The sequence below is a fragment of the Arvicanthis niloticus genome, chromosome 17, assembly GCF_011762505.2.
Source record: "Arvicanthis niloticus isolate mArvNil1 chromosome 17, mArvNil1.pat.X, whole genome shotgun sequence".
Lineage (NCBI taxonomy): Eukaryota > Metazoa > Chordata > Mammalia > Rodentia > Muridae > Arvicanthis > Arvicanthis niloticus.
This window is the reverse complement of record NC_047674.1, coordinates 33,218,059-33,289,211: the sequence shown is the minus strand read 5'-3', so window position 1 is coordinate 33,289,211 and position 71,153 is coordinate 33,218,059. Positions and strand designations below refer to the sequence as shown.

Below are 71,153 nucleotides of genomic sequence, written 5' to 3'. Positions count from 1 at the left end.
GAGCAGTGCCTTTATCTTTCCAAGAGCAAAATCAACCCGGTCTCAACACTGACAAAATGTTTCAGAGGGAGTAAAGCATGTAAAAAAAAATAAAAGTGTTTCTCCATATAGGCTGGTTCTTGAATTATTTTTATCATTCATCTTTTAAATTTGTTGGGTCTGCTTATTTGTTTGTCTGTTTGTTTTAGAATCCACCTTTATTTGAGAGACCAGATGGGTTGCCCCAGGACCTGGCTGCCATCCCTGAAGCCATGCAGCCCTCAGACCAACAATCTGTCCTGCCAGTGCCCTGAAATACAGTTAAAGTGCCACATCCTTCTTGCAGTGACTGAAGGTACAGATGGGAGGGAACTCTGAAGGAGTGTATGCCATTGCTGATTCATTAAAAAAAAGGAAACAGTAACACTCCACGTCCCTGGTAATAGGTAGGCTTGAGGGGGCTGTAAGACCCACAGCAACATGAGTTGATTCATCATTCCGAGGGGGCAGAGGGTGGCACACGGACTCCACAGCTTGGTTTTGTCAAAGTTGTATGGTGGGGTGATAGAATGGACTGTAGGACTCAGGCCACTGAACCATCAGTAATGGTTTGTATATGTGTGGCCCAGGGAGAGGCACTATTAGGAGGTGTTGCCCTGTTGGGGTAGGTGTGGCCTTGTTGGAGTAGGTGTGTCATTGTGGGCATAGGGTTTAAGACCCTCATCCTAGCTGCCTGGAAGCCAGTCTTCTCCTGTTTGCCTTCAACAAGATGTTGAACTCTCAGCTCCTCCACCATGCCTGCCTAGATGCTGCCATGCTCCCACCTTGAACATAGCAGACTGGACCTCTGAACCTGTAATCCAGCCCTACTTAAATATTGTCCTTATAAGAGTTGCCTTGGTCATGGTGTCTGTTCCTAGTAGTAAAACCCTAACTAAGACACCATTTGGATTTCATCTTCTTGTCAGTGGGCTTGGGAATCTGAGAGGAGCACACAGCACTCTTGCCCATGCTCACCTTGGTGCCAGCAAACTCACCACAGTGGAAGAAGAGAGAAAATGTCAGTGGCTGCCTCCTGGCCAGGAATACATAGCCATCTTCCACCATCTGATGTGCTCGGCAGCTGGGTACTAAGTCAGGTTTATGTAGGAACTTGGACACCGTCTCAGCCCCACAAGACACTCCACTTGACAGTCAGTCTTACCTCAACCCTCCACGTCCTTAACAGAGTCAGATCCCAGCTGCTGTCTTAGGGTTTTACTGCTGCAACGAAACACCATGACCAAAAAGCAAGTGGGGGAATGAAAGGATTTATTCAACTTAGACTTCCCCATTGGTGCTCATTATTAAAGGAAGTCAGGACTGGAACTCAAGCAGGGCAGGAACTTGGAGGCAGGAGCTGATGCACAAACCATAGAGGGATGCTGCTTACTGGCTTGCTCTCCACGGTTTGCTCAGCCTGCTTTCTTATAGAACCCAGGACTTACAGCCCAGGGATGGCACCCAATGGACTGGGTCCTCCTCATTGATCACTAATTGAGAAAATGCCTTACAGATGGATCTCATGGCAGTATTTTCTCAATTAAGGCTCCTTTCTCTCTGATGACTCTAGCTTGTGTCAAGCTGACACACAAAGCTAGCTAGTACAGCTGATCACAAGGTAGGGCCTGGCCAAGCACAACTGTGGGTCACATCCTGTGCTGAGTCCGTTCCATGGATTTAAGTCCAGGGAGAAGCCTCCCTGGCATAAAGCCTTCTCCTGTACAGCAGCCACAGTGGGGCAGGCAGTGGGTGGAGATTTTCCACAGTTTGACTTTGTAGCATCTCTGCATTCACTCTAAAAGCTGTATATCTGGTTGATGCTGGCATATTCCTTATGCTTCTCACAATGCAGAAGGAAATTGTCGGGAGGTATATGGTCTTATAGGTTAACAGCAGGCAGATGGTCTCCATATAGTCCCCACCCCACCCCACCCCACCACCACAAAAGATTGCTCTCTGGAAGGAAATCACCATACCAAACAGCCATAGAAGGCAATAGAGCTGACATTGGAAGTCACTGCAGATTTTGAAGGGGACTCCAGCCAGCAGCATAGCCTGGTTCAGGAAACTCTCCTAGGATTTGAGCAGGACTTTGTTCTGTATCAGCTATAGTCTTTCCAGGACGGTGGGCAAATGAGTACTTCAGTAGATACCTAATGAGAGTCCGGATTGAGCATCTTGTTCCCAAAAAAGCAGCTTAGATATTTTGTGGAGCATTTAAAAAACATTAAATTCAAGATGTTAGTTGTATCTCTTTGGGGTAAGATTTGATGACATAGTTCCACCACTTTACTACATATAGGGTGAGCTTGCTTGGCTCCTGAATATTTGCTATTTGTTCTCTTCTAGTTCCATAGTGGAGAAGAAATCAAACAAAAAGATCTTTATTACACATTATTTTATGTCTAGTACAGCCTTGATAAAAATCTCATGTTTATCAATTGTTGCATATATGTCTATTCTTGGAAAAGAAATCCATAGCTATAATGTAATAAATTGATTTTAATGTACATTAGTTAGAGGTCTTTTAAAAAATATTATATATATGTATATATGTACATATATTCATATATACATACATATATACATATATATGTGTATATATGTGTGTGTATATATACACACGCATATATATGTATGACTACATTGTAGCTGTCTTCAGACACACCAGAAGGGGGCATCGGATCCCATTACAGATGGTTGTGACCATGTGGTTGTTGAGAACTAAACTCAAGAGTTCTGGAAGAGCAGCCAGTGCTCTTAACCACTGAGCCATCTCTCCAGCCCCAGTTAGACGTGTTTTGGTTGACACAAAGCATTTTTACATCTTTTTAAGTTTTTATTGGCCTTGATTATTTAAAAAAAAAAAAAACTTTTTTGTCTGTTAGTTTGTTTATTTTGAAACAGAGTCTCACTATGCAGTCTTGGTTGACCTGGAACTCGTTATAAGAACCACAATAGTCAGAAACTCTCAGAGATCTTCACCTACCTGCATACTGCTGTGCTTCCTGCCATGTGATAACGGACTAAACCTCTGAAACTGTAAGCAGGTCCCCAGTGAAATACTTTCTCCTGTAAGAGTTGCCTTGGTGTGGTCTCTTCACCGCAGCAGAACAGTGACTGACACAGCTGGTCACTCCCATAAGCTTTTACATTAGGTATCTTGTAGAGAGGTCACTTTGTAGATCAAAGGGTTAATGGGTTGTATAGATGTTGTTTTCATCAATGGGGTCTTTTGGAGAACAGACTACAGTCTTAGCAACAGCCTGGGATGTTTGGGAGTTCCCATGGAGCCTTTGGGCCAACAACTCAATTAGATGTAACCTAATCCTGGTACCAGAAACTTCATTTGGTGATGAGACATCCAGTGGGCCTCTGTCTCCCTCATCATTTGGGGATTTCATTTAGATCACCTTTGTATGTGTGTATGTTTATGTGTATATGTATATGATGTATATGTTTCTGTGTCTGTATATGTATATGATATATATGTATTTGTATATGCATATGAAGTGTATATGTGTGTGTTTGTATTACCTATGTGTGTGTGTGTGCGTGTGTGTATGTATGTATTTTAGGGAGGTTCTACTGTATTAACTTTTTAATATTAACCCTCCAATGGCCCTTACTTTTAGCATGAACAGCAGTTTTAGCATGCAGTAAGTTAAACAATGGGAAATGACTAGCTACCAGTTTCATCCTCTGTTAGCTTTAGGACTTCCAGGATGGTTAACTCTGCCCCCTTCTCTTTGAGACACAGAATAACACAGAAAAACAATTACAGTAACTCACAGTGCATTCTTGCATAAATTGTAATTTTACAAGATGAATTCTCCTTCAGGGACACTGAGATGGTACATTTAATACTTTCATTGTTATGTAAATTACAACCAAGATTCTTGTCAAACAAATTTCAGTGATTCAAATTAGCTCAATTATTTAAGGAAGAACCTGTTGTGGTTAGGAGTAAAATGTACCCCTTCCCCCTCCTCAAAGGCTCCTGTCCTTGAGAGCTGGTGGCACTATTTGGGAAGCTTATGGCTCTTTAGGGGGAGCCTCTTCTGAAGGAAGTAGGTCATAGTGGGTTTTGACAAGGTCTAGCATTGCCTTGTAACTGTGAAGAAACCAGGATTAGAAGGGACATATCTCAGCATAGTAAAAGGTATATATGATAGGCCTATACCTAGCATTGTAGTAAATAAAGAAGAATTTTTTGTTTTGTTTGTTTTGTTTTTTTGTTTTTTTCGAGACAGGGTTTCTCTGTGGAGCCCTGGCTGTCCTGGAACTCACTCTGTAGACCAGGCTGGCCTCGAACTCAGAAATCCACCTGCCTCTGCCTCCCAAGTGCTGGGATTAAAGGCGTGCGCCACCACCGCCCGGCTAAAGAAGAATTTTTAATAAAATCAGAAGGAAGATTAGAGTGTCTACTCTCTCTGTTCTCATTCAATACCGTGCTTAAGTCTTTGCTAGAGCTAAGATGACTACAAATAAGAGAAGTGGTCAGAGTCCTGATTTGCAGATGACATGGTTCACCAAAGACTTCACCAGAAGCCAGGTGGTAGTGTAGCACACCCTTAATTCCAGCACTCAGGAGGCAGAGACAGGTAGATCTCTGAGTCTGAGGCCAGCATGGGTCTACAGAGTGAGGTTCAGGACAGTCAGGAAAACACCATCTTGAAAAACAACAACAACAACAACATAAACAAACAAACAAAAAAACCAACCAAAATGAATAAAGAGACTTCACCAGAAAACTCTTAGACGGGTCAGCAAAGAGGCAGTTAATAAAATTAAACTTGTAACATATTTCCATATCAACTATAGCCATTTTATATCAATATCTTATGTTAACAAATATAAATGGCTGTCTGTATGCCAATAACAAAGAGCTGAGAAAGAAATTAGGAAAACATTCTCACTTGCAGTTGCCTAAAAACCATAAAATATATGTGAATAAAGCTCAATAAAAATGATGAAAGAAACAGGAAAGACACTAGAATACGGAAAGACCTCTTATGCTCATAGACTGGAGACATTAATATTATGAAAATGGCTGTACTACTAAAAGGAATCAATATGTTCAATATGGTCACCTCTGAAATTCAATGCCATTGCTTTACGGAAATAGAAAAGCAATCTTGAAATTCTTATGGAGGCACAAAAGAGCCCAGATGGTCCAAGCAGTTTGGAGCAAAAACAAAAACAATGAATAAAACCAACCAACCAGTCAACCAACCAACCAAACAAACAAACAAAGCCAAAACTGGAAGTAGCACCATACCGGATTTCAACCTATAGTGTAGATCTATAACAAGGGCAGTAAGGTGCTGACACAGAAACAGATACCTAGATAATAGGATAATATAGAGGCTCCAGAAAGAAATACAACAAGAGCCACCGGATTTATGATAAACACATAAAAAATGTAGAGGTTGCTAGAAAGACATTCTCTTTTAACAAATGGTACTGGGAAATTTGGATAGCTATAGAGAGAAGGGTTAAACCCTGTCTGTCACCCATGGATCAGAGATCAGTATAAACTCTGGAACTGAACTGCTGTTAGAAAGAGTAGGAAGAGGGAAGGCACATACTGGCCTAGGAAAGGGCTTTCTGAATAGTCACCCAAGGCGTAACCAACAAAACACAAACAGGACTTTCTGAAGTACACAAATTTATGGACAGGGAAGGAAGTAGGTAAGCAGAGATAGAGTCTATAACATGGGACAGCATCTTTGCCAGTTTACATCCAACAGTGACAGTGTGGTGATGTCTACAATACATAAAGAACTCAAAAAGCTTTGCAATAAGAAGTCAAGCAATCTAGTGGATACATGGGCCCAGTGAGTGAGTTGACAGTTCTCAAAGTGGATGATCAAATGGCAGTGAATGTTTGAATGTGTTCAACATCCTTAATACAAATTAGGACTGTACTGAGATTCCATCTCTCGTTAGTCTGCCCTAGCAGACATTAAGAAGACAGATGTTAGGGCTGGAGAGATGGCTCAGGGGTAAAGAACACTGGTGGCCCTACCAGATGACCAGGGTTCAATTCCCATGCACCCACATGGCAATCCACATTTGTCTGTAACTCCAGTTCCTGGGCATCTGACCTCCTCACAGAGACATACATACATGCAGGCAAAACACCAATGCACATAATATAAAAGTGAATCACTAAAACAAATGTTGTTAGAGAGACAGTTTAGTGGTAATGAGTGCTTGCTACTTTTGCAGAGAACTGGAACACAGTTCCCAGCACCCACACTGGGAGGCTCACAACCTGCAAGTCCTGCTCTAGGGGACCTGAACCTTCCTCTGGGCTTCACTGGCACTTGCATGCATGCACATATATACATGTCATTTTTTTCTTATTTCCTTTTGTTTTTTTAAATGCCCACAGGTGTTTTGCTTACATGTATGTCTGTGTATCACACATGTGCAGTGCCCCCACATATACACTTAATTAAAAATAAATACATCTTCTTTTAAGAAAAGGATAAAGGGAGTTAGAGAGATAGCTCAGCAGTTATAGGTGCTTGATACTCTTCCAGAGGACCCGAATTTTATTCCCAGTTCCACATCAGGAGGCTGACAACCATCTATAATTCCAACTCCATAAAATCTGATGCCTCTGGTCTCCATGGGCATTTGTACTCATGTGTATATACCCAAATATGAGTGAAATTGCTCTCTCTCTCTCTCTCTCTCTCTCTCTCTCTCTCTGTCTCTCCCCCCTTCTCTCTCTCTCTCTCTCTCTCTCAGACACACACACACAGTTAAAAACAATAAAAACAAATCTTGAAAAAAGAAAACAAATGCACATGGTTGCAGGTAAATATATCTGAAAATAATTTTTAAAACATTATTTCTCATTTATAGAAGTATCTAATGTGTTTTGGTAGGATTCATGCCTCATCCCTCCCCTCTGATTCCTTCCCACCTCATGCTTTTCCCCTCCTAACTTCATGTGCACTCTTAAAGACTTTTTTTTTTTAAAGTACCCACTGAATGTATTTAGTGCTGCCTGAGTGTACATGGGTGTCCAATGACTGACTATCAGAGCATAGCCCCTCAGGGACCTAATCATGGAAGAAAGCTAACTCTTGCTCTACAGAAGCCATTGGTCAAACCTCTCAGAGAGGGGTAGGACTTCATGCGCTCTCCATCCCCATTTATGCCAGGAATTTGGCTTGCACGGTTCTGTGCAAGTCTTGTTCACAGAGCCTCATTTGCTGCGTCCATGTCTCAACTGAGGTGTCATATCTTGGAAACACGGTTTTGCTACAGCTGTCTGCTTCCTCTAGCTCTTAGGTTTTCCCATCTCTCTTCCATGATGATCCCTGATCAAGGTCCAGAGAGTGTCCAGGAACTCTGGAAATAGTGTGGTGTGTGTGTGTGTGTGTGTGTGTCCATGGGATCCCACTGACCAACAGCTTGAGAAAAGGAGGTAACTTATACTACTGGCCTTTTTATTTGATAGCATTTGATAGCCATTATACCTTGCATTATCAGGTAACTTCATGTAAACCCCTTTTATATATGTATCTATTTTAGAAACTTCTATAGTTGTAGTTTTCCATATGGAATTTGCAGAAGATTTTATTATTTATTCCCATATTTTTCCTATTTCTACTCTTATTTAGTAGCATTTATTCCCATTATTCTTCTCCCCTGCTGCCTCCACCCCATGTAACTCTTCCTGTTCAGTTCTAGCATTTCTCTTACCTCTTCCTAACACATACATTCCATCCCCTTTCCATGAAATCTGCCCTCTCTGGGCACTTCAATTTAAGTGCGTACACACACACACACATCTAAATATTTAAAGCTAGGTCCAAATATGAGGAAGAACATGTGACATTTGCTTTTCTGGATCTAGGTTACCTCACTCCAAATGACTGAGTTCCTTCTATACCTGTGAAATTCACAGTTTTATTTTCATTTACAGTGGAATAATAGTCCGGTGTGTGTGTGTACATATTTTCTTCATCCAGTCATTCTTTGATGGATATCTGAAGCAGTTTCTATTTTTTTTTTTTTTTTTTGTTTTGTTTTGGTTTGGTTTGGTTTTTTCGAGACAGGGTTTCTCTGTGTAGTCCTGGCTGTCCTGGAACTCACTCTGTAGACCAGGCTGGCCTCAAACTCAGAAATCCGCCTGCCTCTGCCTCTGCCTCTCAAGTGCTGGGATTAAAGGCGTGCGCCACCACCGCCCTGCCTGAAGCAGTTTCTATTTCTTGTATTTTGTGAACAGAGGACAATGAACATGGATTACCAAGTATTTCTGTAGTAGGATTTAGAGTCCTTTGGAAATATACCCAGGAGTGGTATAATTGGATCACGTGATAGATCCAGTCCTGGTTTTTGAGGGACTGCCACGTTGATTTCTAGAGTGGCTTTTTCCCCCCCCCCCCCCCCCCCCCGCCCCCAATTTGTACTCTGGATACCCATGTCAGCAATTTTTTTTTTATTTGTTGTTTTATTGATTTTAGCCACTCTGATTGTGGTAGGATGAAATCTCAACGTACTGTTAATTCGCATGTCAATGATAGGCAAGGATATTGAACACTCGTTTAAAAAGAGATTACTTGGCCATTTTTATTTCTTCCTCTTAAGAACTTTTTGTTTTTGTAGTTTGTGCTGTGCCCCATTTTTAACTGGATGGTTTGTTTTCTTGATGTTTAGTTTTCTGAGTTCTATGTTCCAGGCATGAAGGTTTTTGTCAGATGTGTAGCTTGTGTAGACTTCCCACCGTTCAGGAGGCTTCACTCCAGCAGTGACGTTCTTTGTTATAAGAAATTGTTTGAAAAAAGAAAAAAAAAAGAAAGAGAAAGAAAGAAAGAAACTGTTTGATTTCCCAATGGATCAGGAGAAGGGACAGAAGGGACAGAGGTGCATATTTTACATATCAAAGCAGATGAAGCCTCCAGGTTCTCCCAGCATCCCTCAGTCCCTACCTGGTATACCCTATCCCCAACTTTGAACTTTCCAACCCAGGGTCCGAGCTGCTCTTCTCTTAGAGGTTCTTCCCTGTATAATCCAGACATTTTGGACTCTTGTTCTCTTCTCCCTCTGAGAGTGAGTACCCTCTCGCTTCCTCCTCTTCCCTACCCTACCCCATGGTGACTCCTCTGGCCTCCCCTCACTAGCCTCAATTTTGGGGGCTAGTGAACTTGCCCTGAGGGAGCAGCTTCCCAATAAACCTACCTTTAATATAATCTAATCTGGTTGAAATTGGCTCCTTTCACCTGTGGCTGAGAAATGATCTATCAGAAGCTTTTTAATTTCATGAGGTCTCTTTAACCCATTTTTGGTCTTAATGCCTGTGCTACCAGGGCCCAGAGGACAGACACAGCACGGCTGCACTCCCATGATGTACCCAGCAGAGAAAAGACCAGACAGACAGAAAGTGCCTCAGCCAGGCACCCAGGAGTTTGGATAAGCCACATTTACCTCCCTCTGACCCCAGGGAGCTCTAAACCATGCTCACACAATCCTTTACACCTATCTGTATCAGGTCATTTCCTCAGTGATAATAGCTTGGATGCCCAGAGGAGGACAGAGGACAGACAGCATGCAATCCTGTCCTGGGCCAGGAAGGTCCAGGTTCCCACATACTGGTGAGTTAGAATGCCCCCCAGGAGGCAGGACCACTGGCTCCAGCCTTATCTGTTACAGCTGATAACAAGAGAGAAGAAGGCCTCTCCTCCTCTCCCAATCAACCACTGCCAGGCAAGCCTTGCCTGCTGGGTCTCCTTGGTGGCAGACAGGCAGCTACTCTGTCTGGGGTGACAGGCAGCAGCCAAACTCCTCCTTTGATGGAGAGTAAATGGCTCAGCCTGGACCACAAAGGCCTGCTGCAGGACAAGTAACAGTGAAGTGAGAAGGTTTTATCAACAGTTCTGACACCCAGGGCCTCTCCTCTAATGCTCCTCAGGCCCCTGGACCTTAAGCAAACAGCAGAGGTGGGGTATCCCAAGCTGTTCCCTGTCTCTCACTGCAGTCTGGCAGGTAAGACCTTTCTTTCCCTTTATGTACAGTTTCCATCAATAAAGTGTAGATTTCCTAAGCCTCATTTGAGCAGTGGGCATGTGGCTCTGAAGGTTTAGCTCCTGCCTAGCAGGCCAATAAACCCCAGGGGAACAACAGCAAAGCAGACACTTGGGTGCCAAGGTGCCTGGGAATTGCTTTTTGTGACTCCATGAAAATTAAGCCCAGGAGGAAATGGGATTGACCAGGTTCACACGTATGTAACAAGTCTGAATTTACTGGATAAAACAGCTCTTGTGTATGTTTTGAAATGTGTATCATGAAAGTTTTAGTAAAAGAAATTATGTGGCGGAAAGGTTAGATTGGAGCTAGCGCCTTTAAATTTGAATATTATCGAGAATTTCTCATAGCGTTCTGTACAATCACCATTTTAAAACTTGTTTATGTAAAGAAATACAATCACTCCTTTAGCTTGAGAGTGATTTATTTACGTTCATTTTATTTTATATTGCCTGCCTGCTTGTCTGTGCACTATGTGCTGGCTGGCGCCTGAGGACATCAGGAGAGAGCTTTGGATCCTGTGGAGTTATCCATAGTTGTGAATCACCATGTGGGGCTAGGAATGGAACCCAGATCCTCTGCAAGAGCAGCAAGTGGTCTTAACTGCTGAGCCATCTCTCTAGTCCTATACTTTAAAAATACAATCATTTCACTCATATAAACGTTTGTGTTAATTTCAAGTCATAAAATGTGTTTGTTTTGCACATGTGGTCGGACTGAGTAATTTACCAGTTGATATGTTTTATAAAACTCGTATGATGCAGCGGGATGGGGAGCCTTAGCCGTCCTGTGCTGAGGCACTTTTCTGAGGTATCTGCCATAGGACAGGCCTAGTATAAAAGGAAGTTTATTTGGGACCTGGAAAGGAGGTCTGGGGAAGGGAGTAGAGGCAGAGAAGGCTGACAGAGAAGGACAGAAAGAGAGAGGAGAGAGAGAGAGAGAGAGAGAGAGAGAGAGAGAGAGAGAGAGAGAGAGAGAGTTTGTTTTATACAGTGAACTAGGCTAGTGCCTGGCTGTTGCTAGGTAACTGTTGGGCAGAGCTGCCTAGAGGTAACACATAATAAAGATAGCATTTAGAAATGCATTTTTGTGTTTCCCTGAAATCCTAAGACCCCATCCTTTCTTGTGTTTTGTCCTCTGTGTTTGCCAGTTCCTTTCCTGTCCTGGAAGCTCACAGAACCCTTTCATTGGGAGGTCACAGACTGAGGAAACTCACCAATTTCTTCTGATTTAACACCTTCTTTGATGAAGCTTGCAGTTAAAGGAGAAATAAATCAAGTTAGTGCCAAACATCATTTCAACTTCAGAGGAAACAAGATTAAAAAAAAAAAGAGTGTTTACATAAAGTCATAGAAGATTTTTTACCACATCCATTGCTAAATGCCCTCCTTTATGAAAACGAGAGGGCTCAGGTCCCATGTCAGTGGATAGAAACCTGAGGAGCAGAAGTCCTAGGTTGCTCACACCAGTGATTCAGGCTGCAGCATCTCAGCTCAGACAAGAGGGACTGTGCACAGATGGGATGCAGGCTCAGCACAGTCTGCATAATATTTTTCTCAATGATCTACTTGCCAAAGGGCTTAGCCACTCAAGGTTCAGCTTCCTCACTTGTGACATCAGGAGAGCACATGTCTCCCCAGAGAATGCTGTGCACAGCAGAGGGCAGAGGCTCCATGTGTGGGAGCAGATACCCCCCCCCCCCCCCCCCAGGATTTGGCGCCTGCAGGGTCTCCCCTTTGCCTTTCTGTTCAGCATACAGGACATATGAGAGCGCTCCTCAGCTGCTATGTCCCACTGACCAGATCCCCTCTCCAGCTGGGCCCCTTTTATCTCTCAGTCCAAGAACTATACAATAGGCAATCTCCACTTCTATCTCTTGCCAAAGCTCTTTGGTTCATGTTGAGATTTCAATTTTCAATTTCTTGTTTGTTTTCTAGTGTAGTTAAGGAAGCCTGTTGTCTTAGTTCCTAATGGTTTAATTCAGGGATTGGCCACCCTGCTGTCACCAACACTGTAAATAGTACTTCGGAGGCAGGCAGCCTTTCTCCACCCCTCTGCATCCAGGACTGTATAGGGTCAGCACTTCAAGCCTGATGGCTCAGCAGTCCTGACCTGAGAGAGCTTCAGCACCTGGACTCACGGTCTTCCTTCAGCCCTGCCATCTTCTGGTCCAGGCAGAGGACAGAGACATCCCCGTCTTGCAAGCTTGTGCATTCTGTAACCTGCTATAGTGGCTCCAAGACCTAGAGTAAAGGACTCCTCCAGGACTAGAACATTTGAGTTTCAACTTCTGTGGCCATTGATCCCCAAGCACAGATGAGAGGGAACTTACCAACCCAGTGTGTCGGTTTGAAACCGCACCAAGCCAGGTAAGGACAGAAGTCAGCCAGGTATTAGAAAGCCAGGCTAGGAGGGTTGAAATTCTTGGTCTTCCGTCTCACAACCTTTCTAAACTGTGATAGCACCTTTAAAATCTACAAGTGCTACAATGATTACGGATGCTTATGATTTTTATTAAGTTATAAATGTGCTATATATTTTATGTTGTGATTAACGTGCGAATTGTGCTTAGACTGATTGTAGTCTTGAAACTTCAACGATTTCCTTTAAATATTCTAGGCCTCTGTTCTTGATGACTGTGGCGTTGCAGCTCATCAATCGGGGAAACAGTAAGTTAACTCCCCCACCCCACCCCCACCCCCCAGAGTTTCAGTTAAGAAGGGTAAAATCTCTGTCTGTCACTATTAGTCTCTTACTTTGTCGTTCTTTAAAGGCTATCAGAGCGAAGGAGATGGAGCCAGAGAAATCAGCAATATCCTGTCTCCAATGCTCCCAGTGGACGGAACTCTGAGTAATTCCAGTAGAAGGAATGACAGCCAAGAGGGAGTGCACCAATGGGATTTCCTTCCGGACTCCAGCACTTCGGGAGAGAGTAAGTCTTAGCTCTGACGAGAGCATCTTTTCACCTCAAGTTCCAAATAAATAAATAAATAAATAAATAGGAAATTTTAGTGATGCATTACTCTGAAGTTTCACCTTTTATATCGGCAAACTCGGCAGCTTTGCCCTGTAACTAAGATAACAGGCTGCTGTCTCGCATTCAGGCAATCTAGCATTCCCAGTGGCTCCAGGTGGGGCTAGCGACATCACATCCATGGGTGGTCCTGCCTGGGAGGCCTGTGGTTAATCAATGTCCACAAAGTCACATGCTGACTTTAACAGTGGAAGAGAGAGGGAGAGAAGCAACTTGGAGGGTGTCAAGGGCTGTCCCTACCGGGACCCCGCCCACATTCCTGCTAGCTTGTTTTTCAGCCTTCGTCAACTAAAGAACAGGGTTTACCTAGCAAACACACTCAGCAGGCACGGTCCCCTCCCAAGCTGTGAAGCCCTGCCCTCTGTGTGTGTGTGTGTGTGGGGGTGTGTGTGGGGGTGGGGAGCTTGCTAAGCTCCAGAGGCTAACACAGCTGCTGACCCAGGTCATCCTGCAGGTGCGGTCCCTGGATCCCGCTGTTGCCACAATGGAGGCACCTGCGTTCTCGGCAGTTTCTGCGTGTGTCCTGCGCACTTCACTGGTCGCTATTGCGAGCACGACCAGAGGCACAGGTGGGTGGAGCAAAAGTGGGCTGGGCGGGGACTGGTTTGGGAGAGAGGGGAAAGCTGACAAAAATGCTGACCTGTTCTGGCCTCTGCAGAGACTGTGGCGCCCTAGGTCATGGAGCTTGGACCCTGCACAGCTGCCGTCTATGTAGATGCATCTTCTCAGCCCTGTACTGCCTCCCACGCCAAACGTTCAATCACTGTGGTAAGAGCACCCTTCCCATCCCTGACAACACACGTTTACCTCACACATGTATACACTTGTGTCTTTGTTGTTAGTGATTGGCGCACATCTGCCTGTGCCAGGAGACAGAAATGAGCAAATTAGATTAGATCCATGTATAGGTCAACGAAGTCCAATCATTGTGAATCCGCGGTGAATGTTTGGTCATTATTTACATTTTCCTGTGGGGATCGCTGGAGTACTGTGATTTTCGAGTGAAAGCAGTGTCCCAGAGCATTGGGGGGTGGGGGTGGGGTAGTGTCCAGAAGCTACAAGGTGAGGGGCAGGGTTAACCTGGGAGCCAAGCTAGCTGAGCAGATTACTAGTGATCTCCAGACATTGGGTACACGGGGACAGCGCTGACAACGAAGGAAGGGGTTGTCACCAGGTTCCATCCTGATGTCTTGTGCGACAGCCTTCCTAGTCTTAATAGGAGCTGGTGTGGACTTCCAGTGGTAGGCAGTCAGTGAAGGTTCACCCTTCAACCCAGTGCTGTCTCTGCCTCTGACACGCCTGGGTGATTTGGCTCTGCACTGTGTGGAAGAAACACTGCACGAAATGAAACCCGGACCCCTTTCCTGCTCTTTCTCAGGAAGCCCTGAGCTCCACAGGCTGATGTGGTTTCATCCTTCCCTCCTTCCCCAGGCAGTCTAGGAAGGGCTGTACCAGAGCAGGGAAGGTCCTCAGCTGCACTACCCCACCTTCAGGTCACAGCACTGGGTCAGGACATTAGTGGAGAGGGACATTCAATGGCTGCTTTCCTCCTGAATCCCCCTCCCCTTCCTGTGGAGCACCAGGATTGTCTCCAGGTCCAACCCTCAACATTCCTAACGCCTTCCCTTTACTCACAGAGCATGCAGAGTCCTCTCTCTCTCTCTCTCTCTCTCTCTCTCTCTCTCTCTCTCTCTCTCTCTCTCCATTTGTTGGGTGTATGTCACTTGATTCGCCAGCTGCTTGTCCTGAGTCCCAGAGGTTGTAGGACACTAATTTACAGGCTAGATCTAATGGCCTTGCAGGTGAACTCAATTCTTACCAGAGTTTCTTTCCTGAGAATGTGGGAAAGGGCTCTCTGAGGTCACTAGCAGTCTCCCATGCAAAGTCTGCAGAGCAGCATCTGGGCGTCAGGATGTCCAATCACTGTTTCACATCCTTGGGAACCTCCAGGGCTGAGATTCGTGTCTATCTGTTAAGGTCAGTGGAACGAGCTTCTGAAAATATGCTTCCAACCATCCAAGCCGGACAAAATAGGGAGATCCTCCTCCAGGGTAACTGGCCAGGCACAGAAAGTGCAGTAACAGCCTTGTGCCTTTGATCCTCTGATGGTGCCACAGGGCCCATCTCAATGGTGGGTGTCAGCAATGGGGAATACCCTTTTCAAGCTTCTAGCTGATGCTTGGGGACTAAGGAGGGTTGCTTGTGTAGTTGGCTGACTGTATTCTTAACCAGTGTGCTCCGCCCACTTACCTCACTGGATTCCACCACAGTGTATCAAGAGGCATCCATTGTCTCTCTGTTTGGAGAAAATGAAATCCAGGGATGGAAACTCCCACTGGTAGCAAACAGATCACTGCGTCCCCCACGTGCCTTTCCTGTAAGAATAATTCTCAATATGAATGAATGTCTTCATTTGTGATAGTCTTATATAGCATGTTGAAAGGTGGCCATGTTATACATCCATTCCCAAGGAAACTGTCTTAGTCAGGGTTTGTATTCCTGCACAAAACATGACCAAAGAGCAAGTTGAGGAGGAGAGGGTTTATTCAGCTTACACTTCCACATTGCTGTTTATCACCAAAGGAAGTCAAGACAGGAACTCACACAGGGAAGGAACTTGGAGGCAGGAGCTGATGAAGAAGCCATGCAGGGATTGCCTCCCCTGGCTTGCTCAGCTTGCTTTCTTATAAAACTCAGGACTACCAGCCCAGGGATGGCACCACCCACAATGGGCTGGACCTTCCCATCTTGATCATTGAGAAAATGCCTTACAGCTGGATCTCATGGAGGCATTTCCTCAAGGGAGGCTCCTTTCTCTGTGATAACTCCAGTTTGTGTCAAGTTGACACACAAGACCAGCCAATACAGAAACGTAAGAGAATGTCTGAGATCCCTTCATAAGATGTCAATGTGAAAAATCACCTTTGAGATAATTATAATACTTTGATTCAATCAACGGGTGGGAAGGAACACAAAAAGACACCATCCTACGAGGCAATGCCTTCCTCCAGCCGACCTCAGGCTAAGAGCTTCTTTGCTCTGACTGGGTCTTCCATCTGAAAGAAGGAAAAGCTCCCACCTACCTCAGGGTAGACACAGCTGAAGCTCTCCTCTTTAGAGCAGCTCTCAAGAAGGAAGAATAAATAAATGTTCATGAGCACCAACAGTGAATGATGGGCTGGAGGTGAGACTCAATATCAGAGCCTTTGGTTAGCATATGCCAGGCCCCGAGTCCCATCTTTAGAAATGCAGGGGGAACAAAAGTCAATTGACTATTGTGTAGTACGACATGTGACATAGTAGTTAGAATGTTCTAAACCCTGGGTTTAGCCTCTAGCAAACATGGGACCTATGGGAAATGCTTGTGTGTTAATCTGAACATGAGATGGACCCAGGCCAAGCTACTACAATTTCAGTTCTCTTTATATTTATTTATTTTTATTAATATGTATATGTGTGTATGTTCATGCCATGCATGTGCAGATGCCCAAGAAGGCCAGAAGAGGGAGTTACAGGCAGTTGTCAGTCACCAGACATGCTTGCGGAGAACAGAACTCTGAACCTTTGTTAGAGTGGCAAGCACTGTTGACCACTGAGCCACCTCCTACCCTTCAGTTTTTCCCTTTAAACAGCACATCTGGGAACAAGAAAAACCAAACTAACCAATGAATGAATGAATAAATAGCTGTGGGTAGAGCCAGCCCCTGGCCCTAGGGGCACCTGCTTCCAAGCAGCTCTGAGCTTGTGGTATATACCCAGGATTGTGTTCAACCATCCCAGGCATGCTCTATGTGTGTGGGGGTATCCTTTTGGTGGACATGGCTCTTGTGGTGTACAGGCAGAAGGGGGCCACATAACTTGGTGGCACTTCCTGCAGAAGCTGCAGACTGGAGAGCTCAGAAACACTGAGTCTGGATCTCACACTGAGATGTGGTGTTTCCCTTATCACAGAAGATCCTAAAACCTCCAAGAGAAGAAGAGAACCTGATTGTGTAGTCTGTGCAGCGATAGAGGCATGCTGACAGGCAGGAAGTGCTCAAACTTGGTTTCAATTCTTTTCTTCTCGCAGATGTGCAAAAGTAACGGGTGTGACAAAGGCCTCTGTCCTGTCCAAAGATCTAGTAGACCTTTTGATAAGTCTCAGGTACCAGTAACAAGTCATCCACTAGTAACAGGAGTTTTTTTTCTTCCCTACTGTGACAAAGAATAGTGGGGGTTCACAGAATAAGAAATGTAGATTTTGGCCAGGCGGTGGTCGCACACGCCTTTAATCCCAGCACTTGGGAGGCAGAGGCAGGCGGATTTCTGAGTTCGAAGCCAGCCTGGTCTACAGAGTGAGTTCCAGGACAGCCCGGGCTACACAGAGAAACCCTGTCTCGAAAAACCAAAAAAAGAAAAAGAAAAAAAAAAAAAAAAGAAAAAGAAATGTAGATTTTTTTTTAAGTTTTAGTTTTTATCTAAATCTACAGTGAATATTCTAATTTTTTCTTTTTTAATCTCAAGGAATCACTTGGGAAGCACACCCCATAGTGGCCACGGGCCTAGTTTGAGACCCCAGATTGCTTATTTTATGGAGCCTGCTGAAACTATATACTTGAACTTGTAGTTTGTATGTAAGGACCAACTGTCCAAGGGGACTGAATCTCCCTAGTGGTCTCCATTCTCCCAGAAAGGTGACCCTGTGTGATAGACCCTGTCCTCACCTGGCGCCCTGTGCATTGACCTGTGCACGTCCAGGGTCTCTGTCAGAAGGGCTCTTCATCAATTGCTATTCTTGTTCCTCCTCTCCCCTCCCCCACTGCCCCTCCTTTTTTTGAGGCATACAGAATATCACCATATATCTCGGCTAGGCTGCAACTCACCTGCCTCTGCACCCCAAGAACTGGTATTAAAGAAGTGTACCACCGCACCCAACATCAATACTTAATGCTTCTTTGTGTGAGTTTTTGTTTGTTTAAGGTTTATTTTATTTTATTTTTTTGGTGAGGCAATCTCTGGGCAGCCACTTTACCTTAATCTGTGAGCCTTAGGTCCAAGTGAGAGACAGTGTATTTTTAAAAAAAACTACTTATCTGAAAGACACCTGAAGAATGACAACCAAGGTTGACCTCTGACCCTCCACAAGCATGCAGATACCCTGTACACACACATGAACTCATACCTGCATATGGACAAAGACACAAAGAACTAATCTGCACAGAGAGTTGGGCCATCTGTACAGCAGGTGGCTTCAAATCAGTTCTATTTGCTTTGATTGAATCAGGGAAAATACCCCAGGCTTCGCCTTCTGCTCAGGGGCAAAGGGAGTTAGGCTGAAGGGCTGTTTGCTTGTGAAAGCAGTTGAGGCATTTATTTCTTTTCAGCTCTCAAATGCTCAGTGAAACTTTAGGTGTCTCTGACTGCAGAGGAAAAAACGTTTCCTTTGTTTGCTTTGAACACATGCTAAGCAAGAGCTCTTCCACCCTGAAGATGGCCAGATGTGATGGTGAACACCTTTGGTCCCAGCATTCAGGAGGCAGAGGCAGAAAGTCCTCTATGATCCAGAAGCCAGCCTGGTCTGAGTACTAAGTTCCAGGCTAGTACTAAGTACTGAGTTCCAGGTGAGCTAAGGGATGATTACTGTGACCCTACCTCAAAGAAAAATTTTACACACACATGTACATAATAGAACACACACACACACACACACACACACACACACACACACACACGGGGGGGGGGGGGGGAGAAAGAGAGAGGTAGGGAGAGAGAGAGCGCACCAAGCAGAAGAGGGCTTTAGAGAGAATGGTACAGACATCTCTTTACTCCTGTAACCATGCACTTTATATATTCTCCATGTTCTTTTCCAGACCTGAAAAGCTTCCTCTCTTCAGGCGACAGAGGATCAAGAGCATGCAGCATCCCAAGTCTCCTCCTGCTGATGCTCTGCCTCCTCCTGCAGGGTGTGGCAGGTAAAGGCTGAGGCCCCTAAGTGCCATGACAGAATCTCCTCCTGAGCCTGCAAGGTGTCACTCTTCATTACACAGGCACCACAGTATGCCAGCAGGAAAACTGGGTGGTGGGCATCTGCCTCGATGTTGTATCCTGTAAATAACAGAATCACTGAAATATGCTAGATCCTTGAGCTGTACAATAAAGACGCTTAGTGGTGAGCCCTTCTTGCTTGGCTGAGCCTCTCTTCAAGGTCTCCAGTGGAGGCAAACCTGAATACAAGAGCCCAGACTGTTCAACTCAGAATCCCTTTCTGGAGGTTTCAGAGTATGCACTGAATAAGCTTGAATGAGGCCCCCAAACAAGTAGCCCCTCCCAGGTAAGAGCTAGTCTGAACAGCCTGGACTTCACTTGCATGACTCACTGTTGAAGTTCCCTGTCACCTGCTGCTCACTGTCAGTCTCTCCACTGACCTCTGAGCCCATGGGAGGGGTACTGTGAGTTCTGAATACTGTTGTGGGTTTGGCAAAACCCAACATGCTGTGTGGAGATAAAAAGAAAGACAGAAGGGGCTTGGGGGCAAGCATCCTGGCAGCTGCCTCCTTCTCAATAGTAATCAGACCACTTGAGGTGGTTCACTGCATCTTCCTAAAATATACGCATATATAAAATGAGGAGTTTAAATGGAGTTAACATATTATAGAGGGGCATAAAATCACATGACAATAAAACCCTCAGAACCAGGAACAGGCTACATCTTTTGTTGGTCAGTAGGATCCACAAACATCCCCAAATATTACAGGCTATTGTAGGGGGTGGCTCTGATGTTTTGATTGGGAATCTGCGTGTGAACACTGAAGGTCCTATTCCCCAAATGGTTCTTGATCCATCAATAAAGATGCTAGCTGCCAATGAGCTGGGTGGAATGGGTGGGACCTCCAGTCCTCCTCCCTCCCCCCAACTCTCTGCAGGCAGGCTAGCAGAGGCTGGGAAGGAGAAGAATTATTCTCCATGCTTTGGAGGTAGAGACATCAGCCATGTGAAATCTTGGGCAGAGTGACTATCAGCATTGGCGGCTTCCCCAACTGGGCCTGAGGTAGCATGAGGGCAGATTTAGGGTGCTGAGCTGGGAGTGAGAAGAAGGGCAAGATAGCCAAGGACTGCTTAGAAGAGCCCAGCCATTGAGTTAAAGCATATCAAAATAAGCTAATGTGTGTGTGTGTGTGTGTGTGTGTGTGTGTGTGTGTGCGCGCGCGCGCGCACCTTTCATCCTGAGGGAACCTGAGCAGGGCTGGTAGCATGGTCCACCTGGAGCTTAAAGTAGGGTGGCAAAATCTACACACTACAGGCTATTGCTAATGCTACTGATTACCATCTGCAACTTGACTCTAAGACCCTATTGTGAAGACACCACATTCTTATGCCACAGAATATGGAGACATTTAGGTGGCACTCAACTGGAAGCTTCATCCCTAGTGGTTAATGTGCACCATGCTGGAAGGTGTTATAGGTGCTATTGGAGGAAGTAATCATTGATTTGACCCAGCTATGAACCCTGTAAACAACAATAATGACCTGCCCAGCAAGCTATAAAGCTCTCTGGTGCTATTGTGGTAAAAATATCACAGACATAACCAACCTCTTGTCTTAAATTGAGTTTATTAAGAATCACTCCATGAGATGGAACCTATATCTGACACTGTCAATAAGGCTGGACTTATTGACTTGAGACTAGACAGGTCATAAACCCTAAGGGGAAACCTACGAGTATTATTCTGCTAAACAACCATAGCAATAAAACTGTAACAAAACAACTCATAGTGTCCTATTGCTGTATTCATAGATCAGTGCATTGCTCAACCTTCATCAGAACAGCTTCTTCTTGTAGTTGATGGTAACTAACACAGAGACTCACAACTAGGCAATGTACAGAAAATTAGAGACTTTGGAATGCTCGGTTTTGGCTGGAATCACAGCCCTGCCTTTAAAGCTTAGGGATCCATGTGGAAGAGATGACAGAAAGATTGTCAGAGATGGGGCATGACTTTGAGGCAAGAGACTTCTTCAGACACAGCTGGGCAGATGCCTATATGAACTCATCAAAACTGACAGCATGCATAAGACAGCATGCACAAACTCAATCACGCAAAAATCCCATTGTGGAGGAGGAGGAAGAGGAGGAAGAGGAGGAAGAGGAGGAAGAAGAGGAGGAGGAGGAAGAAGAAGAGGAGGAGGAGGCATGAGTATGAATCTCCCATCCTTGGCCAAGGAGCTATTAGCAATTTGTAGCTGTTGGAAGATATCAGTCAGTTTTCTTCACTGATACCAGGTATGTCAACCACATTCCAGGGCAAGCCTCACACCCAGGAATAGTTGGCCAACATGAGCTAGACTACATGGTTTTTGGTTTTGTTAGAGACAGACAGACAGGCCCGCTCCCCCTTCACACACACACACACACACACACACACACACACACACACACACACACACACACACACAGCGAAAGAGATCTAGGAAGAGCTGGGGAAAGGGAAGGAATATGACAAAATACAATTGTGGCACTGTCTCAAAGAGTAAAAACAAAAACATAGAATGATCTTTGAATCTAAAAAAATAATGTGCTAATTTTTTTTGATGGAGAAAATTTTAGGAGAGCAAAACTCTGATTTGGATCTACAGTGAACAAGAACAAGGGGAATGGAGAGAAATACAAAACGTACAGTTTGGAAACAAAAAAGAGCACTAGGAACCTTCATGTTACAGTCAAGCCTGTGCTGAAGAGATGCTATAACTGTTACCACCATTATGGAGAGGCCAAATCAACAAGAGAGCAATGGGTAAGTACCCAGAGGACAAGGCAGTATCCGGGTGACCCTCCACGTGGTGAAAGAGAAGCTACAGGTTCTGTTCCTAAAAAGCAACTGCATACTGAAGCCACTGCTAATGTGATTCTATCCCAGGCTGGCAGCCAGACATGATCACGTCATCCACAGGGTACTGTCTGTGGGGATGTAAAGCATTCGAGAGTAAGTCGGTCATGAGTTCTTCCTCCTGGTTTTCAGAGAGCTACTGAGAGCAGGCAATGTGCTGGAGCTGACTGTGCTGGAGCTGATGCAAGAAGGCCCTGGGAGGCAAGGAGGATCAGGCCCTTTGTGAAGCTCTGAAGGTGAAGCCTCGGTTGAGGTGGAGACCCCAAGATATTTAAGATGTCAGAGCTCTGAGATATCTGCCAAAGAGAACTTCCTAGAGGGAGTAGAACCAGACTAAGCAAGATGCATGTTGTACAATTAAAAGCTGGATGAGCCAAGCCATCTAAAGCCCTTTGGAACTGGAGATATCGTCCCTGGAGGTATAGGGCTTTGGATTTTCCCTGCTGGAATTTAGTTTTGCTTTGGTTCTGTATTTTCTTACTATACTGTTTCTCACTTTTGGGATGGTATGGTATATTCTGTGCCACTGTATCTTTTCAGCACACAGTGCATAGTTTGCTTTTTTATTTTATCAGGGGTTATCTACACTTAAGAGACACTTTTATACAGTATTGAGACTGAAATAGAGTATACAGTCTTTTGAAGTTGGACTACATTCGTTTTGCATATGACATGACCTTGTGCCTATAGGGGCCAGGGAGTAGAATGTGGTGGAATTCTAGCAGATACAGATCATTGTATCTAAGGCAAACTTTATAATGAGATAGTTGTTTTCTAAAGGTCGTTTGACCTTGAAGAAATCAGTGTAGAGAACAGTGATTGTTTTCTAGTATCTGTAGAGTTGTTTTTCTAAAGGAAGACTTTTTTGTAGGACTTTGGTCACATGACGGTCCTGGCACACCTGAAATGCCTTGCATTATTGAGTGCTGCAGACAGTGCCCATCAAGGACTAAGTTGCAGGGCCATGATGTCTTCCTTCAGGAGACATATAGATTAGATCAAGAGCTTTCGTATGAGAAACTTGTTTTACCCAAAAAACTTTTGTGTAACAATCAATAAATATGCTTCTGGGCAGCTGTTGGAGGTTCAGTCCAAAGAGGCTGAATCTCTCTGCTGCCAGCAAGGCCTTAATTCATCTTTTCTTCAATCATCCATCATAACCCAGAACACTGAGAGAAACATCTCTTATGTGCTCACATATTTGAACACGTAGTTCCCAGGTGGCGGCGCCATTTGTGGTGGTTATGAGGGGAGGTACAGCCTTTGGAGGAAGTAGTTCATTGACATTTTAAAGCCTTGCCATTCTTCCTGTTGGCTTTCTTTGTGTTTGAGCAAAGTGAAGAAATAATCTCACCTTCCTGTGCGGACTACCCTGGCATTACGAACTCACTCTTCTATGGGAACTGTAAGCCAAAATAAAATTTCTCTTGCGGAAGTTGCTTTTGGTCATGTTGTTGTAACATATATAGAGAAAAGTAACTGCTACAGAATTGGTACCAGGAGTGGGGCTGTACTGTGATATGCCCGATTGTATTGATTTGGGAAAGGATTTGGGGAAGCACTTGGTCTGGAAAAGCTATTGGGTTCTTAGAGTGTAGTGAGCTGATCTTTACTGTTTTCAGTGACATGAAAGACTCAGGATTGAAGGGGACGTGGAAATTGGTGCTATGAAAGGTGAGAGGCCTCTGGTGAAGATACATTCTCAACTGCATGGAAACTGCTTGATCAAAGGGATGGTTGAGAGATCCTGAAGCATGAGATCATGCATCGTGGCTGCCCTTGTATCAGAGAGCCCAGGAGGCCATTGGTGAAGGCGCAGCCTCAGTTGCAGTGGAGACACCAACATGTTGAACATGGTAGGCTCATGGGGGTGACCACCAAAGATGGCAGCAGGTATGAAATGGAGGCTTGAGACCACAAAAGAGTGTGTGTTGCAGGTGACAGTCAGAGAAGTGAAGCTGATCAAGCACATTTGAGCCTAGAAGATCATGAGTGGGTCCCATATGTTAGACACTGAGGTATTTGCATCATTGGAGTTTTGTTGTCAGGAGCTGATTACAATTCCTGTCACCTCTGTATCTGCCCCCCCCTTCAACCCACAGCTTTTTTTTGTCTGCTTTCTCTATGACCAGACAGAAGGCTATTGTAAAGAATGGCTCAACATATATGGAGGCTGCCCATATTGGTCTTGACAATACCAGGTTGTCTCAGTTAGGGTTTTACTGCTATGAACAGACACCATGACCAATGCAAGTCTAATAAGAACAACATTTAATTGGGGCTGGCTTACAGGTTCAGGGGTTCAATCCATGATCATTAAGGCAGGAACATGGCAGGATATGGGCAAGCATGGTGTAGGAGTTGCTGAGAGTTCTACATCTTCATCTGAAGACTGCTAGGGGAATATTGGCTTCCAGGCAGCTAGGATGAGGGTCTTACAGCTCATACCTACAGTGACACACCTACTCCAACAAGGTCACACCTCCAAATAGTGTCACTTCCTGGGCTGAGCATATGTAAACCATCACACAGGTACCATATGTGTATCCTCACTCAGAGTTCCTATTCTATTGGAAAAAAAAAAAATGGGTCCTTCATCTCTATATCATGAACCCGTGGGATCCCTGGTGAGAAGTGAGTGTTATTGGTAAGCTCTACATTTCCTCAACACCCAGTGAACATGATTTAAACCCAGAGGAAACATATCCCAATTACTCAACCTTTAGAGATAGAAGAGATAGAGGAGGAGAGTCAACATTCTTCCAAGGTTGTAGCCTCTCTACCATCCCGTCTCCTGCACAGTCAAACCGATTTTATCCCTTGCTTCAGACCTTGACCTTAGCATAACAGCTTCTTAATGCCCACCTTGAGTGACTTATGCCAGCAGCCCTGTCATCACTAGCAGCCAATGTAAAATGTTTCCTCTGTCACTATAGTCATGTATTTTCCCTATGTGCTTACTCCATACACCTTATAAAGCTTGGCGCCATCACAGCCTGTTGTCTTTTTTTTTTTTTTTTTTCGTTGTTGGTTTCCCTTTATCTCTGCTCAAAGGCGGCCCTTCAAATACCCCTGCACCAATAAACCTCTCTTCTGAGGTCTCTTGCATGGTGTCATCACATGGAATTCCTTGGCTCTCTGTTCATGGCAAAACACAATACCAAGCACTGAAACTTTTGAAACCAGGAGCCAAGATAACATTACCTCTTTTTGCATGGATTTCCTCGGGTATTTTGTCACAGCTGTGGAAACTTAGTAATAGAGCCAGAACCCATTCTAGGTACAGAAAGAAAAGGAAGGAGGGAGGGAAACCTGCAGACAGGGAGAAAGAGACAGGTTGCACACTGGGAATCTTGACATCAGCAGCAGAGGGATTTGAACTACATGTAAGAGTGGGTGGGCCAGGGATGTTCAAACAGGGTCAGAAAGAATTGCTCAAAACACCCTGATTTCTCTCAGGGCACCATGGGTCTGCCAAAAGCCCAGTGTCTCCCTTATCTACAGTTTTTGTTGAAAGGCGGAGACTGTGGTGTGGAGCCCTAGCGAGCTCCCATACAGGCTGAATAGGGTGTGGTGATACAGTTATGTTGAATTAATTATTAAAGAAGTAAATCCCAGTGAGGGTTACTTCATATCTCAATGGTTTATGTTCCCAAATGAAAGACACACACAGCCCTTATATTTTAATATGCCTTAAGCAGCACAATAGCTGGGCAACTGGCTAGCCTCCACTCTGTTAGAATCTACCTCCTGCTGATAATTCTTATTACTTACTAACTTCTATGTTCCATCTTGGCCACTCTGAACCTGTTTGTGCAGCTCCGTGGGCCAGGCTTTCTTGGCCCAGAGTCCAGGGTGCTCTCCTTGCTTCCCTACCTCACGACAGCTTCTGTGTCTCTCCTCTACCTCACTCTCCTAAAACATGGCCTATCTCCTTCTCCTCTCAGTCCAAATCCGGGAATCCTAAAATCCCACCTCTATCTGTCCTCTCTGTCTATTAGCTGTTGGCGTCTTTATTTACCAACCAGACCCAACTGGGGGTGTGGGAGGGGGAGGTTCCCAGAAGCTATGTGCAGACCCTCTCCTGCAAGCAGTGTTTGGGGAAAACATAATTAGCATTTGTAATACAAGCAGCTACTCAGTTAAGGTTTACAGGGCAGCTCAGTGCTAAGCCAGTCATTCCCAGGTCTGCCAAGCCTCAGCTAATGCAGCCTGAAGCAAGCCCACAAGGACTGTGGGCTTATCAGGCAAGTGGTGGGGCTTAGCGTATGGAAGTGTAAGATTAGGGTGACTGCTGACCCTTGCAGAAGAGGTCACTGACATGTCAGACTTCAGGGACCCTCACAGTTCACTGTTAAACTCTCTAGAAGCTTCACTATGACCTTGGGCTTGCAAGATGCCCCTCATGCCAAGGCTGCTGTAGCTACATGGTGACAGTTTGGCCTGATACAGTGGCTCATTCTCCTGATAGAATGTGTAACCTTAGGGGCTAGAGGTGGGCCTAAGGGACAAAGACAGTGGGATTTACCTGCCTAGGTGCAGTGACTTGGCTCATATGTTGATAGACCAGCTCCCTGGCTATCTCACTGTCTCTGCCTATGGAGGATGTAGCCTTCCAGGACTGAGCAGCTAGAAGCCCCTTCTGCAGAGTGTTGCTCTGGTGTTGGTGGGCCAGAAAAAAAAAGTCGGAAGTTTCTTTAGTTTTTAGTTTTATTGTTCATTCTTTGATTTGCCTGACCCAGGGCAAGTGTGGCCTCAGATGAACGGGAGGGTGGGGGTACCCATAGATGGAGGCATGGGAGACAGTGTTCAGTGAGGTGGCTCGCAGGACATACTGACTGTCCAAGGCCCTGTGGTTCCATCACAGATTTCTGAGCTAAATCAACTGTTGCAGGAGGACCTGGGAGAGCAGCAGGGCTATGCAGACTGTCAGCTTGATAACAGAATTGTTATTGTCCTCGGGAATTTTAATCCCAGGGGTTTTTGGATTTTCCGGGGTTTTCTGACCGTGAGGGGGTCTAGTATAGTGAGGGGGCCGATAGGACCCCCCTGGGCTTGAGTTGGATGATACTTTCTTGTTATCTTGAATCCACTTGTTAAAGTAGGAGACCCTGGCGAAGACACTGGGGGTGGCGAGTGGTTCCTCACATGACGCGCTCCAGCTGGTCAGTCCTATCAGGTACCAGGAGCCTTCTAGTAAACAGACGAAGGGGCCTCCAGAATCTCCCTGAGAAGAAAGAGGACATGAATAGTGATCCGGGGAGGGACAGACGCTGACTGGAATAGAGTACAATGGATACCAGCTGTCTCTGCTGTCTGTGTACCCCATCGGGACCATTTAAGCAATTTTTTTTTTTTAAATCCAAGTACAGGCAGCCCCTTGGGTCAGCACCTTCAGTGAAGGCCCTGGAGTCCTATTCCACAAAACTGCCAAGGGGACCCCGAACACCATTTGGTGGAGAATTTTGGAGCTAGATATTTGCTCTCTGCCCTGCTGCCTATGTGGGAGATGTCTCTGAAGTCCCAAGGGGTTGGTAATTGACTAATTGACCTGGAGGCACAGCCTGTAATCTTTGGCTGAATCCCTTGTCCCCAGAACAGCATCCCACATGTATCTTTGTGTTTTGTTTAATAACATTACTGGGGAATCTTCAGTTCCTTGACGGAGCATCTTTTAGAAGATGTCAAACTGTAAGATGTACTGAGCAGAAAAAAAAAAGCCATACCGTGGGTCCAGCCAGGGTGGGACCATGGAGAGTCGTGAGGCACCAGGAGAGAGGTGCGAACTCCAAATACAGCAGGGACTTGAGATGGGAAGATTCCTGGGATCATGGGTAGAAACATTCCTATCTCATAGGCCAAAAAGCAGGATCAGGAAGAAGCAAACAAACCAACACCAACACCAACACCAGCACCAACACCAGCATCAACACCAGCACCAACACCAACACCAACACCAACACCAACACCAACACCAACACCAACATCAAGAAACCCCAAAAACCCAAACCACAGTCCCCACCAACTTTGTGCTACAACATTAAAACAGTCTTTGTTCACAGAGTGCTCAGGAGACATGGTGGATTGTGGGCACACACTGGAAGACCCTACATAGGGTTAGTGGGCTGCACAGATGACAGAAGTACCCTCAAGGCGATGCACGAACCAGGCCCTGAGAGGGCTTCTCTCAGCCAAGACTAGATAGAATTGTTGAGACTCTACTGTGGCAAGTTACGAGCAGAGACACAGGTATTCAGCAGGGAAGCAAGAGGCCCTGGTGAAGCTTCTGGAGCCGCTTCTGCAGACAAGGCTGCAGGCCTGACGTAGGCAGGGTACAGTAAAAGGGATGATTAGGCAGTTGGTAGGTGGAGCCACTCACCACACAGGATTGTTCCTTTCTCTATATTGTAAATGTATGGAGATGAGTTCAATCTCCAGAAATCACAATGTAGAGAGAAACAACTACCACAAGTTGCCTTCTGACCTTCACATGTGTCCAGCAAAGCAAGCTGGGTGTTACATACATGCAATCCTGTTTCTCCAGAGGCAGAGACACAAGGATAACAAGACCAACCTGAGCTACACAGTAAGATCATTAGACAGACAGGTGATTACATGGCAGATAGTTGATAGATGGGAGACAGACAGATGATAGATAGATAAATAAACAGATAGATGATAGGTAAATAGATAGATGATAGATGGTGGATAGATGACAGATATAGATGATTAGGTGACAGACAGATGATCAATGGTAGATACATACATAGACAGATAGATGATTAGATGACAGACAGATGATAGACAGACAGACAGATGGTACATAAATACATAAGTAGATTCTACACAAACAAAACCAGCGCCAACACCACAAATTCAAGGCAAGAACAGGAGGATAGATTGTGGGTGCTAGTGTTGGGAAGAGGAATCAGAAGAGCAAAAGAGCAAAGGAGCATCTGCTGAGAGGCAGCATGAGATGGACCGGGCTAACTGAGGGTTAGGATCGTTAAGGACACATGCTGACACTATAGGGCGAGCCTGGCTGGGAAGGAGGCATTGAGAATTATCGGGCATTCCTGAGGAACAGCAAAGGTACACATAAGATGTGAAGTCATAGGTGTCTGAGCCCAGAGGACAGCCAAGGGAAGAGAACGAGAGAGACAGAGCGGAGGCCACATGAGACACTTCCGGTTGCCCACTTCGTCACCAGCATTGGTTCCCCCACCATTTAATGTAAACTATACAGACTGTACCCCAACAAACTAGTGATGTGTTCATGCCCCAAACCTAGGAGCCCCTATGAATCATCATGAAAGACACCTGATCCCACAGGTGGCAAAACAGCCTTACGAATTAATCTGAAAAATAAACGAAAACATTTTCACCTTCATTAGTCATCAGAAACATGCAGATGAAAAAAATCCCACAAATATAGGCAGTGGTGGCGCATGCCTTTAGTCTCAGCACTCGGGAGGCAGAGGCAGGTGGAGATCTGTGAGATAGAGGCTAGCCTGGTCTACAGAGTGAGTTCCAGGACAGCCAGGGATGCACACTCCAAAACATAAAAACACAAAACCAGAAAGGAAGAGGAAAAGAAAGATCATCTCCAGTGGCTACATGAAACGGGCATATGATCTGAATAACTGCTGCAGCGTGGAGCATCCTAACCTCTCGCTGCTGGTGGGAGGGCAGATCTATAGAAGCACATTGGAGAGATGCCTGCAGTATATGCAAGACATGAACACATGCCTATCTCATGCCACAGTGATTCTACTGCTGGCATGATGGCCCCTCTAGCATGCATGTTCAGGACAATGCCGTTGCAAAGACCTTTCTTAGAAACTGCCAAGTGCCACTAAGAGTGAAAAAGGAAGAGTGCAGTTTATCCTGATAGTGGCATGGCTGGACAGCATCCTGTTGATTAGAAAGCAATCTGGGCAAAAGCCTTGTACCCAGTATGATGCGTGTTTAGGTAAAGTCTCAGCATGGAGTCATAGTTCTTCTAAAGCCAAAACAGGACCATTCTAGGAATGAGGGAATGGGAAGGAGTATGAGGGAGTGCTTTGGGGGCTGTTTACAGCAGTGTATTTATTTCTTATTTTTAATTAAATGTTATCCATCCATTTTACATGTGTATGTGCATGCACACTTGTGTATGTGAGCATGTGTGTGTGCAATGGATGTGGAACTCAGAGGGCTACTTGCAGGGGTTGGTTCTCTCTACCACGTAGATCAAGTGGTAGATCAAATTCACACATTAGGCTTAGGGGGAAGAGCCTTTACCTACTCAGACATCTCATGGACCCACTGACTTAATTTCTAAAAATCCCTCAGGTGGTACAAGAAATGGCCATTTCCAAAGACACAAACACATGGAGGAGACAAGGTCCGCAGAGGACACAGAAGAAGAGGGGCTGAGACAAGGGTACAAAGGTGGCAAACTTGTTTCAGCCATCTGAGTAGGTTGCACTTACTGCGCAGATGGATTTTGACATGTTATAGTCAGCAGCACACACCATGTCATCGTATATGTAGTAATCTCTATTGGATCCTGGAGATGGTGACGGGAAAAATCCTTTACACTGGTCATTGTTCATGATGATGAGCTCGGCTTCATACAGCTGATTAGGCAAAGGAAGTCGCACTGTGAGAGGGGAATCAGGAATGAGACACAGCTGAGGGAGGACCCCCCCTCTCCCAGTTCCCCTTCCAGGATGATCTCTGGCAGGGTGGGGCAGCCACTCTAGGCCACAGCAGCAGGGAGGGACTCACAACAGGCACTCAATGACCAAGGGATATAGCAGCAAGGGCAAGCATGAGGCTCTGTGGAAGGCAGACAGTCATGGCGACTGCACAGGCCCTGGTGTGGGGGCCGAGGAACACTAGGTACAACCACAGTGGGGCCCCAGGCAGAGCCTCCTCACCAGGCAAGGGGACTAACACTATACCCCGAGGACACACAAGCCAAGGAAGGGGCTCAGCTTTCAAACAGCTCTGGCTGGTCTGTGGGGCTCCAGCTGGAGGCAGGGACACTGGAGCCTGAGTGCAGCAGTGGCCTAGGACACAGGCCAGAAGAGCTTAGGAGAGTGACAAGAGGACTGGCCAATCTGAAGGAGCAGCTGGGGCCTGGAGACATGAATTGTGTTTCCAGGTGCTCTCAAAGATCTGGCCTGGGGTTGTCCCATGGGAGCAGAGGGACAGCAGCATGGCTCACTGCACTCAGGGGCCATGGTGTACATCTCTCAAGGGTGCCCAGGGGTTGCCTGTAGGTAGCAAACCCAAGGCTGTCCTCGGGCCCAGCAACTGTGGTCAGGAGAGGTCATGACAAGATGGCTGAAGGTCCAGACTCTTAGGGAGGCCAGGTTCTCTGTTCTGAGAGCTGGCCTCATCCACGCCTTCCCCTCTGTGTTCCCACTCTCATCCCCTAGCCTGACCTGGAGACCCTACCTGCCCTGACACAGCCCTTAGAGTGTGATAGTGCATCCCTTCTCTTGCCTCTGACCCACTGCTCTGGTGACTAGCCTGTGAGGCTGACACTGAGAGGCTAGGGGAAGGGAGGGAGGCCCTAGCCCCGACCTCAGAGTAGCTCCTGCCTCCAACTGCCTTGTTGCTTTGCCAGACTGTGACCCTAAATCTCATCTCAAATTTACATTCTCTTCTATGTACCTTGCCGCTATGTTGTCTTAGATCGAAAGCATTTAGCCTTGTGTGGAAATCCTTTCCCAGGAGTTCTGTGCTCTCAGTCTAAACATATAGACTTGTCCCTTGCTGTCAGCAGGCTCTTCCTGTGGCTGCATTACCAGAGTCCACAGACACTGAGTTCCCTCTGCATGGTGTGTGCAGAGAGCCTGTGTATTATCTTCCTGGACACTTGACACCGTGTCTGGATGACAGAATATCTGGCATGAGGCAAGTGTGATAGAGACAGTCACAATCACGTGTTGCTCAGAGAATAAGGCCAAGGAGAATGTCACTCCCCAACAAGGCTTTTGGTGCCCAGGTGACCGGATCCATGGATTCAAAACCATGTGTATTCCAGATCTCTTGTAAAAGCTGGTACAACAGGCTTCATTGCCTTAAGGGATGGGCAGTGAGGTTCAGAAAGGTGAATGTTCCCCAGTTGAGCACCTCAACCTGTCCCATGCCAGGGCAAGAAGGTTGCTCTCAACTTCTCAAGGATACCCGGTGTCTTTCCTAGTCAGGGGAGAGCCTTGCAGTGTCAGAGGTCAACTGTGCTCAGAGCTCTGGAGTCAGAGAGCCACCCTTCTAATCTGTAATGGGGGGAGCTTTGCTTTTGAACTAGAAACTGGGGTTCACAACCACTGGAAAGGCCTCCAGGCTCGTGCCCCTCCCCCTCCTACCTTTCACCTGTGCTTACCATCCTCTCTGAGATGCCCCCAGCCACTTGTCCAGCAGCGCTTCTCTTTGGGGATTTTAATGTTTTCCTCAGGGACACAGGCTGGGAGGATGTGGGAGCTGTACTCCACAGAGGAATGCAGCTGCAACAGGACAATGTCACTTCCTTGGCGGTGGAATTTGTCGTAGTTCTCATGAACAATAACCTTCTTCACTGACATCTCCTTGCTGTACCTGGTGGGATTGTCCAAATCGGTGTACCCTAGCCTGATCTTGTAGTCACTTGGGTTTCGAGACCTAGTGCAGGAGGAGGAGGAGGAGGACCTGTAAGTGTTGGGCCAGCACTGTCTCCCTGACTGTCCACCCACCCTGCAGGCCACCAGATCCTCTCTCTTCATTTCAGGTGTCTCCTCCTTTTCCTAATACATGGGTGGTTTTCCGCTTGAGGGCTGGATGATCCCACACAGCTGAGGATACCCTAGAATCCAAAGGGTTGTCCATCTCATGATTGGGTAGGACCATCAGAGTTACATCAAACTGCACCCTTTCCTCTGGGAGGAGGAAAATCTCTCTCAACCCTGCCAAGATCTATCTTATATGTGTATGGCCTTCTTAAAGACCCTGCCTCCTGTTTAGCATAACGTATATGCCAACACTGGATCCTCTCAAGATTGTATTCCCATCTAACCATAACCATGGGCACTCAAGGTGTATTTGTGGAGGAAATGGAACAATAAATGAAAACTTACCATTTCTGGAACACAGACTATATTCTAGGCTACATGGACCCTCCACCTGTATGTTTCATGGCATCTTGATATACCTTCCTGATCTATGCGACATGGCCTTTGCTTCACTTTCCTAATGGGTGGTTCTCACACATCTTCCACATGACCCTCCGTGTTGGGCCTGACACACATGGATGCCAGCAAATGTATGTAAGCCCATATGCATATGTATGGAACCCATATGCAATAATGTATCCTCCTTGCTCCCTTGGGGCACACAGTGAGCCTAATATATCTCTATCTCTATCTCTCTATCTCTCTATCTCTCTATCTATCTATATCTGCTTGAGTCTGCTAGTACGTAGATAATTCCAGTTGTGGGAATTGTAACATTCTTCACTACAGAAAAGACAGGAAAACACACACACACACACACACACACACACACACACACACACACACACACACATGGTACAAGGATGCCTCTGGAGAGGGCTCCAGTGTAAGGGTGGCCTGGACCCAAATGAGCTTCTAATAAACATGCCCTGGATGGAGCTTGCAGAGAGCCCCCGTCCAGAGGATGCAGGATGCATCCCAACTGTGTCCAACCTTGGGAATAAGAGTCCTTGATGGTCACTTTCATACTCACTAGCTGTGTCCTGCTTGGTTAGGAAACAATAACAATAGTTACAGGAGAAACCAGGCCTGCTGTCATCTGCAGGGACTGTCTAGAGGTAAGCAAGTGAGTTACTGAAGTATATCAAGCAGAACGAAGTTTTGATCCCTAAGGTGTGTGAAAGAGAAAAGAGAAGACTTGAGGTGACCACTTCAGAAGGAAGATCTGTTTCCCCTGCACTACCATAGTCACAGCTGAGGTAAGTATTTCAGTTAGCTGTTTAAAAGTAATGTGTAGGGTTGGAGAGATGGCTCAGTGGTTAAGAGTACTGACTGCTCTCTCAGAGGTCCCGAGTTCAGTTCCCAGCAACCACATGGTGGCTCACAACCATCTGTAATGGAATCCAATGCCCTCTTCTGGTGGGTCTGAAGACAGATGCAGTGTACTCATATAAATAAAATAAATAAATAAAGCTTTAAAAATGTAATGTGTATATCAATGTGATAGCTACACTTGTTAGCTGAGTCTCACCCCAGGGTGAGAGACCCTGTAATAGGAGACCCAGATTGGCAGAAGATGGTGTCAGGTGATGAGCAGGGATGATGATCCAGATGAAGGGGACCACTCAAGGTCAGGGCAGAAGCACAGAGGACTCCTGCTGGCAGCAAGCTATCCCAGAACACAGCCTAGAAGCAGCTGCTGTATATCTTTCACACCCTCCTGTCCTAGTGACTCTCTCCTGCCCCCCTTCCCAGCAGAAGGGCCCAGGGAGGGAACACGCACCTTTGGAAGCAGTGGGCAGCGCTGGCTACCCAGTTTTTGTCGATGAGAGCTGCTCCACAGATGTGCCTGCCATATAAGCGCAGACTGGCCTGCCATGGCCACCGCTCAGCCTTTGCAATATGACCGCCAAAGATCTTCCCTTGGAATTTGGTCTTGCCACATACTGTGGAGACAATCCCAGCCGTGAGGCACCTGCATTCAGGATGCATGTGCTTGGTGCCCCAAATGTCAGCATCAGCAGGACCCAGGGGACCCAGTGGCCTCTCCTCTCTGTTCTCAGGTGGGCATACCCAAGGTCAGGAGTGGAGTGGCAAGGCTCGCGTGACAAAGAACACCCCGAATGACAGGGGAGGGGTTGGATCAGATCAAGGCTTCCTCTGAGCAAGGCTTACAGAACAGAGGTAGGGGCAAAGAGGAGGGCGTTGCCAGGTTCTCCTCAGACCTCATTGGCTTAAGGGAACATAGCTCTGAAGAGGCAGAAGCTGAAGCTGACAAAATCCCTTATTTTTCAGGGCTGTGGTCATTCTGAGTGGGTATGCCCTTCCAACCCAACCCAGTGAAGACCGTGGTGCAGCGCTAAGAGAACCTGGGCCCTGAACTGAGAAGATAAGGTCAGTGGGCAAGAGCCAGCAGAGGAGAGGGCCATCTGTATAGGCCCCAGTCTCAAGCCCCTCCTTTTCAATGTAAAGGCCCTTGGTTCTCCCAACTGCTTATGTTCCAGAGGGGAGAAAAGGAGACAGAAGGGAAGGGAAAAGAGGGAAGAAAAGGGAGGGGACACACCCACTGGGAACCTGCCTCCTATTTTAGAAGCCACTCTTGCTCCTGTCTCCTTACCTTCTGACAGGGATGGATTGGACTTCATGGTCTTGGTGTTTGTGTTATTCTCAGCGCTGATGACACTGGTGGGTTCTGCGGCCTGGGCATGCTGGGACAGGAAGCTCAGGCCAAGCAGAGCAGCCAGCAGGCCGGCCCCATACCCACCCAGGCCCGATTGCTGGGCCCTGGCGCCCCACATGGCATCCGGACAGCCTGTGTCTGGGTCCTGGGTAAGACCAAAAAGCACGTGCAGACAACCGCTGACGCCAGCAAACTGCCTCTAGGGAACTCTTCTCGCCAACCCGGCCCTCCCTCACGGAAGCTGAGCAAAAAACCTAGATCCATGGTCCTCTTCTCCGGCTTTCACCGAAACAATTCTGAGTGGGTGGGTGGGGGTAGCACCCACCACATCCCAGAATTTCTCGTTTCTTTCTGTTACAATATGCACTCAAGATACGAAGTGTCATCACCCAAACCGGCATGTCACCGTCTGTCTCATCAGCCCCAAATCTACAGAGTCTGAAGCTAGTTACAGGTAATTGTGTATTTGCCCAGTGTGGGGGGCCTCCGGGAACCAAATGGGTTCCCTGGAAGAGCAGCAAGCACTCTGAACTACTGAACTACTAAAGCTCTCCAGTTTTAAAAAAAAAAATTGAGGCTTTGAAATTTGCGTATGCCTACACAATGATCTTGGCCATATTCATCCTTCAAACAGCCTCAATTCCCTTCAAGAACTCCTATCTTTTTTCTCTCCCATCCATCCATCCATCCATCCATCCATCCATCCATCCATCCATCCATTCACGGAGTCTGATTAGTGTTGCCCGTATGCATGTGGACGTGGCTTTATCTGCTGGGACATGAGGAAGTTACCAGTGGCCACTCCAAAAGAAAAGCGACTCTCTTTCCCACAGTGGTCATCAACTGCCCAGCTCCTCGGCTAGAATTAGGTCTCAGCAGGTCCTCCCTCCTTTGTGTTGGAATTTTTAAATGGCTAAGTTTTGTGTATGTAACCACTGCTGCTGTAAGACACAACTGTTTGTAAGCAGAACATTATGTGTTAGTTCCTTACCAGTGTATTTAACTTTGACCTAAGTGTCAAATCATTTTTAAGTATAGGAAACTTAATTATATATGTATTATATGTAAGTTACATCTTTCACAAGTCTTATGATATACTTTAATTTTCTGGTTTTGTCTTCATTTGTCTGTTTTAACTTTGCATTTTTTTTTTTACTTTTGTGACAACACTTATTTATAATCTCCAATCTTTTCTTATCCAAAAGCATTTTTTTACTTCAAACTTCTTAGTAAAAAATATTTGCTCTTATCGATATCATATCATATCATATCTTTTTTAAAATAATTATTTTATTATGTATATGAGTACACTGTAGCTGTCTTCAGACATACCAAAAAGAAAGGGCATCAGATCCCATTACAGATGGGTGTATTGCTGGGAATTGAACTCAGGACCTCTGGAAGAACAGTGAGTGCTCTTAACCACTGAGCCATCTCTCCAGCCCCTATGCCTAACTTTTTTAGTAGCACTAGGGAGAGAGGCTCTGCTCCACACCACTGCTCACAGTCTGAGGAATTCTTTTAACCTTTGGGGGACTTTAGTCTTTAGAAATTGTATTCTTTGCTGAAAAAACAAAATTCAGCATAAGCCAGTATAAAGCCAAGTTTGAGTTTATAAAAAGAGATTTTAATTTAGACTTTAATATTAATTTAATTTTGTCCACGGGGGCCAAGGTTAAAAAAAAAAAAAAAAAGATAATCAGCACAAGAAAGTGAGTTGCAGGTGTGGGTTTCTCCAAAAGGAAACCGGCTTCATTGATTTATGCTACCCATGTAGATCATGTTGGCAGGAGGTGAGGCTAGACTCTCCAGACTTGATTCAGAATATACATGTAATCCCAGTCTGCTCTCACAAAAAGATGCTCAGTGTGTGGAGGCTCCGGAGATGAGTAAGGAGACAGGGAAAGATTATACTGAAGGGATTTGTGAGCTGCCAGAGTTAATCTGTCTTTAGCAGTTAATAGTAATCTTTTTTTTTTTTTTTTTTTTTTTTTTTTTTAATTTGGGAACTTCATTCTTTTTGTATATGATGAGTTCACTGTAGCTGTCTTCAGACACACCAGAAGAGGGAATCCAATCCCATCACAGATGGTTGTGAGCCACCATGTGGTTGCTGGGAATTGAACTCAGGACCTTTGGAAGAGCAGTCAGTACTCTTAACTGCTGAGCCATCTCTCCAGCCCAGTAATCGTAAGTTTTAGTTCAGAGGTGACATCAACATTCCAACATCCTTTAACACACGGGAAACCTGCTGATTCTCAAGGTGCCCAAGCAAAGGTCCCTTAAGCTCAAGGACCAGGTCAGGCAGAGTGTGGCACCATGTGTGTCACAGTCCTAGGGAGCTCGGCATATGCCTTTGGATGGGCAGCCCTTCTCCCTGCATCTGGACCAACTGAGGGGTGCAACCTCTACTTCCAGGCTTCCAGCCCACCAGACTTTTGTCTGCTTGGGCCATGCTTGCAAGTACTGAGTTTGGTCTTGTGGCTCTGAAGTTAGGTCACTCACCTTCCTCCTGCCTGCAGAAGTGAATGTGAGTCACAGGAATTATCAGGTCCTTTGGTTTGTTTGTTTGTTTTGTTTGTTTCTCTGTGTAATAAGCCCTGGCTTTTCTGGACTGGGTTTCTTTATAGACCAGGCTTGCCTTAAACACAGAGATTCATCTCTTCAGTGCTGGGATTAAAGACATACACCACCACACCCACACCCATTAAGGGCTTTTCTTTTTAAATAATAAAAAAGATTTCATTTATTTTTTTTTTTACTATGTATTTATGTGTATGGATATGTGTACGAGGGTGCTAGTGACCACAGAGACCAGAGGAAGTGTGGGGTTTCTTGGGGCTGGAGTTACAGGTAATCACCAACATGGGTGCTGGGAAGTGCACTAGGATTCTCTGGAAGAGCAGCAGCCCTTTTACCTCCACTCGGACCCCAGACCTCAGCCCTAGTGTCTGGCCTTTCTCAAACTCTTTCAAATACAGCCTGCCACTAGAATTTTCCTCTGATCTTTTTTTTTTTTTTTAAAAAAAGATTTATTTATTTTATGTATATGAGTGTGTTGCCTGAATACATGTAAGTGGACTATGTGTATTTCTGGTCCCCATGAAGGTCTAAAGAAGGGAGTACCTTAAATCCCCTAGAGCTGAAGTTATAGACCCTTGTAAACTTCCATTGCGTGCTGGGATTTGAACTCGGGTCTTCTGAGAGTAGCCAGGGCTCTCACCTATCGAGCCATCTCTCTAACACTTTCTCCTCATCTTTTGCTCTTGTTTAAATTCACTGGCCTTGAGAACAAGCCATTTTAAGCTTTAGTCTGACACTGGCCTCTTATGTCAGGCACTTGGGGTGAACTGCAGGCTGGAGTCAATTCTGCCTTCATGAATGGATCCTGATAGTGAAGCTGGGAATGCATCACACAAGTGAGAATTAAGACGAATTGTAGGGTAATGGTATAAAAGGAATGAAGAGTAGTGTATTACTCCGAAGAAGGGAACTGGGGTCTTGAGAATCCAGGGACATTTCAGAAGAAGAGTTAATTGAGTGAAGAAATAACTGAGCCGATGATTAAAGAGAGAGCAATGCCCCAAGGTAAGAAAGGTCCCCCACCATGTAAGGGATGAAAAGAACTGAGGCATCTGGGGCAGAGAGAACCAAAGAGGAGGCAGGAGGGATGAGAATGGGGATACTGGGCCATGTCCATAGAAGATGCTTCATGTGGTCCTCAGCTTCTATCCCTGTGACAAAATCCTTAGCAAAGCAAAGGTTTATTCTGATGTATAGTTTCAGGGATTTCAGTCCATGGTCACTTGTCTCAGTTGCTTTTGGCATGTTGGAGTAGAGTGTATCATGTGGATATATAAAAAAGTGGAGGATTTACAGAAACATAGGGAGGGAGAGTCCCTTGCTTTGAAGTCTAGGTGAAGCCTCTGGCCAGTAGAAAAATCAAGAACATGATCACAATTAACATTGTCTCTAAATGGTGATGACACTGACAATACTTCTTAAATACACAAATAATTTCAAATAAAAATATTTAAATAAAAATAAGCCAGGCTGGCAGCCTGCACATACATAACTTAGGGTAGGATCTTTCTCCCTTTTCTAAATATTTTCTGGGAATCCTGCAAACAGGACTATTAACTTTTGTTTACAGTGAAGATATCCTAACTTCTTCCATCTCTGATCTAGGGTTGACCTTATCAACTGTAGTTCTGTCCTAGTACCCCAGGAGCCACCCTTTCATTTGATTGAAAGTCTTTAGCAAGTCTTAGATAATAACTTCAGGATCTGCCCATATCTAGTGACTATTGCAAAGACAACAAAGAGTGGTTCCTTTGAGAAGCCCATTCCTGTGTTCTCAGGTATGTCTCTCTATTAACCTCCTACCCTTAAACCTATGTTAAAATTCCCTCAAACCCCATTTCTGCTTCAGAATGGCTTACCCTGAGGTTCCATTCTGCAAGGAAGTCAAAGGCCTGGGTTTATCTGAGTAGAGGCCTCTGAACTCCTCAGACTGCTGAGTGAAGAGGTCATGCAGCAGTGTGAAGAGGTCACGTAGCAGTGTGGCACAATCATGCAGCAGTGTGACACAGTTATGCAGCAGTGTGAAGTGGTCATGCAGCAGTGTGACACAGTTATGCAGCAGTATAGAGCAATCATGCAGCATTGTGAAGCAGTCATGTGGCAGTGTGAAGCAGTGTTGCTGACTTGTGCCCATCACTGCTGACAGGTGTGTTACTCTGTACTAGCTAGGAAATAGAGAGAGAGAGAGAGAGAGAGAGGAAGAAGTGTTTCCATCTCTTCCCAGGGCACATCACGAATGCCCTAACCTCCTCTCCAGTAGATCCTACCTCATGCAGGTTTCACCACCTTCTGACAATGCACAGACTTGGGTCCATGCCCTTAACATATAAGGCTTTCACATGCACTTCACCTATAAATTCCAGCAACTTTGATTGTCTTAATCACACTGAAAAAAACAAGTGGAAATTTTCTTTAGTGTAGAAGCATCACAAGAGTCGGGCCTCTGCTCTGGTGCTATCCGTAGGGTGGGGGTAGAGTTTGCCTCTCTTGTCTGGGTTCCCCTTGGAAAAAGAGAGTAAAGACCTGGCTTTGAAGGTCGAGGAAAGATTGGACATCAGGGAAATCAAGGGAGCCATTTAATGAAAACAGTTGTCAGCTTATCTGTAGGAACAGCTTGAAGCCAGAGTCAAGATGTGTGGTGGTTTGAATATGTTTGGCCTGGAGAGTGGCACTATTAGGAAGTGTGCCCTTGTTGGAGTAGGTGTGGGCTTATTGGAGGAAGTGGATCACTGTAGGGGTGGGCTTTGAAGCTCCACCCAGTATGGAAGAGACAGTCTTCTCCTAATGACATTCAGATAAAGATGTAGAACTTTCAGCATCTGCACCATGCCTGCCTGGATGCTGCCATGCTCCTGCCTTGATGATAATGTAAGCCAGCCCCATTCAAATGTTGTCCTTATAAGAGTTGCCTTGGTCATGGTGTCCGTTCATAGCCATAAAACCCTAACTAAGACACCAGAGTACACTGGTGCCCATGAAACTAGAAGACTTATGTAAAAACAAGATCAATAGGCTTAGATATGGAAGTGGCCCCCATTGCTCCTAAGAGTGAAAAATGAAGTCATCATAACAGGAACAGCTAGCTAGGGAGTGGTACCATCAATTGAGGCACTGCTTGCATCCACGTCTGTACTGACCTCTTGATCAGGCAGGAGGCTAAGTTAGCCTGTGCCTCGCATTGTTGGCTTACTCTAGCAGCTGATGAAGAGGTGCTTGCTTGCGGCTATAACACCTGTGGCCAGGTGGAATCAGGATCTACAACTCCTTCAGAAGTTACAGACCAGTCACATAGTAAGAGTGTGGTTGGCATTGCCATATGATTGGTCATATCTCATTCCTGGCTATTCTGGACAACAGTGACATGTATGGCTACAATGGAAATGGGCAGATAGGCTTGAGAAACTATGGCAACCAGCTGATCTCGACGATAAAGGCAACTCTGCACCATATGCGTGTGGACCAGATTATTTATAGGTATACATATATCCTGACACTGACTCTAATTCTGGCTTGCTGTATTCCGGGGGAGCTAATACATACAGACAGCTGGGAACTGGCAATGAAAATAACCTGCTAAGCACAGCATGTATCTTGGTGGAAAAGAAAGGCTCATTAGCCTGTCACTCCACCCACACGCCTGCTGTCAAAACCCAGGGAGTGCATGTGTCCACGTGTGGGCAATGCCAGGGTCAGTCCATGATCCCCCGCTTCACCAGCTTCTGCAGTTGGTGGTGTTTTTTGCCTGCCCAGCTACCTCTGCGGTCAGAAAATGGCTTCTGTCTGAGGAGCACGAAGTTTTTTTTTTTTTTTTTTTTTTTTTTTTTTTTTTTTTAACAGTTACCAAGTCATCAAGGAAAGAATTTGATAGTCCAGAGTGCTGATAGGAAGTTTTGAATAGATGGGAAATATATTCCTGTCTATAAAGCTTCTTTGTCATGTAGGTGATTGGTTTGATGCTGCTTGTATTCAAATGCTAGATACTGGACCCCAAGATCTAGTTGCCCCCCTGCCCCCAATGAGGAGATCCTCAGGGAAGGTATACCTCACATACACCAGATGATGCTGTGTAACCATGCTCCCTAAATTAATTGGTCAGTAAAAGGCTAAAGCCTGTGATTGTGCAATAGATGGAGGTAGGTGGATTTTCAGTTACCTGGCTAGGGATGCAGGAAGAGGAAGCAGAGACAAAGAGATGCAGGAAGAAGAAAGGAGATGGAGAGAGGAGGAACCTGCCATGAGAGGAGGTGGATCATAAGCATGTGGCCAGGAAAAATAGCAAGTAACAGAGACATATGTCTGTCATGTAAGCTATAATAGGGGAAAAAAGCCTCTACCAAATAAAGCATTATTAAAAATTATAGGATTAAGCACAATGGTGGTGGTGCACACCTTTAATTCCAGAACTCTGGAGGCAGAGGCAGGCAGATCTCTGTGAGTTCAAGGCAAGCCTGACCTACAGAGTGAGTTCCAGGGCAGTCAGGGTTACACAGAGAAACCCTGTCTCACAAACAAACAAACAAAAATTAAAACAAAACCAAACAAAAACCTAGGAGTTACAGGAGGAGAAAAGGGAATTAGAAAATATTTAAGAAAATTCCCCCAAATGTAAAGTCCAGATTTTGGAAGCTTATCTGGTAAATGTTCAGTTCAGTGGGTGAAAAGCAAAATAAAGTTAATTATGGGTGTCTTAGGGTTTTACTGCTGTGAACAGATACCATGACCAAGGCAAGTCTTATAAAGCACAACATTTAATTGGGGCTGGCTTATAGGTTCAGAGGTTCAGTCCATTATCATCAAGGTGGGGGCATGGCAGCATCCAGGAAGACACGGGGCTGGAGGAGCTGAGAGTTCTACCTCTTGTTCCAAAGGCAGCTAGGAGAAGACTAGCTTCCAGGCAGCTAGAAAGAGAGTCTTAAAGCTCACCTTAACAGTGACACACCTACTCCTAATAGTGCCACTCCCTAGGCCAAGCATATTCAAAGCATCATAATGGGTATGTGTCAGAACATCAAAACAATGCTAAAAGCTTCGTGGTGGGTGGGGGATGGGGAAGCCAAAATAGGACTGCAGAGATGGCTCAGGGGTGAAGCATGTGCTTTACAAGCATTACGACCTGACTTGGGATCCCCAGGACCCATGTCAAGCTAGAGGAAATGACGAATGTTTGAGATTCTAGTGCTCTAAGTGAGACGGAAATGGAGACAGGAGAGTCTGTGGAGATCATGCCGGCCTGGTGTACACAGCAGCAGAGAACAAAAGAAGAAGGAGGTGGGGACAAAAACCAGAGGCTGTCCTCTGACCTCCATGTGCATGCTGTGGTGGTTTCAAGAGGTACGGCCCCCAGAGACTCATATGTTTGAATGTTTGGCCCTAGGGATTAGCACTATTAGGAGGTGTGGCCTTGTTACAGGAAGTGTGTCACTGTGTGAGTGGGCTTTGAGGTCTCTTATGCTCAAGCTCAGTGTGACACCGTCTTCTGCTACTTGTGGGTCAAGATGGAGAACTCTCCAGCACGATGTCAGCCTGCATGCTGCTGTATTTCCCTCCATGGTGATATGGACTGAACCTTTGAACCTGTAAGCCTGCCCCAACTCAATGTCTTTTTTTTTTTTTTTTTTTTTTTTTTAAGAGCTGCTGTGGTCATGGTGTCTGTTCACAGCAATGAAATTCTAGCAAAGACACATGCCATGGCACGTGAGTACCCACCTAATACCACATATATTATAATTTATTAACCATTCCAAAAATAATGAAAAAGGATTTGAAGACAGTAGAGAAAGCAGCAACGCTTTCACAATCCTGAGGGGAAACTATTCCTAACCTAGAGTTTAGATTAGTCAAATTTAAGAATAGGAGAGAGTTATTTTAGTCATTGGGGGCATTGCAGAACTTTACCCAAAGAAGCGTCTACAATATAGATCATAGCAAAGCCAGAGACAACCAAGAAAGAGGGAAATGATCTGAGAAAGCCTGTGACAAAGCCTGTGCACAAAGCAAGCAAGGCTCAACAAAGGCAGAAAAGGGAGCCAGCTGTGCAATATCAAAAGGGAAAGGGAAAGGGAAAGGCAGACACAATGTAGAAAGTGTACTGTTTGGGCTGGTGAGATGTCTCAGAGGTTAAGAGCACTGGCTGTTCTTTCAGAGGACCTGAGTTCAATTCCCAGCAACCACATGGTGGCTCACAACCATCTGTAAAGGGATCTGATGCCCTCTTCTGGTGTTGTCTGAAGACAGCTACAGTGTACTCATAAAACAAACAAACAAACAAACAAATAAATTGATTAATTAAAAAACAAAGAAAATAATATACTGTTGGTTTTTACAGTGAGTAGTATAAGCCACAATAGAGACCTGGAAACTAAAAGAAGCAATTTAAAAACACATTAACTTGGTCAACTCCAGGAAAAACAAAATGTTGTGTAAGGAAGGGGTTCTTTTCTGTCTGTCTGTCTGTCTGTCTGTCTCTCTCTCTCTCTCTTTCTTTCTTTCTTTTTTTTTTTTGTTGTTGTTTTCTGGTTTTCTGACACAGGGTTTCTCTGTGTAGACCTGGCTGTCCTGTAACTCACTCTGTAGACCAGGCTGGCCTCGAACTCAGAGATCCACCTGCCTCTGCCTCCCAAGTGCTGGGATTAAAGGCATGCGCCACCACTGCCCAGCCAGAAGGGTTCCTTACTTAAACTATTGAGCTCATCTGTAGCTAATATCTGGGTGTATTTGTGTGTGGCGTGTGGGTACACGTGTGTATGGATGAATATGCATGTGTATGTGTGTGCACGTGGAGGTCAGAAGTTGATGTTAAGGTGGTTTTACTCAATCGTTCTTCATTTTACATATTGAGGCAGGTTCTCCGCTTGAACCTGGACATCACTGATATGTCTAGTTTAGTCTAGCCAGGCGGTTTACTCCACGGATCTTCAGTCTTAACTTCCCAGAACTTATGAAGGTGCTGAGCATATGAACTCCAGTTTTCACACTTACTCAGCAGTGCTTTACCTGCCCGCCCACCTTCCCAGTCCTATTAACATCTTTATCCTGTGAACACAGCATTGATGGAATAAAATAAGAGGAAGGCTGGTGAGCTCTTCCTTCGCACGAGGGAGATATTTTGAGGGTATCTTTGCTGAGATAGGGCTGGGACTCCTCAGTCCTCCACTCGCGGCTTCTTCCTCTTCCTGCATTCCAGCAATCTTGCCAGGACGAGCAGCTCAGTCTAGCTGTTTGATCGGACAGATTTATTTCCCTGGTAGTCTGCAGTGAGCAGGCCCGCAGGGCCAGAATGCGCGTCTGGGACGAACTGCACACGTTGTTCGAGCAGCCTTCAGAGATAACCTGCCTAACTCTGAGGAAGCCATACAATGAAAATAGGTGGGTTTGTTATAGGGGCAGTCCAGGGGACACAGCCACTGACGGTCTACATTCTTTTGTCACAGAACAATGAATTAGACCTTGGACATGTGGAGGCAACGGACATAGAGGCAGCTTATTTGTGTGTGTGAGAGAGGGAATCAGAAGGTGGAAGTGTGTGAGTGAACTGGGAAACCAGTCACCTAAAGCCTGGCATGAAGTGAGTTCTGACCACCCTTCCTTCCAGGTTATTTACAGCAGCACCCACCTGCTGTGTGAAGCTAACAGCAAGTGTTAGATAAAGTTCTAGCAACTTTGTTTCCTGTCTTTCTGTCTGTCTGTCTTTCTGTCTTTCTGTTTTTCTTTCTTTCTTTCTTTCTTTCTTTCTTTCTTTCTTTCTTTCCTTCCTCCCTCCCTCCCTTCCTCCCTCTTTCTTTCTTTCTTTCTTTCTTTCTTTCTTTCTTTCTCTCTCTCTCTCTCTCTTTCTTTCTTTCTTTCTTTCTTTCTTTCCTCCCTCCCTCTTTCTTTCTTTCTTTCTTTCTTTCTTTCTTTCTTTCTTTCTTTCTTTCTTCTGTTCACTAGGCCACTCCCATTCCTGGAAACACTGGGAGTACCAGATGAGACCTTGTGCCAGACAAATGCTACCACAAATCCAGTACACAACAAACAAACAAACAAACAAACAAACAAACAAAACATAGGGTATTGCTGTTGCCCTTGGTCACCTTCCAGAGTTTGAATGATAAGTCCCTACTGCAGAAGACACCACGCACTTCAGTATAGGACTCAGAAGATTTGAAATCTCACCTGAAAGCCTCCTTCCTAAGATCTAGCTTTCATAGTAGCAGAAGGCGCTATGCAAACTACCAAGGGAGGGAGACAATCAATAATACCAACCAGCTGTGCTGCCTCTTCTAAGGCTAGTATGACAAGATAACATTCAAGATGTAATAGTGGCTCACACATCATGGTGGTCACCAACAGTTGACTACCTGTACTTAAGACTGTTTCCACAGAAGGGAAATCATGCCTGGTACTGGAACCCTAACCAGCTGGTCAGGGCCAGTAAACCTGTGGATCTTAAAGGGGAACTTACTACCACTTTACTAGAGCAACATAAACCATAATTGCTTGTTAAAACGAGCCCTTAAACCTACAGATAAGTGTGGCTCTCGTTTCACATCAGAGAGCACGGGGAAAGGCTGATAATTGGAATGTTGTTTTCAATGTTTTCTGTCTTCTCAGGTGCCTTATTAAACAAAGTTTAATCATAAGAAACTTTTGTTTCCCGTGTTTCTTTATGTCTCTGCACATACAGATTCCAAAAAATAGCATTATGACACTCAGCAAAAGTTATTCCATTGTGTCAATTACTATTGTTAACTTTTTTATATTTCTCTAATTACTAATTAACCCGATTCCCCTTCTGATGACAGAAGACACTAGGGGGGTTGTCAGTGTAAGAATATCATTTTGAAATAGATGCGAAACCATTTCAGTATGTAATGTCAACTTATTTATAATATTTTAGTGCAAATTCTGTAAAGGTACAGATATTTCTATGACACAAAAAAACATGTTACCTAGGAATAAGTACACACATACTTAACTGTCAGCAAAAATTCAAAATCTTATCAGGGCGCTAAAGAAAATGGAGACAGATTTTTTTTTTACTGTAATCTTGTATGGCTTCTCATTTATATAAATTAATTTTTATGTATACATTTATTTTCATCACTTTTTGTTTAAGAAGTTACTTATTTAGCTTTTGTGATTAAAGAACCAGTTAAAATTTAAACCTAAAGTTTAAAACGCCTGGGGAGACATCTCGGTCAGTAAAGTGCTTCTAGACAAGCATGAGGACCTGAGTTCAATTCCCAGCTCTAATGCAAAAAGCCAGGTGTGTGTGTGTGTGTGTGTGTGTGTGTGTGTGTCTGTGTGTCTGTGTGTGTGCGCGCACACACACACACACACGAGCATACCTGTGTGTACATGTGAGTATGTGTGTGTGCATGTCTTGCAATCCTAGTGCCGGCGAGTGGGAAACAGGTGGGTCCTGCAACTCACTGGCCATCCAAACTAACTGAATCTGCCAGCCCTGGGTTTTAGTGAAGAGCCTTCTCTCAAAATTAAAGTGAATGGTATCTGAGGAATGACAGTGACATTGACCTCTGGCTTTTACACACACCTGTATCCATGTACATCCGGTGTGCACATGTGTACATTCACATACATGAACGTGCATATGCATAAAAAAAGAATAAAAATTGTTTACTGTTTAAAATATGACAGAAAAGTCTAAACTATAGTAAAATTTGAAAGAAACCGCCGGTGTAGCAGTAAGCCACTCCCTCAGACAGTGTCCCTAATCCTATTGCATTAATAGACTGATAGTCCCTAGTCTATTTGGGATTGAAGAGGTTATCCTTCTGAACGGCTCTCTTGCAAGAACTAGAATGCCTCTAGCCACGCCCACCTCTGGTGTTATGGTTCCTCCTCCCCACCCAACCATTCACCTCAAACTGACACTTCTGAAATTTGCTTTTGACAGACAGTCCCAACTCTGCCAGCCTTCCTCAGCAGTATGGAGCAGTATGGTGAGTTATGCCTTCTTCCCCAAGACCCCGTAGGTGGGGCTCCTCATGGCTGCAGATCTGGACACTGCAAGTTCACTAATGTAGTTTATCCATTAGTGCCATAGACTTCTGACTCCTTTGGTCTCATAGTGTGGAAAATCTGAAAGGAGGATAGACAGAGAATTGGCCCTCGGGGTAATCAAGTAGCCAGGGGACCAGTGCCAGATTAGAAAAGAGAGAACATAATTTCAGTCACACTTCAAATATTGCAGGTTGGCAAGTCGATTCAGCCATTAAAGTGCCTGCCACACCAAGCATGAGTGTCTGAGTTTAAACCTCCAGCAGCCACATAAAATCCAGGTACCACAGTGCAGGTCTGGAACCCCAAGGCACTGTGTGTGTGTGTGTGTGTGTGTGTGTGTGTGTGTGTAAGTGATGGGCAAGAGGATCATTGGTCAATGAGACCAATCAAACCAACTTCCTGTCCAGGGTTCAGCAAGAGACCCTGTTCAGAAACAGTAACAAAGCAGAGCATTGAGGCAGACACTCAACCCTTGGCCTCCACAGGTTGCAACGCATGTGCACACATCCACACAGGGCACACACACCCCACACACGTAATGGGACGTTTGTGTAGCTAAGTCAGTCACTGGGTAGAAAGAAGATTCAACTGTGTAGCTCATCTAGAAAAGTGGGTCATCTCCCTGGCTGGCAGAACTTGTTAGTCCCTTTCGACTCCGTTGACTGAGAAGTTTCAACTGGTGATGACTTACCAAATCACTACAGACCAAAAAGGTTGGAAATACCTTGAATGCTGGGACTTTTCAGATGTAAGATAGCAAGGGAGCCTTCTGGCTCAAGGAAAGGCATGGCCTTTGTTGGTAACTGGCCCTCTTATTCCCTGGTTCTCAGCCTAATCCTAACTGGCTCCTCTGCAATGGCTCTTCGGCTTGTGCCCACTCACCCTTGCTAGCCCCCTTGGCAGTTGAGCTTCCCACCCCTGGCTCCCCCTGGCAGGCGACAAGACCACCTAAACCGTAGAGGAGTTTCTTTATCCTTTATTCCCACCCGCCAGCTCAGCCTTGGACAGTGGACCAGCCTGGGGGCCCTTGTCCTCAGTTCTGCGGGCGGGGCTCCCCAAATCGCTTCTATTTGGTCTTCAAGACTGCGTCGGGGGATAACACCAGCAGACCACAAGTAAGTGCGTGGAAGGAGAATGTCTCTTTTATTTATAATTTTCTTCCAAGAATAAAATCATAATGAAATCAGCTCCAAGAAGGGGACATAAGGAAGATCCTAGAATACCCCACTTTGCCCGCCACCCCCCCCCCCCCACATTGACTTGCTCATTCTTCCAAGCCTTAGAATTCCGAGTCTTCAGTAGGACTGCTAGAGAGGCTGTGTGTGACATCGTCTTTTGGAGAGAGCTGGAGTCTGAGGGCCCTGGACCTTCGGGATGCAGGAGGGCAGGGCACCCACACCTGTAGTCTCCGGGTATACGGAACCCTGGGACTGGGGACCACAAGGGTTTAGGCATGCAAAACCCACAGCATTATGGGAACAGCTAGGTGAGCAGAGGGAGAGAGCTAGAACAAAGCCAGCAATTCTGGGTGGCGGCGGCGCAGTGGCGGCTGAGTCCCCTCGCTCCTCCGCTGCTCGCCAGAGTCCTCCGGTCCCCGCCCTCCCAAGCGCGGCGGAGCCGAGACTGGCGGTGCGCGCGGGTGCCCGGAGGTCCGCCCCCCACGGCGGCGCGGAACCTGGAGCTGGCCGTGGTGCTGACGCGAGGCTCGGGCGCGCACTCGCTGCCTGGCTCGGGCACGGCCGCGCCCTGCGACACTCCCCAGCCCCGGCGGTAAGTGGTTGAGGCCCCGAGAGGCTGCGTTGGTCCCTGCCTCGCTGGTCCTCTTCGGGAGCTAGGGGGGACCGGGGAATGTTTGAGTGCGCTTTTTGCGATGGGTGGGAGAGTGAAGGGGCCCTGTATGGGCACTCCCTCCACTCCGCGGCGCCCAGAGAGGATGCGCGGGGCCTGGGACTGAGCGCAGTGACTGGGTTAGGTTTGGGTTAGGGGATGCGAGAAGCCCTGTCACCGCGACGAGGGGTCTGGGAAAGAACGAGTAAGATAGTGGTCCATCTGTCCATTTGGCAGGGTTCCCTCAGAGGACATGGACCAGGACCTCCATCCATAGGACCCATTGTCTCCCCAGTGTGGGAGTGGGTGGTTCTCACTGCAGATTCTATTTCTGCTTTATTACCATCCCCACCCCCACCCCAGAACACTAGAGATTTTTCATCTCACTTGAGCTTTCACCACACCAGCAACAAGGCACATTGCCACAGAGACAAACTACTGCCCCCTAGCCTCCGCTACCTCATCCCAACCCCAATGAAGTCATTGGGCAAAGTACCTCACCTAGGGCTGCTCTTCTTTAAATCTGACACCTCTTCGTAGTTAACAGTCTGCTATGACTTGCCAGGATTTTTTTGGGGGGGGGCTTGCATTTCAAATGCTGAAACTGTGTGGTCACGTGAGGGCTTGTTTTTCTTCTTAATTTCGCGTTATAAGATCATTTTTTTTCCACACTAAAAGAAAAAAAAATTCTAGCTAGCTGATCTAAAATTAGTCATTACATGTTAAAATAGAGGGGGTCACTTCATGAAGTATTCATTTTGTAGTAAACTCTTGTCCTGGTGTGCTGAGCAGCGGGAACAGACATGAACATCTCTGTGATTGTCTTTCTGCTGACCTCTGGTGTAGTTTCCGATTCACACCCCCTTCCCCACCCCCCATCCCCGCACCCCCACAGCCTCCTCTCTTGTCCCAGTTTTCCACTTTCACCTGTAGCTCCTCATACTCCTTCCAGACATTTTAGGTCAGATATAGCCTCCTGACTGATCTCCTGGCCTGTTCCGCTTTCTTGTTCAGTCATCACTGCATCCATGTTTAGACATTTAAATGTCTTTTTTCCTTGTCCTTGTGGCCTTTTGCAGGGTGTGTCCACTGTCTAGAATATACTTCCTGTATGTCCTGACTGAAGGTCTTCTGCTGTCCTTTAGGTTTTCACATCCCTGAAAGAGAACGGATTAGATAAATGTGCAGCATGGGTTCTGATCTCGTGGAATGTGAAGGTTCATCTTAGAGATGAGAGGCTGCCTGGTGTAGTTGGGACCTGTCTTAGAAAATTATTGGCATAAATTATATGTGTAGAATGAAAGTTTCCACACCAGCATCCTTTTTTAGGAATCTGAAATGCATGAAATCTCATCAAATGAAATATATGGTCAAGGTGTTTCAGACATATAAAATGCTTCATTTAAATATGTAATACCGTCTTTAACTGTCAGCTAGAGTTGGAGATCTGAGCCTTAGAGACTTTCCATGGAGACTGGGAAGACAACTTGGTCAGTAAAGAACTTGCTGTGGGGGCCTCTCAGATGACGTGGTGGGTTAAAAACACTTGCTGCTAAGCCTGGTGACCCGAGTTGGATCCCTAGCATCCACACAGTGGAAGGATCAGACCATTCCAGCTTGTCTTCTGACCTCACATGCATGATGGCACCTTAGTGCATGCATGCACACACGCGCGCACACAAACAGTAATAACGTTTTTGTTAAAATTTCAAGCGAGTCTGAGGAGCTGGTTTCAGTCCCCAGGAGCCACATAAAAATCCAGTCACAGTCTAAACTTAGGGAGACAGGTAGATCCCGGAGGCTCACTGTCTAGTCAGCGTAGCTCACTTAGCAAGCTCCAGGTCCCAGTGAGGAACTTTTTCAAAAGCAAAGTGGATGATGGTTCCTGTGGAATGAATGACACTGGAAGTTGAACTCTGATCTCCATGCCCACAGATATCACACACACACACACACACACACACACACACACACACACACACAAACACACTCATGAATGCGTGCACATGCGTGCATGTACACACGTGCACATGCACACACTTACAAATGCACACACATACACACATGCACATACACAATTTACACATACACATGCATAGATACACACACACATGCACATACACAATTTACACATACACATGCATAGATACACACACACACACACACACACACACACACACACACGCGATAGTGTATACAATTGTCTATTACAGTTGAAGTCCCTGGGCTTTGAAAACCTTTAAATCTTGTTCTAGATGGACAGCAAATACTAGAATAAAATATCTATGATGGCTAAGCTCTTTAGGTCTGCAAGGGAGGTACCATCTACCACTTTTGGAAAAGGAGATAGAGACACAGCATGTGTTGGGGGAAGGACCTGTCATGAGTTTCCTTCCACTGACTGACAGGCTGTTAGCCACAGGGTTATAAAACAGAGTGTGCATTTTTCCGACTGAGAAGTTAGATACATTTAGCCTCTGCCCTTAGGCAGTGCTGGTTTAGTATCTGGCTGTTCACATAAACCCCTCTCTGCTTCTGAAAGCTGTTGTGGATGGTGATTGCTTAATCACCTTCCAATCAGGCAGAAGGCTCACATTTCCAAAGAGAAAGGCTGGATAAAGTAACAGGATATATTTCCAAAGACACAGGCTGGATTAGACATTTTGATGTGAAAACTGATTGAAGTGACAGGTTGCTGCCTAGTACTGAGGTCTCCAGTGTGTTGTCTTTAAGTTTGCTACTTGGCCTTATTACATGCACAGTCGCAATGAAGCTCAGGCAGTCTTGGCTGTATCACTATAACAGAGTCCAGTTCTTTGTTATCTTGGGGGGGCGGGGATCACACTTTAAGTTCAGAATGGAACGAACTCTCTACCCTTTTCTGATTTTAGCTCACATGACCACTCTGAGGATTGGAAACAGGATCTCGTTTTTCTGAAAGAGATCTCTGTCCAAACAGTTTAATTCTGACAGGTGCAAAATTTTGCATACAGTGAAATAATTTTTATTATGGCCAGATGAAACTATTTCTAGGGACACAGTAACTAAAATATGCTCCCCAAACACTGAAACACATGAGTAACTAGATATCTTGTAATGAATATCACCTTTAAAATCATACTGCTTTCAATTATATTTTTTCCTAAATTATAAAAATTATAAATTTTATAATTTGTGTTAGGCTTCAACCTAAAGTCTCTACTTTCATTATGTTTTCCAGAATTCCTAATGAGATCACATTTATTGATGTATTTTTAGGTTTCTCACAAAAGAGAGTTTCTAGTGGGATGTGGTAGCATATAATCTATAATCCTGGCACTCTAGAAGCTGAGGCAGGAGAATGAAGAATTCAAGGCTAGCCTGGGCTACTAAGTGATGAGGGATTGAAGGAGGGAGATAGAGATCTTGACCATTGGTCCACAGGTTCAAGTCTCAGCTTTACTACCAATGGGCCAGTTTACTGGCTTTTCTGAAGTTGAAATTTTAAAAAAGAGTTCTTTCATTTTCTAATTATGTGCATGTATGAGTATGTGCATGTATGAGAATGTGCATGTATGTGTAGATACCTGAGGAGAGGAGACAGGGTCATACCTGCACTCCCATCTCTCAGAGCTGGGAGTTATAGGTGATTGTGAACTCTCTAGTGTGGGTGCTAGGAACCAAACTCTGGTCTTCTGAGAGAGCAGCAAGTGCTCTTACCCTCTAAGTTATTTCTCCAGCCCCTGAACTATTATACTTTGTAAAGTGAGGTTTGCAGTAGTTTGTCCCTTGTAAGCTTATGAGCCAAGCTTTCTGCTTGGTTAGGTGGGTGTCAACAATGCTCAAGTTGAGTCCCTTGCCACCAGACCCTGCATAATAAGCACTCTGTCATGTGCATTAGAGCCTAGCAAACCTGTAAAGGAATGTGTGGGGTGGAATGTTCTGAGTATAAATCTGCAGGTTAAGGGTGGAAAAAGCTTGGGCCCTTGCCATCTTCCAATAAGCTGAACAGAAACCACGATGCTTGAGGCACTGTGCCCATTCATCTCCCAGTAGGCTGAAAAGCCACCATGACACCTAAGGCACTGTGCCCAAGAGCTAGTGTGCTGTGACTAAAGGAGCCAAGAGGGGGAGAGCCAAGCCTCTCCTGAGCAATGCAGACTCCTTGTCTTGTCCCCAAGCCAAAAGTCCCAGATGTCACTTGGAGAGGAGAAAATACTACCCACAGGTGCAAGCAGGTGGCAGGAGCTCAATCAGCTTGCCCATGAGTGCCTGTGATGCTGGCTTTGCCAGCAGAGCTAAGGCAGGCCCCTGGCCACTTGAAGCTGCGCTTGGGGTGTGTGTGGGGTGTGTGTGGGGGGGAGGGGGGGAGGGACTCTGGCCAGCCCTGACTGCCAGATGGCTTTCATGCTGCCATCTAGAGGCAACCAGGAGGCTTCTTTGGGGCAGTTTATAGGGCTGAATATCTGCTGGCCTTGAAGGTGCTGCAGCCCCTCTCACAGGCTGGGGTTGGGATGACCATAGAGCAGTCCCAGAGACTGAAAAACCTCAGCCTTAGCATCCCTAGTCAGAGGACAGAGACTGACCTTCAGGCCACAGACAGAGTTTCTGCTGGGACTGGGGAAAGAGCTCAGAAGGTTCTCTATCCATGCACTGGTTTTGGCATTCCTCTTGGGGTCCTCTGGCTCCACACGTCTACCCTAAGGGTAGCATGTTCTAAACTAGATCCTTCTCCCATAAGCCAGCCCTTTGGTCTCCAGTGTCAGGACTCCCATCCTGCCCTCTTTTTATGTGGCTGCTGAAGCCTGACAGTTTTTCCTTTGGAAGACCCCATGACTCCACTTCTAAAACAGTATGCCCCTTACTCCAGCCTCAGCCTTTTTGGTCAGCCTCTTACCTTTCCTTTCTCCACATCGATTCTGCAAGGCTAGCCTCCTTAATGTCCCTGCTTCCACACACTCACCAGAAGACTTGAGTGCTTCTGTGAACCTGGGATACAGCCAGGTAACGCCCAGCTATAATAGAACAATCACTAGCACATTCACCACCCAACACCCCTTTGACTCCCGAAGCTGACTGTAGCGTCTTCTGCAATGAACCCAGCCTGGTCATCAGAAACCATCTCTAGATGGACTCCAGGCAATATCTGTCAGCAACAGCTGCTCACCTTTCTGGTCCATGATATTCTGTGGCATGTGTCATGCCTTGCTGCCATGAGATTCTCTCCTCCCCTGGCTCATGCTTTGCAAACCCTGTGAGATTCTTGGCAGCCCCTTGCTTGAGAGCCTCGGTACAGATTGAATCTTACTTTCTCCAGCAGATGCCTGGCCCTCCCAAGATGGTTCACTGCTCCAAGCCTGGGAGGCAGCCTACTTAATTGAGTCCTCCACACCATATACTCAGGAGGCTGAGATGTTCCTCCTGAGGATGTGGTAAGGGTAGGTGCTATGTGACTTTTCTTGGGGAGAGCCAAACAAACATCTGTTTGCCCCATTAGAGCCCTAAAGGCAGACTAAATAAAGTATCCCATTGTAGCTTAACCTTCTTTATGGGGTAACTTACAATAGTGCAGGTGAGGTGTCACTGTCAGGAGTGGCAGTGACTCCAAGGCTGTTTGCATAACTCGAAGGCAGCTCAGCTGGTTATTATTGTTACTGCTTGTATAACCCGGAGTGTGTGAGTGTGCATGTGCATGTGCGTGTGCGTGTGCATGTGTGTGTGTCCTTGTGATATTGCAGGATATCCTTGTGTCCTTCAGGATATTGCAGAATTTGTTTACTTCCTATGGGTTAAGGAGCCTCCCCTCGCTGCCTAGGAGAGAGTTTCAGTTGGGAAGAAATAGCTACATAACAGATAGAGGTAGTATTGTTGAATTCCAAAGTCTGGAAATGGGAACCTGAATTGACCGGAGAGCTCAGAGAGTGCTTGGGCAACTTGAAGATGTAAAAGGTGGCACCCTGCTTCCCTTTCCTCTTTCCCTTTCCACGGAGAACTCACTGGGACTAAAGTGCAGGAGTCCAGCAAGACGTGTGAGCAAGGGTGGGCTGGCCTTTCAGAGCCCACAGACTTTAGGATTTTGCATGTGACATTGGTTTCCTTTCTTCTTCCTCTTCCTCTTCCTCTTCTCCTCCTTCTCTTTCTCTTTCTCCTTCTCCTTCTCCTCCTTCTCCTCTCCCTCCTCCTCCCCTTCTTCCTCCTCCCCTTCTTCTTCTCCCTCTTCCTCTTCTTCCCCCTCCTCCTATTCCTCCCTTTCCTCCTCCTCCCCCCTCCTCCTCTTTCTTCTCCCCCTTCTTCCTCCTTCTTTTTTAAAAAATGGTTTATTTATTTTATGTATGTGAGGACGATGTCCTGTTGCTTGACACATCAGAAGAGGACATTGGATCCCATTGCAGATGGTTGGGAGCCACCATGTGGTTGCTGGGAATTGAACTCAGGACCTATAGAAGAGCAGTCAGTGCTCTTAACTGCTGAGCTTCTGGCTCCAGCCCCTGACTTCCTTTCTTGCTGCAGTAATAATATACCTGCCAACAGCAACTTAAGAATGGGTCTGTTCTGGCTTACCATTTGGAGAGATGGTGAGGAAGGCTTGGTGCCAGGAGCAAGAGGCTGCTTCTGGTCACACTGTATCTGCCATCAATAAGCAGAAAGAGTCGACTGCTATGTCTCAGTGTGTCCATTCCTTTTTCCATTGAGTCTGGGACCTCAGCCCACGGTATGTTCTCCAAATTCAGGGTGCGCCTTTCCATCTCAGATGACCCAATCTTAAAACATGTCTCACAGACACACCAAAAGAAGTGTTTTCATGATGATTCTCAATCCAGTCAAGCTAACAGTAAACCATCATAGATACTATGTGCCCTCTGCTTTCTTCCACAGTGGCAAGGAGACTTTCAACATGGAGCTGAGGAGAGGAAAGACCTTCATCAAATCTAGCGTGCAGATTTCCCATGAGAAACTCATAGACTCACCAGCCAAGCAGGACCCAGACACTTGGTCACTGTCGTTGGGAGAGCAGCAGCGAACCTATGGTGAAAAGAGCTCCCAAACAAGTCCCTGTGCCCAAGGGTATGGCCGGTGCCCCAACAAAGAAGTACTGTCTGATCCTGAAGGGGGTCCCGTGCCCCTCTGTGGAACCACCTTCAAATTGGTGCACAAGAGTAAGACTCATGACAGTGTTCCAGGGGCTGTGAAGACGGCAGCCCCCGCAGGACAAATGGTAGGTAGCACAAGCTTCTCAGAGACCCCAGGAGGTCAGCGTATGATTGACTACCGCCACTTTGTCCCCCAGATGCCCTTCGTGCCAGCTGTGGCCAAGAGCATCCCAAGAAAAAGGATTTCCTTGAAAAGGTCCAAGAAGTGCTTTCGAAACCTATTTCACATGCGCAGAAGCAAGACTGAGAACTTGGCTGCTCTCTCAGCCAAGGGGAAGAACCTCTCGCCGCCCGGGGTCCCAGTGCAGCAAGGCAAGCCCTTCCTTTCCATGGGTGAGGGGCTGGGGCTGGACAGCTTATGCCAGGACCTGTCTGACAGTGAGTTTCTACATGACTCACCCTTTGACCTCTGCAGCGCCCTGTGTGAGGATGTGGCCTCATTGAAAAGCTTCGATTCACTTACAGGTTGTGGGGAGATCTTTGCAGATGGCAGCTCGGTGCCATCTGTGGAGCTGAAGGACGGCCCAGAGAGCCCAGCCCATTCACCTCAGGCTCTGGACAGCAAGACTCCCTGTGGCCCCTCCCAGGGTAGTATGGAACAGCTAATGTCACCTGCCCAGAATGAAGCATCAGACTTCACCAAGTTCTGGGACAGTGTGAATCGCTCTGTGCAGCAGCAGCAGCGTGCCCTGATGGGTCCATGGTTGATGAGTCCCCAGGGAACAGAAACAGACCAGCCCAGGCTAGACACATCTGGGTTAGCTGAACTGCCCCTGTTCCCTTGCAGGGGTCCCCCCAGCGGCTCCAAAGCCAGCTCCATAGACACAGGTACCCCCAAAAGTGAACAGCCAGAATCTGTGTCCACAAGCGATGAAGGTTACTATGACTCCTTCTCTCCAGGCCTTGAGGAGGAGAAGAAGGAAGCTGCGAGCCCAGGCACCCCTGCAGCCGCTTTCCCCAGGGACAGCTACAGCGGGGACGCCCTCTACGAACTCTTCTATGACCCCAGCGAGGCCCCTGTTGGCCCAATCCTGGATGATGACTGTGTGTCTGAGAGTCTCTCGGGGCCTGCCCTGGGGACCCCGTTGTCTATGTGCAGCTTCCGCGTGGGAGCCGATGAGAACCTGGCCCCAGCGCCAGGCCCTGACTTGCTCAGCCAGGGCTTCCTAAAGAGTACCTGGAAGGGCAAGGAATGTTTGCTCAAGCTCTGTGACACAGAACTTGCCATTACCATGGGCATTGTCAACTGGCTGCGCAGAACCCCACCGGCCGCTGCTCCTACTCCTACATCTACCCCTGCCCCTACCCCTGCCCTTGTCCTTAGGGAGCCTGCTGCCCCACCTGACTCCCATAGAGTCCTCAGAGGAGGATCAGTGGAAATGAAAGGCAGGGAAGACCAGGCCTTAGATATGGGTAAGGCCATGGTGTGCTTTCCACCCAGCAGGCAGGAGCCCTGGGCACATTCGGGAACCAAAGACTTGCTTGTTAGAGACCGTGAGGTCCAAGAGGAGCCTGCCAGGGGTATTAATACCCCATCTAAGGATAGCTCTCTAGAGGAAGGAACACAAAACTTCTCTGAAGGCCAGTTCTCCTCCGAAGCTACCACGACAGCAAACATTTCCAGGAATAGCAAAGCCGTGAACTCTGCCACCTGTCTCAGCTCTCAGAAGGAACTTGGGACACCTGGAAACCTGATCTGTTCTCAAGGCCCCTTAAGACCAGAGCAGGGAGGAAGGGCTCTTGATCCAGGGCCCATGCTTGTAGGCTGTGTGAGCCATGTGGCGGCCCTGCAAATCTACCCAGATAGCCATTCTCCCAGACAGGATAAGGGCAATGGGCTCTTCTGGAAGCCTCAGGCTTGGGGTCCCAACACTGTGCAAAAGAAACCTATAAGCAGCAAACCCAACGAAGCAGATGCCTGTGGCCTCTCCTCCTCAGCCAGCACACAAGACCAGAGATGTCATGACCTTTTCCTGGACCTGAACCAGCTCAAGTTGGAACCCCCCAGGCTAGGTACCCAAGCCTGTGCCTCTGTGGACGGGCAACCTCAGCAGCTCTGCCCCAGGGCTCCAGAGCAAGTGCCACATAGGGGTTCTGTGGGGTCCTGAGCCACTCTGGGCCCCTGGTGTCCAGCCTCTGTGGCTATTGTCCAGAACTCCTGCGGCTCTCTTTGGACAGTGAACAGTGGTAAGTCACTCCTTCCCTTGGGCCACAAAATGTCGCTATGGCCTTCTGACCTGACATGGACTTCTTGTGGATAAGCAGAAGTGCAGACTTACAAGCTGGCTGTGGTTCAGACTCCCCTACAGGATGGGCGTATACTCTTCAGGAGCTGCATATGCATGACCTCATCCAGGAGAACCAAGGACCAGAATCTTCATCTTTATTTTTTTTCTGGTGTGAGGATTGTGTTTGTGGTAGAGATGGTTGAGCTTGGGCTTGTGGGGAGGGGAATAAGGGATCAGATTAGGGAATCCTTGCCTGAGCCTGGGCTAAAGACTGCTGGGAGCTGTACGTGCTTAGCTGCCCCTCGTGCCACGAAGACAGTCGATGGCCAGAAAGCAGTTGTTCATGTAAATGAAGACAGGGGACTCCATTCATCTGTTTGAGGTATAGGAAAAGAATGAGAGTCACAGCTCAGGAGGCAGAAAAACCTCATGGGGTTGAGTTCACAAGGACCCACTGGCTTCATCCAAGCCTTCTCTTTACCCAGGATAGGAGACTGCAACACACTGCAGTGTCACAGTGCTTCTTTTGGGAACAACAAGGACGGCTTCTATCTCGGCAAGAGCCTGGAGCCTCCAGCATGGTATCTGTGCACAGCTTTGCCAGGGCTGAGCAGACCCTGCCTAATCAGTGGGTTCTGTCATAGGTGATTCTGTGCACTTCCTTCAGCGTGTTCTCTGAGGCCTTGGGTGAGAAAACGCCCACTGCTTTCCCCATCTCTGCCATTCTGCCTTGGAGTTGCAAAGGCCTGTCTTCTGCCCTTTCCCACCCCCAGCATGGCCATCTTTTCTGCAGAGAGCTCTCTGAATGAAGCTGTGCTCACCACCCCTAACCCAAAATCAACACATGCACTGACCCCAGACATTCAGAATCAGGAAAAGACCTGCTGGATGCTGTCCCCAGGAAGAGTAGGCATCTCTTCTGACCCAGCACGAGGGCAGGGATGAACATGAGGGCCTATCCTCACTGCTAAGGATTTGATTCTACCTCAGAAAAAAAAAAATTAACACAGTGACAGTCAGAGGATGAGGACTTGGCAGGTAGCTGTAAAATTTGTCACCAGGACCATATGTAGGCAGGCTGCTGGAGAGGCCACACTTCATACAGAGTTTCTGTGGAGAGGTACAGGAATTCCAGGCAAGCACTGATAGCATATGTTCAGGGCCCGAGTGCTTCATTTCAGGCTAGAAAGTCTCTTGTGTCCATTGGCATCAACATCTCTCTAACACTGTTTGCTGTGTGCGAGATGAGAGCTGTAGGTTAAAAACAGACATCAAGGTTGTGGCCCTGTGGCCCTGGACACAAGGAAGCACAGGGCCATTCACCCGAGAAGCCACATCTTCTCCTAGGACCCAGACCCCATCATGATATCATAGTGACATCACTGAGCCTGGCTCTGAATAAGCAACAGAAGAACATTCTGCACGACCCCTACAGCAGTCTGAGGTAAATTATGCTGGTTTTCAGACCCAGGAACCAGGAACAGCTTGTATGATCTTTCTGTGGACATACACATGTAGTGTGTGCAGACAGGGGTTTCAGATCTCTTCCAAACCTTACTACAAAGGCTCTGCTATGCAGTAGGTTATGGAACATTCCACTGTTTTCCCTCAGTTGATACTCCCAGAGCCTTCAGCCCTTTCTTCTTCCAGGCCACAGATGCCTGAGCACCCTAGGGTGCCAACCATGTGTCTCTATGAGCAGGCTGAGAGCTCAGTAAGGAGCCACCCAACCCCGGTCACAGCTTTTGGGGCTCTGTACTGTACCCGACAGAGAAAGTGCTCAGTAAATACTTTTTTGAAAGACTGTAGTGTCAAGATGTTGTGTGTTGTTTTCTGCTCTCTTGGTGACTCTGGGCCTCATCTTTAGAGAGAAACAATATTGAAGCTTAACAGGAATAGGGCTGATGAAGTGGGTCACTGGGTGACATGTCTGCTACATGAGTGTGATGACCAAGTCTAGAGCCCCAGAAGCCACATAATAGCCAGGCATGGCAGTGTGGGCCTGTAATCCCAACACCGGCAAAGAAACAGAGATACATGCATCTTTGAAACTCAGTGTCTGGATGGACACACACACACACATAAACACACACACAGACACATATGCATATACACACATACAAACAAACACATAAACACAAACATGAACATGCACACACATGCGTGCATGTACATGTATGCATGCATGCATGCATGCACACACATGCATAGGCACAAATGTGCACACACATGGATACACACATGCATACACAGACATACACACATGCACACATGTACATGAATGCACACACTCATGCACATGTACACACACACACACACACACACACACACACGGAGTCTGCTTGAGATCCATATCTCTTCCCACAGCAGGGGACAGACTATACTTACCATGGCTTGTGATGCAGAACCTTGAAGTGATGGAGATAAACCATTCAGACTCAAGAGCACAATAAATTACAGAATCAACATGGTTGCAGACCCATTGTGGTCTACAGTGCTGTAGCAACAGAGTGATAAGAACCCAGGGCTATAGGTTCCTGGGTAGGGGATACTTTACACAATCCAGCACCCCTGAGGCTTTTCTTCTAAGTCTGTGTTGGATCCAGGGTCAAAAAGAATGAAGGAGGGCCATGTGACTTCTCTCTGGACCATCTTTCTCAACACCCAGCCCTCAGGATGACCTCTCTCGAGCAAAGTAAGTGCCAACATAGGTAGGGTCCTATGTGTGACCCACTGTAAAGGGACTTTAGGGCCAGCTAAGGTGCTAACCAAGTTCTGGAAGTAGAAGAAATCTGCCTCCTCCTCTTCTGAGATTTCTGGTCAAGACTTTGATTTTCTTTTATGTATGATTGTGTGAATGGAGTATGCATGTGTGTGTGTGTGTGTGTGTGTGTGCGCGCGCGCGTGCGCGCGCACACGCGCGCAGTGTATGTGCCCATGTGTGAACATCTGGAAGCCAGGGAGCCAGGGACAGATTCAAGGGCAGACATTGGTCTCTTGTTCTATATCACTCTCCACTTATTCCTTTTAGTCAGGGTCTCTCAGTGAGCCCAGAGCTAGGCTGACAGCAGTGATCCTCCTGACTCTGCTTGCCATATCCCTTGGGATACACGTGTATGTGGTCATATACAGATTTTTATGTGGGTGCTGGATATCCAAACCCAGATCTTCAAGTTTGTGCAGCCTAGACCTCTGGCTATTCCTGCATATCTCATTCATGTATGACTGGATTTTGTACAAGCTTGTGAGAGCAAATGAGGACAGAGATGTGGGGATGGGGCAGACCGAGTGAGGATTATGGTAAGAGAGAGGCAGGAGTCGGTGCAGGGCATGGAAGGGGTCTGAGAGATCTCAGCTTGAGAAGGCTTGAAAGCAGGACAAGCAGGAGGTGCCTGCAAGGAACAGCTCTCATCTTCCTATTTTCTATTTTATTGTTTTATTTCATGTGCTAGAGAAAATGAGTGAGGGCTGGAGGGATGGCTCAGCCGTTCACAGTACACATTGCTCTTGCAGAGGACCTGACTTCAGTTCCCAGCACCCACGTCAGGTGCCTCACAGCCACCTGTAATGCCAGTGCCAGGGATCTGAAGCCTGTGGCATCTGCCTCCGCTGGTACCTGTGCTCAGGTGTACATATCCACACATAGGCACAAGCATATGCATAATGAAGACTAAAAGTAAAGTCTTTAAAAAAGATAGAAAGAAATGCACAGGACAAAAAAAGGTTGGATGACACAGGAAACCAAATGGTAAAAGCAAAATTTCTGTCCTTCATCTTTGTGGTGGTTTGAATAAGAATGGTTCCCATTGGCTCACATATTTGAATGCTTAGTCACCAGGGAGTGGCATTATTAGAAAGGATTAGAAGGACCAAGTGGTGAGGCTATGTTGGAGGCCACGTGCCTGAAAGAAAGAAGGGGTTACAGCTTTGGGATTGGTTCCAAAAGCCCATGCCAAGCCCAGAGTCTCTCTTCCAGCCATTGGATCAGGATATAAGCTCTCAGCTACTTCTCCAGCTCAGTGCATGATGCTATGTTTCCTGCCATGATGACAACAGACTAAACCTCTGAAACTGTAAGCAAGCCCCCAATTAAATGTCTTTTTTTAAAAAAATAAGAATTACTTTGGTCTTGGTGTCTCTTCACAGCAATAGAATTAGTGACCAAGACACTCCCTTACCCCTCTGAAGGGTGGAAGTCAGAGGACAATTTTGTCCCCTGGTGCTTTGGCCCTCTTCCCCCACCTTTTATGTGAGTTTCAAAGAGTTGATAATGTACACACAGATGACAAAGCAGCAAAAAATTTTATTCAAAAGCAAAAGTATAAAGTAGATATGTTCTAAGGGAGCAGTGGGCTCTAATGAGATTGTTCAAGAGCCCCAGGTTACGCCTAGGGCTGCCATTTAGGGGTCCTAGAAAATGAATAGTTGATTGTTATAGGCAAGGTATTGATAAATCAAAAACATATTGTAGCAGGTTTTGGTGGCTGTGACATAATCCCAGCACTGAAGAGGCAAAGTCAGAGGCAGGGGAAGGGGGATCTTTGAAGTGTGATCTATAGAGTGAATTCCAGGACAGCCAGGATTGTACAGAAAGACCCTGTCTTGAAAACAAAAAAAAAAACAGAAGAAGAAGATGGAGGAGAAGGAAGAGGAAGAGGAGGAGGAAGAGAAGGAGAAGAAGAGAGAAGAAAAGAAGAAGGAGAAGGAGAAGGAGAAGGAGAAGGAGAAGGAGAAGGAGAAGGAGAAGGAGAAGGAGAAGGAGAAGGAGAAGGAGAAGGAGAAGGAGAAGGAGAAGGAATTGTAAGCCCTGGAACAAACAACCACTAACATTTTTTAAAGAGTCATAGTAATATGATGAAATAGAAATGAAAATCGAGTCACATAAGTTATTTAAAACTAAAGAAAACAGGGTAAAGAAGAAAGCTTTTTAAAAACCCTGAATACAAAATTAATATATGAACTAATGAAATGGTAGATTTTACTCCAACGATGCTAACAGTTACTTTACTTAGGAACATCAGATGAAAAAATAAAATAAAACCATTAAAAATATTTAAAGACCCATCTACCTGCTGTTGGGAATAAGCTCACTTGAAGTATACTGACCTCGTTAGGGTAAGAGTAAAGGGCAGAGGAAGAGACTTCCTGCAAACAGCAGAAGATCAGCAAGGTGGCAGACCACTGTGCCTGCTGCAATGACTAACCTTGTCAACTTGACAAGACCTGGAATGACCAAAGCAACTCACCTCTAGCAGGTGTGTGAGAGTGTTCCCAGGAAGAGTTAACAGAAGTGAGCAGCTCCTCCCTCAGAGTAGGCTGGCTGCAGCTTTCACCTGCTGCTCTAGACACAGAAAGGTTCATGCAAAACCAGTGTCCTCTGTTTTTCTCTTTGCTTCTTGCTGGCGTGCTTATCCCTCCTGTCACTGTGGCTACCATCCTCCACTGACATGAGTTTCTTCAGCTCTTCAGACCAGCCTCTCTTCAGGAACCCTCCAGGCCTTCAGGGCCATAATGGGGCTGCTGAGGCCTCCAGTTTCATGTACTGAGGTTCACAATCCTCTGAGCACACAGGCAGCCATTACTGAGCTACCCAGCCTGCATTGCGAGAATCAGTCTAATAAATCTCCTTTTATGATAATGTCTTAGTCATTGCTCTATTGCTGTGAAGAGACACCATGACCACAGCAACTCTTATAAAAGGAAGCATTTAGCTGGGGGTTGGCTTACAGTTTCAGAGGCTTAGTCCATTATCATCATGGTGGGGAGCATGCAGGGCATGCAGGCAGACATGATACTGCAGAAGTAGTTGAGAGTTCTATATCCTGATCCACAGGTAACGAGAGGAGAGAGAGGGAGAGACAAGAAAGAGAGAGAGGTAGGAGGAGTGAGGAAGGGAAAGAGAAAGAGAGAGAGAGAGAGAGAGAGAGAGAGAGAGAGAGAGACAGAGGACAGAGACAGAGAGACAGAGACAGAGACAGAGAGAAAGAGAGATTGGACTCGGTGTGGGCTTTTGAAACCTTGAAGCCCACCCCCAGTGACTCATGTCCTTTAACAAGGCCACACCTTTTAATCCTTCTAATCTTTTCAAATAATCTCATTCCTACTGACTAAGAATTCGAATATATGAGTCTATGAAGGCCATTCTTACTCAAACCACCACAAACCCACACACATTTGATGGAATCTGTGCCTCTAAAGGACCTGCCTAATTTGTGTGCTTTCTTATTGCTGTTCCCAAAGAGAACAGTATTAAGAAAGGAAGCGTAGCCCTGCACTAAGCATTAGTGATCCAGTTTGCCCCTAAAGGACACCATTCCTCAAGGTTTGTGGGGTCATCCCAGCTTGCCATGGGACCTTGGGATGCTGATGCTGCTGATCTGTCCCCTGGTACATCTATGACTTAACTTACCTCCGCTGTCTACCATGCTCTCTGGACTGGGGTGGGAGGGGTTCACACCAAGGGTTATCCATCACAGATCCGTAAGGAATGTCCTAAAAACTGCTTCAGAAATAGTTTCCAGATGGTGTGAGCCCAATAGTTACTCTGAACTTTGGGGCCCAGAAGAAAGGACACAGATCAGTAACGTCTTCTCCTGAGCCCAAAGATCCCCAGACAACCAGTCTCTGCAGAGGGTGCCCTCGAGTGTTCTCTGGATACAGCAGTGAATGCTTAGAGAGCCCAGGAACAAAGGAAGCCTGCTTCTCCTGCTCAGGAAGACAGGAAAACGAGGGCATGAGAGGATGGCTCCGTTTATAAAGCTTTTGATTTACAGGCACAAGGCCCTGGGTTCAGTTTCCAGAACCCAAGTCAAAACTCCAGGCATGATATGTGATTGTTATCCCACTGCAGAAGAAGCAGAGATAGGCAGATCTCTAGGGCTCACTAAACAGCCACCCCAGCCTGATTGGTGATCTCCGGGCCAATAAAAGACTCTGTCTCAATGAAAAGATAGTATTTCCAAGGATAACACTTGTGGTTGTTCTCTGGCCCCCCTCTTACACACACACACACACACACACACACACACACACACACACCCCTACCCACTAACAGCTCTACCCACAGATGTACACATATACACACTTTTACACACACTTACACATGTATGTACATTCTTACACACTCTTCACTTGTACACATGCAGACATACTCTTACAACACTTTCTTACACACACACACACACACACACACACACACACACACACACACACATCCCTACCCACCAACAGTTTTACCCAAGGTATACACATATATACACATGAACCATAGACACATCTCTTCTCATGGACACATGAGCCATACTATAATGTCATATAGTATCATAGTGATACCACATGGCAGCACAGGCATGTATGATGGGGTGAGTGGTCATGGGGTAAGTTACTGCTGAAAAGCAGGGTCTCCACTGAACCTGCCACACTGGCTCCTATGTCACCCATCTGATTAGTGTGGTATGTGTATGTGTGTGCGTGCATGCACGTGGAGGCCACAGGTTGTCAGGTATATTTGTCAATCCATTTCTATCTAAATTTTTGGTTTAGGTCTCTCTGAGTCTGGAGTTCACCAATTCAGCAAGACTGGGTGGCCAGCAAGCATAAGGTCTGTCTCTGGCCCCCACATTCTGGGATTATAGACTCACACTGCCGTATTTGACTTTCTGGTTTGTTTTTCACTTGGATATCAATGTTCTAGACTCAGGTTCTTACGTTTATCCAACAAGCTTTACAAACTGAGCCATCTTCTCAGCCCTGGGAGCTCTTTTTATTTGTTTGCTTATTTACTCATGCTTTCTAGAAGAAATATTCATCTCTCATGGTTTCCATAAGCTTCTTGGACAAATTCTGGGTAACTGTATTATCACAGACTGCAGCAACAAAATACCACAGACTGGGCAGCTTAAAAAACAGGAATTTGTTTATCCTCTGTTCTGAGAGCTGGAAGTCCAAGGTCAGGTATCAGCAGGGTGGTTTCCCCTGAGGGTCTCTTTCCATTGCTTGCAGATGGCCCACTTCTGGCTGCCCCCACAGGCTGTTCCTCTATGTGTGTGTGGCCCTGTGTGCCTCATGACTTAATAGCATCTTTGCAGAAGGAAGGAAACAGAGGCACCTTTGATATGTTGCTCACATGTGAAGAAGAAAGACAAAGAGAGAGGATCTCATTTTTATTATTAGGTTCAAGAAGGAGATAGGAAGAAAAAATAAAGTAATTTTCCTAAGGCCCAGGAGTATTTACACCATTTCTATTCAGAAGAATGAAACTATAACAAGAATGCTGAGGTGAGAGCTGGGAAGCTAATCATATGTCGAGGGTAAGCAAATCCAACTCGCAAAGACAAGCATGGGTGCTAATTTGGAGCGAGTTGGTGCTGCATTCTGACAGATGCATTTCCCAATGTCCAGTCTGAAGAATGTGAGCTTCAGGCTAAAAAGGACATCAATTTAAATTCAATAACAATTTCCGTGACCACCAACTCCCTCGATCCTTGTAGGACATCACCCAAACAGTTGGTTGGATCACCCCAACCAACCCACCACACTGATTGTCTGTTGAGATAGCAGGCTGAATGAGGGTCCAGCAAACTGGGTCTTGATATGAAGGCCACAGAGAGCAGCCAGGGAAAGGTGGACATGATCAATATGCTATGAAAAACTAATACATTGCAGGTAAGCCCAGCTACGGACACTGTTAGGCTCAGGCACATGACTGACAACAAGAACACCAGGCTAATCATGGAATTGTGGGAAAGGCAAAGGAATATGGAATCTTCCAGGAACATGCCCAGTTTTTTCCTGTGACCCAAAGGAATGCAAGGTGGAGCCAGTGGCCATGTCTTGCTGTCCTAGGGTTTTACTGCTGTGAACAGACACCATGACCAAGGCAACTCTTATAAGGACAACATTTAATTGGAGCTGGCTTACAGGTTCAGAGGTTCAGTCCATTATCATCAAGGCAGAAGCATGACAGCATCCAGGGAGGCATGGTGCAGGCAAAGCTGAGAGTTCTACATCTTCATCTGAAGGCTGCTAGTGGAAGACTGACTTCCAGGTAGCTAGAATAAGGGTCTTATAGCCCACACCCACAGTGACATACCTACTCCAAACAAGGCCATACCTACTCCAACAGGGCCACGCCTTCTAAAAATGCCACCCTGGGAGGAGCATATACAAACCATCACACCCACATAGCTGCCATCTCCTGGCCAAATCCACAGTGGTCCCACCTTAGGGACACCACAATTGAGTGAATTGAGTATAATTCATTTGAGTTGCTGAGTGCTGCTTTCTCCTTGTAAAAGTAATGCAGGGCTTAAGGTTAGAAGTATTCTTGCCATCCCAACTGTGGAGAGGAAGAGAGAGAAGAATCTTTAAAGCTTAGCCAAATCAGACACCTGGCATTGACTCTGTCCATACACATGCAAAAGGAGGTCACAGGTCACCTTCCAGTCTTCCTTAGATAGCTGTGGGCTGCACCATGTGGTCCGATCTTACACCCACCCATGCCTACCAGGACAGGCATATCACCTAAATGTCTGAACTCTGTCAATAAGAACTCTAAACTTCTGCTTCATCATGTTGCTTCCCTAGATCAAGAACTCAAGGCCAACCCCACCTTATCACCATGGTATTCAAGGCCTCTGATTCAAGGCTACCCCACAGGCTCTTTCATGTTCAAAATGTCCCAACCTCAATACCATGCCTTCATTTAAAGTCTGCCCCATCCCCAAATCACTCCCATAGCCTGCTTTATAACCATCCTGGTGGAAATGAGGATATTCTAAAGGGACACCTGTGCCCTTCCCTTTGGCTATTGGCCTATTGAAACAACAAACACCAAGAAATTGAAACCCCTGGACCTGGAATTTCATGCTGGCAGAAAGAGAAGGCTGAAGCCTAGTGACAGCCAGCAGAGTGACTTGCCTTCTGGGAAAGAGACTTTACAGTTCTGACAATTTGACAAACAGGTGACTCTGCAGGAAAGACAGAAGCCCAGACAACAACGAATTTGTGATAGCAAGACCACACCTTGACCAGGACTGTTTAGATACCTCTTGATCTCTAGTAAAATCTAGAGCTCATGCCAGAACCCCCAAAGACAGAGGGTCACTGTGTTAGTTGTTATTAGAAGTCCAGCCGCAGCAAACAGACCACTCCAGACCACACGGTTCCAAGGGGGGGAGGGGAGAGGTTTATTCAGGAGATAGGGCAAAGGTGGGGGGAAGAAGATGGAAGAAGAGAGAGGAAGAAGAGAAGTAGAGGCTGGCCATGACCATGTGGAGAGAGAGGAAGAGAAGGGGGGAGGGGATAGAGAGGCTAGAGAGTAGGAGGGTAAGAGTAAGAGATAGAGGGTAAGAGAGAGAGGAGGGGGCAAGCAGCCCCTTTTATAGTGGACCAGGCCTACCTGGCTATTGCCAGAGAACTGTGGGGAGGAGCATACCTGGCTGTTGCCAGGTAACTGTGGAGGTGGAGTTTAGACAGACTACTAACCCACTGTTCCTCTCTTTTCCTCTTAGCCAATGTGATTATAGTGAAAGCATTCCCTCTGCTCTTTCCATCATTACTTGTTTACTTAATCAGTTTGTTGGGGCAGCCAAGCTCTGACCCTAAGTACACTGGGAAGAGTCTGACAATTCTAGCTCCTGTGGTCCAAGTCATTGCATCCTGATAAGCTCTGCTCCACTAGTCTCCTCTCTCTTTCTCTCTCTCTCTCTCTCTCTCTCTCTCTCTCTCTCTCTCTCTCTCTCTGTCCTCCCTTCTCAACACCTCTGCTTCATGACTCTCTCAAGCTGTGCCTTAGCTGTACCTAGGTGACAAGCCCTTTTGCCTCTGACAAAGCATATTTCAAGCTTGTTGTTTGTCAGTCTGGGGCCGTTCAGTCAGCTCTAGTCAGTCTCAGTTGAACTGAATGCTTAGGTCTGAGCCAGCTGCCTGAGGATGCTGAGGAGCTACTTACGAGACAGCATCACCTGGGTCTCCTGGGCCAACCCTAGCAGAGGAAGCCAGATAAGCCTTGATTTAATGAGTGCTTGATTTAACAGACTCCTTGAGACATTTTCTGGTATGATTCATAAGCTTCACATTGTAAGGGAATGGCCCCAAGACCAAATTCTCAGCACAAAGGAGATTTATTTGCCCAAGAGGGACAAAGGGCAGGAATAAGAGACAAAGACAGGAGATAGAGGATGTGGGAAAAGAGGAAGGTATGATGGTTTGTAAATGCTTGCCCCAGGGAGTGGCACTATTTAGAGGTGTGGCCTTGGAGTATGTGTGTCACTGTGGACATGGGCTTTAAGACCACTTTCTTCCCAGCTGCCTGGAAGTCAGTCTTCTCTTAGAGGCTGACAGATGAAGATGTAGAACTCTTAGCTCCTTCTGCACCATGCCTGCCTAGACGCTGCCATGCTCCTACCCTGACGATACTGGACTGAATCTCTGAACTAGCCCCAATTAAGAGTTGCCTTGATCATGGTGTCTGTTCACAACAGTAAAAGCCTAAGACAGAAGTGAACAAGGGAGACAGGGAAGGGGTATTTGTCCCAGGGGGACTGCCTCTGGATAGAGGGGAGACAGATGTGACCCACAGAAAATGGCAGTTTATAAAGGTAAAGGGGACAATCCTGTGTTAGGATGAAGTGTTTGTTTTAATTGGCCATGTTAATTAATTGAGTAAGCCAAAGGGGGGGGGGGTTGATTTCTGGACTTCAATAATTTGATAACTGGACCTTGGTAGTCAGCCTCAAGAAAAGAAAGTGGGCAAATAAGGGAGTAGACCTTGGTGATTAGCTTTAGGAATGTAATGTAATGGTTTTTAGCAAGATGGAGGGAGTGGAGGAGAAGGGCCAGGCTTGTCAGAGCCATGTTGGCCATGCTCAGGTTACCTAGAGTCCTTTCACATATGGATTTACATTTTTAACTGGTTGAAAAAAATAAAATAGATTTTTCTTGACATATTTGAAGTTATAAAATGTGAATTTTGGAGCCTACTTGATAAAATTCGATTGGAACTCAGATTCAGCGATTCGTTGACAGTATTGCGTGA

The 71,153-nt window shown here is 46.2% G+C and overlaps 3 protein-coding genes and 1 pseudogene across 3 annotated transcripts; 3 read left to right on the top strand and 1 right to left on the bottom strand.

Annotated features, from left to right (window-relative positions):
- Positions 1-12,074: 12,074 nt before the first annotated feature.
- LOC117722534 (cryptic protein-like) lies at positions 12,075-19,257 on the top strand. Its single transcript, XM_034521743.2, has 6 exons — positions 12,075-12,437; positions 12,688-12,737; positions 12,842-13,000; positions 13,557-13,671; positions 13,761-13,870; positions 18,952-19,257. The coding sequence occupies exons 1-6, from the start codon at positions 12,385-12,387 to the stop codon at positions 19,062-19,064; spliced, it is 600 nt and encodes a 199-aa protein (XP_034377634.1). The 5' UTR covers positions 12,075-12,384; the 3' UTR covers positions 19,065-19,257.
- Positions 19,258-26,670: 7,413 nt separating this feature from the next.
- On the bottom strand, positions 26,671-35,568 carry LOC117722533 (serine protease 40-like). The gene is made up of 5 exons (XM_034521742.2): positions 35,284-35,568; positions 34,450-34,612; positions 32,345-32,619; positions 30,441-30,610; positions 26,671-27,193 (listed from the first exon to the last, which is right to left on the bottom strand). Exons 1-5 carry the CDS (start codon positions 35,462-35,464, stop codon positions 26,843-26,845), a joined length of 1,140 nt encoding a protein of 379 aa, XP_034377633.1. The 5' UTR covers positions 35,465-35,568; the 3' UTR covers positions 26,671-26,842.
- A 4,351-nt stretch (positions 35,569-39,919) lies between these two features.
- On the top strand, positions 39,920-49,705 carry LOC117722764 (RCC1 and BTB domain-containing protein 1-like; annotated as a pseudogene).
- Positions 49,344-60,920, top strand: Amer3 (APC membrane recruitment protein 3). The gene is made up of 2 exons (XM_034521786.2): positions 49,344-49,701; positions 56,614-60,920. Exon 2 carries the CDS (start codon positions 56,633-56,635, stop codon positions 58,994-58,996), a length of 2,364 nt encoding a protein of 787 aa, XP_034377677.1. The 5' UTR covers positions 49,344-49,701; positions 56,614-56,632; the 3' UTR covers positions 58,997-60,920.
- The last annotated feature ends 10,233 nt before the right edge of the window (positions 60,921-71,153 follow it).

Bases quoted from the DNA above. Each gene is read 5' to 3' on its own strand.
- LOC117722534 (XM_034521743.2), top strand. From the start codon at position 12,385: ATGAGAGGGAACTTACCAACCCAGTGTGTCGGTTTGAAACCGCACCAA. The intron at 12,438-12,687 runs GTAAGGACAGAA...TAAATATTCTAG, and splicing joins TTGAAACCGCACCAAGCCAG to GCCTCTGTTCTTGATGACTG. The intron at 12,738-12,841 runs GTAAGTTAACTC...CGTTCTTTAAAG, and splicing joins GCTCATCAATCGGGGAAACA to GCTATCAGAGCGAAGGAGAT.
- LOC117722533 (XM_034521742.2), bottom strand. From the start codon at position 35,464: ATGTGGGGCGCCAGGGCCCAGCAATCGGGCCTGGGTGGGTATGGGGCC. The intron at 34,613-35,283 runs GTAAGGAGACAG...TTGTCTCCACAG, and splicing joins CAATCCATCCCTGTCAGAAG to TATGTGGCAAGACCAAATTC. The intron at 30,611-32,344 runs GTAAGCACAGGT...CCCCTCTCACAG, and splicing joins GGGGCATCTCAGAGAGGATG to TGCGACTTCCTTTGCCTAAT.
- Amer3 (XM_034521786.2), top strand. From the start codon at position 56,633: ATGGAGCTGAGGAGAGGAAAGACCTTCATCAAATCTAGCGTGCAGATT.